At 48.1% G+C, this 69517-nt stretch overlaps 3 protein-coding genes across 4 annotated transcripts in view; all 3 read right to left on the minus strand.

Annotated features, from left to right (window-relative positions):
- Window positions 1-7821, minus strand: part of LOC103188708 (guanylate-binding protein 5) — an 8981-nt gene extending 1160 nt beyond the window's left edge. The window contains exons 1-7 of one of the 2 annotated variants that reach the window (XM_042343990.1): window positions 7799-7821; window positions 5385-5844; window positions 4620-4865; window positions 4084-4223; window positions 3106-3392; window positions 2133-2316; window positions 1052-1140 (exon numbers count right to left, since the gene is read on the minus strand). In XM_042343990.1, the coding sequence (XP_042199924.1) occupies window positions 1052-1140; window positions 2133-2316; window positions 3106-3392; window positions 4084-4223; window positions 4620-4865; window positions 5385-5830 (1392 nt within the window). In that variant the 5' untranslated portion in view covers window positions 5831-5844; window positions 7799-7821. Of the gene's footprint in view, window positions 1-1051; window positions 1141-2132; window positions 2317-3105; window positions 3393-4083; window positions 4224-4619; window positions 4866-5384; window positions 5845-6393; window positions 6470-7798 lie in introns of those variants that run through there. The other variant, XM_007908780.2, reaches the window with a different exon arrangement.
- A 10839-nt stretch (window positions 7822-18660) lies between these two features.
- On the minus strand, window positions 18661-19417 carry LOC103188720 (histone H2A). The gene has a single exon (XM_042343977.1). The coding sequence runs from the start codon at window positions 19237-19239 to the stop codon at window positions 18784-18786; it is 456 nt and encodes a 151-aa protein (XP_042199911.1). The 5' UTR covers window positions 19240-19417; the 3' UTR covers window positions 18661-18783.
- A 3542-nt stretch (window positions 19418-22959) lies between these two features.
- c2cd2l (c2cd2 like) lies at window positions 22960-60125 on the minus strand. Its single transcript, XM_007908779.2, has 14 exons — window positions 59558-60125; window positions 37547-37642; window positions 36809-36928; window positions 33763-33870; window positions 32328-32441; window positions 31539-31656; window positions 30377-30500; window positions 29442-29506; window positions 28451-28590; window positions 27823-27994; window positions 27264-27356; window positions 26595-26722; window positions 25395-25680; window positions 22960-24649 (listed from the first exon to the last, which is right to left on the minus strand). The coding sequence occupies exons 1-14, from the start codon at window positions 59897-59899 to the stop codon at window positions 24423-24425; spliced, it is 2133 nt and encodes a 710-aa protein (XP_007906970.1). The 5' UTR covers window positions 59900-60125; the 3' UTR covers window positions 22960-24422.
- Window positions 60126-69517: the final 9392 nt, after the last annotated feature.

The following is a 69517-nucleotide window of genomic DNA, read 5'->3' on the forward strand; positions in this document are numbered from 1 at the left end:
TGTTCCAGTCGTTAATTACATAGGAACACAGGACACAGGGATTCGAGGTGCATCCAGTCCTCCTTCCACCATCCTGGCAGTCGCTTGACATGTCGTGTCCCAAACCATATACTGTGTCCCCAAGATTTTATTTTCTTGCAGGTATCTATCTCATTTGTTCTTGAAACAAACGGTACTTTCGGCTTCCACCGTCCGTCTCCCGAGGGATCCTGTTCCATACGTTTACTACTCGCTCACCGAAGTAGTGTTTCCCCAGATTAGCTCTGAATTTACCCGCCTTCAATCACTCTGGGTCAGGAAAAATGCTCTGGTGTCTGTCTTGGAACTCTTTACAACTCTAAGTCTGTGTCCTCTTGTTCTACTGCCTTGGTATATACCAAAAGTATTGTTCAGATTTGCTTTTTCAATCCAAATTAAAATTATTATAGATCTCTACAAAGTCTCCTATGAGTTGCCTTCTCTCTAGCATGAAGAGCCGTCGCTTGTCCCACTCATACCCAGCAAGTTGGCCTGTTTCCGTGCTGTAAAAATCGGCGTAAAACGAAATCATTTTCTCCAAAGCCTCCTCATATCCATTTCCTTCTTATGAGGTCTAGCACAGAACACTAGTGACCTACCAGTCAGTGCTCTATAATAATGATAATAATCCTTGCAATTGCACCTTATCATATAGGCCTTATCACATCTTCGAGATGTCTCAAAGCTCTTTGCAGAATATACCGTAAAGTGAATTGACTATATCTTTTGTGGGCGAAAAGTGGCAGTAATTGTGCACAGCATTACTGTGACCAAATTATTAATATTTTCTATTTATTTATTTTTGAAGCGATTATTACTCCCTGAAAAGTGATCCGTCAATCGACTAACAACCAGGTTCCTACTTACTGCTTGGTGAACAGAGGCGTGTGGAGTAAGGAAACCTGCCTAAGGTTTCACCCTGCCTGGGAATGGAACCCAGGTCCTCTCACTTGCGAGGCGAGCGCTCTAACCACTGAGCTACAGGACTTCAGATCCAGAGTACTATTCGATGATGGTGACTGACGTTGCTCACCTCTTTCCTGCGTGCAATGGAGAGTAAAAGAGTAGCTCTGTGCTTGGAAACTTCGCTCCTCAATATTCCATTGGCTCCTGGCAGATTACCTGTCAATTTAATGCAGAGAAACAGAGTTTAGTGAGAAACAGGACATTTCTCTCCCCATCAGCTCGGGTTCCCACTCAGCTGTGAAGCTCTTTGAGATACTGTCCTAATATGAAAGGTTCTGTATAAATGTAACACCGTATTGTTGTACCTGGCAGCGCCTTATCTCTGATCTCCTCCCACCTTACTCCTCCACTCTCCCCTCTGCTCACTTAACTCAGGCTTGCTTTATATAATTAATAATTTGATACAGCGCCTTATCACGTCGTCGCAATGACTCAAAGCTCTTCACAGAATATACTGTAAAGTGAATTGACTGTGTATTTTGTGGACAAAACGCGGCAGCCAATTGCGCACAGAAGCGTCCCACAAACAGCCGTGGATTGAGTGATCACATTGATATCTTTTTTGAAGGGATTATGACCTCCAATCCACTAATATAACAACTGTGTTCCTACTTACTGCTGGGTAAACAGAAGCATGTGGAGTAAGGAAACTTGTCGAACCCGAGTCCTCTTGCGTGCGAGGCGAGCGCACTAACCACTACACTACTTGCTTTGCTGCGTGTCCCTATCTCCTCCGCAAATGTTTCCTTCTTAAGTACTTATCCAATTTCCTTTGGAAAGCTATCAGGCAGTGCATTCCAGATCGTAACAACTCTCTGCTGCAAAAACATTTCTCCTCGTCTACCCTCTGGTTCTTTTGCCAATTATCTCATAGCTGTGTCTTCTGGTTATCGACCCACCCGATTTTGAACACCTCTAGTAAATCTCCTCTCAACTTTCTCTGCTCGAAGGAGAAAAATCGCAGCCTCTCTTGTCTCTCCACATAATTGCAGTCCCTTATCCGATATCATTCTTGTAGATTTCCTCTGCACTACCTCCAAGGCCCTGACATAAGTCGTATAAAATCCAATTTATAATAAATGATGCTCCCCTTAGGTGAAGAACGCTGTAAAAATGCAAGCCAAGGTTGTATTAATGGGTTGCCTCACCCACAGCTGCATTGTAACAGTGTTGAATCCGGTACAAATCTGCCTCCAGTTGACTGCTGTCCTTAGTATAGCGTTTGACTTGTTTGAACAGTGGCTGGAGGAGACGGTGAATATTCTCCCTGCATTGCTTTTCGGATTTCTCGAGGTTAAGTTGTTGGTATTTCCTGTAATGATCTTCGAGGATCTGCAACAACAACAAGAAATTACATTTACACAGCGCCTTTCATGTCCCAAGGCACTGGGCAGTCAGGGATTTGGACCCGAGCTGGGGGCTAGGATCAGGGAGGGTAGGGGTAGGAGGGTGGCCGAAAGCGCGGTTGAAGAGGAGGGTCTTGAGATGGCCCTTGAAGGAGGCAAGGAAGGGGGCGAGGCAAAGTGTCTGTGGAATGGAGTTCCAAAGGATGGGGGGCAAAGAGGCTGAAGGCCCGACCGCGATGATGGGGCGGACCAGGCAGGGAACTTGGAGCGGAGCTGAGCGGACAGGTTGATATGACGAGAACAATACCCAGTCAAACACTGTGGCTTATTCGTTATTTCACACACAAACTGCATTTGATAAGAAACCTGGGTGGGAGTAATGACGTCTGGTTGAACACCGTCGAACACCTGTTAAAGTACGCTTCAATGTGTGCATATAGGTGGGCGGGTGGGGGGATTAGGTGTATAGATATTCTGGGAAGCGCTTTGGAGATCAGGCACTGACATGATAAGGCACTGTATCAAATGTAAGGATTACTATTAAGTTCATTAACAACATTAATTCCGGGTTCCTCCCCTCACTGCTCTGCGCAATTGGCTGCCGCATTTCACCCTCAAAAATATACAGTCGATTCACTTTGCAGTGTATTCTGTGAGGCGCTTTGAGACGTCTTGAAGATATGATAAGGCGCTGTATCAAATGCGAGGATTATTATTATTATTATTATAATAATGTCTTCGCTGCCTCACTGCACAGATAATCCCGGTCACTTACAGAAAGGTTTCCGAGCTGGTCATTTTTGAACAGGAAGGCCCCGGCTGCCTTTTGGAAGATCTCTCGGCTCTCTTTGCAAGCGTTGGCGTGCAGCCTGTACAAGTGGACCTCGCTGAGCGGCAAGTCAAGGAGCTGCTTCTCCATGCGGTCCAAGTAGGCAAGCTCAGCCTCCTTCGCAGCGCTCCGCACCTGCCTCTCAGCGATGCTGTGGTACAGGGAGCTCAGACGGAAAACAGATCCACTCTCGTTGATCAGAGCAACGAGATGCTCGATGATGCCTATCATATCTAATACACGAGGGGACAATGACCAGAGAAACACCACAAGAATAATAATAATAATCTTGCATTTGATTATAGTGCCTTATCACTTTGTTGAGACGTATCAGAGCGCTTCACAGAATAGACTGTAAAGCGAATTGATTGTGCAATTTGCTGGTGAAACGCGGCAGCCAATTGCACACAGCAGTGACCCATAAACAGTCGTGGATTGAGTGATTGAATTATTATTTTTTAGGGGGAGGGATTATTACCCCCGGAAAGAGATCCGCAAATCAACTTACTGCTAGGTAAACACAGGCGTGTGGTGTCAGGAAGCTGCAAAGATACACAGACGCAGACAAACAACAACAAATTACATTTGTATAGCACCTTTCACGGCAGGAGATTGTCGCTGACAGACACCCAACAACAACAAGATTCCATTTATAGAGCGCCTTTCACGTCGGGAGGACGTCCCAAGGCGCTGTACAGTTGGGTCAGGACCCGAGCATTGGGGGGAAATGGTCAGGGTGAGGGGACAAACAGTTAGAGTCACAGACAGACAGACACACGCACACACACACACACACACACACACACACACACAGAGTAAATAGAGATCTGGACGGAATTTCTTCTGAACGCGAATTGTACCAGTTCGGCTTCAAGAGGGAAAGAGCGCAGGAATCCCAACGCAACGTTCCCAGTAACACAGCACCTTTGACAGTGGCCGCCTGCTGTCCCCTTTGGCAAGGAATTTGCTTCACTCTGAAATCCTGGAGAATCTCTTGAGAAACGGCTGCCACTTTATCAACAAATTCCGGATTCAGTTCCGCGTCGCTGGCTTGCAAGAGGTTCCTGTGGCAAATAAGCAACAGTTTGACCTGTTGGTCTGCCAGGAGCACAAATAGGTGGGGCTGCCAATTTGGGTTCTTTAATAATAATAATAATCCTTGGACTTGATTGAAGCGCCTTATCACGTCTTCGAGGCGTCTCAAAGCGCTTCACAGAATATACCGTAAAGTGAAGTGACTGGAGCGCTTCACAGTGGCGGAGTCCGAACACCACCCCCGCCGCCCGCCCCGAGCCAGGAACAGAGGGAGGGGCGAAATGACCGTAAGCACGAACAATAAAGGAAAGCCTTTGAATTTGATTTGATTTGAAATTTTTTTAAAAAAGTGAAAAATTATTTTACGTTTCTTTTTAAAAAAAAACGCCCGAGAGGTTTGCCGGGGATTTGCCCAACACGTTTACCTGGTTAAGCGCCGATTGCAGCTCGGGAATGGTATGGCACGTGCCTGGCATTGATCGAAGCAGCAGGTGAAGTCCTCCTCTAACTGGTGTACCCTGAGCGCCATTTCCATCTCCCACTGGACGTCTTGGTCCTCGTCCACATTGTCCCGGAACAGAACGTAAAGATCTCGTGGTGTCATGCACTCCAGCTCCAGCTCCTCTCCTTGGCCCTTGTCCTTGATGAACTTGATGCATTTCATGGCCACCCTGTCACACTGATCAAGGAACCTTTTTCTTGAATTATTAATAATATTCCTTCCATTTGACATAGCGCCTTCGACGTCTTCGAGACGCCTCAAAGCGCTTCACAGGACACGCTGTAAAGTCAATTGACTGATTGGTAGGTGGGCCTTCAGCCTCTCTCTCTGCCACCATCAACTAAGACCTGCTCCACATCCTCTGCAAAAGGTTTCCAGGAAGGGTGATGGGAGGATGATCACCCAAAGGGCCTTCTTCATCTGAACCAACCCTGTGATCACTGTTTCCACGAACCTTTGACCACGTTCTATCTCTGTATCTGTTCCCAAATCCCTTCCTTGACACTTTCAAAACACATGAAATGAACTTTCCCTTTGACTGCTCCCTTGGTCGCCCTCCCCCACGCCCCCTCCCCCCACAATCTCTCTCCCAGATTGGGCTGACACCCTTTCTCGTAAAGCTTTTTGAGATGTTTGAGTAGGTGAAAGAAGGTGTGAGCCTAACCGAGACACAAGTGAAAAAGGATACTTCAAAAGCTCCAAGGTGCCCTGGTTGACTCGGTCTTTCATGTTGAGGACGACGATGCCACAAACAAACATATTGATGAAAATGATTCTCAAATCGGTTTCGTTGGAGGTTGTGCTTAAAGCATACTGGAGACCTTCTGTATCCAGAAACATCCTAACCCTTCCGTCCTTATTTGGATGTTCCTGGCAATACACCCAGATACCCTTTGTGGTAGCTTCTCCACAAGGTCTGACTTGAAAGCAGCTGTCTTCATCGGAAAGGCCCATCAGCTTGTTTGCAAAGTAAGATTTGCCTGACCTGGCCTGGCCCATGATTCCTATGGTCTCCACAATCTGGTCGAGCCCCAGCAAAAAGGTCTTTGTGGCTTCTTCCCAGATAATCTCCCCGCTTTCCCTGAACTTCAACAGAGGCAGTGGCTTTTCCATCAAAAGTCTGGAATCCGCCATTTTTCTTGACCTGCCTTCGATAGAAAATTATAATAATCATCGAATCTGAAAAAGCAACTGTCATGGGAACAGGAGAAGGCCATTCAGCCCCTCAAGTCTGTTCCCCTATTCTATTATATCATGGCTGATTTGTACCTCAACTCCAATTAACTTACCTGCCTTTGCCCCATATCCCTTGATACCCTGACCTAACAAACATCTATCCATCTCATGACTGTATATTTTGTGGGCAAAGCGTGGCAGCCAATTGCGCACAACAGTGTCCCACAAACAGTCATGGATTGAGTGACTAAATTATCATTTTTTTGGAAGAAATTATTACCCCTGGAAAGCGATCCGCCAATCGACTTAACAACCAGGTTCCTACTTACTGGTAGGTAGTCTACAGGCGTGTGGAGTAAGGGTACTTGCCTAAGGTTTCTCACTGCCCGGGAATCGAATCAGGTGCTCTCACTTGCGAGATGAGTGTTCTAACCGCTACCCTGCAGTATTCCACAGTTCCCTGATCCAGGGAAGGACAATTTATCCTCCTCATGCAACCCAGGCTGAGACGCAGCACTTACCGGGAACTGAAGCACTGAGCTACTGAGAGGTAAGTTGCTCTTTGCACTACAAAAGGTCCTATCGAGGCCCACCACGCCCCAAATCATTGATTCATATCTACGCAAACATCACAGCAGCACTATGGACTGCAGCAGAGACTTATTTGAGGTAATGATTAACTACAATCATCACTGTGCAATGACTTTTTGAGGCTGAATTAATTGAAATTGTTCAAAAGAGAACCGGGTAAGCAACTATTCAGTTGAATAAAAATATTTCAGGGATGTGGGTGAGAAGAGGTGGGAAATGGGATTAAAAATGATAGTTCGTAGAGCTCTGGCCCGGGCATGATGGGCCGAATGGCCTCCTGCGTTTACTGTTTCTGTGTCTAAAAATAAACATAATAATTATTGCATTTGATATAGCGCCTTATTGAGACGTCTCAAAGCACTTCACAGCATATACTGTAAGGTGAATTAACTGTATATTTTGTGGACGGAACGTGGCAGCCATTGCGCAAAGCAGTGTCCCACAAACAGTCATGGATTGAGTGACCAAATTATTTTTTTAAAAAGAAAAGTGATCTGTCAATCAACTTACAACCAAGTTCCTGCTTATTACTTGGTAAACAGAGTGGAGTAAGGAAACTTGCCTAGTATTTTGCCCCGCCTGAGAATCGAACCCAGGTCCTCTCGCTTGCAAGGCGAGCACTCTAAGCTACAGGACTCCACATTTACTCCACAAACATTGCTTTGAGGTTTGAGTGCTCTGAATAGGGAGTAAATGCTCACAAGTCCAGTCCCCAAAACCCCTCCAATCTCTCAGATCAGCCACCATGCTAATGGAATCATTCAGGAACTTGGGCAATTACTGGAATTTATCAAAACATGAAGACCACAGCTATTCTGGAAGTTTATCAGAACATTCCTGTTATCTTCAGGAAGTTGTGCTCTTCCGAAAGTTTATCAAAATCATGTAACATGTGGGTCATACCTACAGAGAGCCACGGTCAAAACAGAAAGCATCAACATCTTTGAGACGACACTGTGATTCATGTCACAGTCGCTCTGTAGAACAAGGCATTTCTTTAAAACATATAAAGTCCTGGGAAAAATCCCCACATCCCCAAGGAACTCCTCGGCAGTAATTTCAAACTTCCCCACCAGTTGATTGCCCTTCCATCAAAATAATATTAACAATGATAATAACGATAATATAGGTAATGGCAATTTTGTCAGCAAAGCGATCACAGTTTAGGCAGTTTTTACAGAATTTTAGGCCAATTTTCCAGAATATTATTTGATAATTAAAGACACTGTAGGATTATTACTTATTAGATTCCTGCTTTCATATTATTTCAATCATCGTAAGGTTTGAAACAAATAGATGAATGATAATATCCTTACATTTGATATAACGCCTTACCATGTCGTTGAGACGTCTTAAAGTGCTTCACAGGATACATTGTAAAGTGGAGTGTATCTTTGTGGACGAAACTCAGCAGCCAATCGTGCACAACAGCATTGCTTCACCTGTAGAAATCTGTGTTTAATGTTTCCATGAATGTGGATTAAAAATCCCCGAATCCCTTAAGAAATGCTACGCAACTGTGTGAGACGGAAAGACGTCAATGTAGGGAAGTGAAAGGAGGGACTGCGTGATTTTGTTTTCCTTTGAAACTTCGTCATTCGCTCTTAGAGAGGACTGATTGGTGTCTTCTAGTGAGATGTGGCTGGACTCTTTGCACAGTCTGGCAGACCAGTCGTGCGACGGTGCCAATGCAGCTGCTTTTCCCTGGATCTGATGGGAAGCTCTTACTGAACGAAGAGGCTTTGAAGCTGCTGGCGGGGCTGGAAGAACCCTTGGAGATGGTTGGTATCATGGGTCCCGCCCGCAATGCAAGTCCTACTTGGCCAACAGAATCGCCGGAGTGCCGAATGGCTTCCCGGTCAGGCCCAAGAGCCGGGGGGTGGCCAAAGGGATCTGGGTGCACTGCTGCCCCCACCCTAACAGGCCCGGTCATGTCCTTGTGGTGCTGGACTCCGAGGGCCTCCACCATGCTGCCAAGGACTGCAAGAGCTCTGAACTCAAGCTCCTCTTGATCCTCCTGATACTCTGCGGGGTGATGGTCATTAACGTGAAGGAATGAGTGGCAAGCAACATACTGGACAGTTTCAAGTATCCTTTACCTGCTGTGGTTGATGGGTGGGGGCTGGGGGGCAGGGTGGGTGAGGGTGATGTGTGGAGGGTGAGGAGGTGTGGATGGGGGGGGAAGTGGCTGCAAGCCTCAATTGGGGATTTTTTTTTGTTCAGCCGGGCGTCAGCCGTGCTTAAGAGTCTCCAAATCAAACCAAACCAATTCCATGCCTCCCACCTACACCTGGGAACCCAGAGATAGGTTGTTAGAATGGAATGCACTCTCTCTCTCACGCTGGAGGATCGCTTCTTGCTTACCCAATTCCGGTAAATCAGGCGCAGGTTGGCAAGAGCCAAAGCTTGGGGGGGGTGTGCGTTGGGGTAATTGCTGGGGTTGAGCCAAAAGCGCGTAGCTTGCCACTGATAGCACTGTCTGGCAAGTTTTCCCACTGCTTCTCCAGCTGGAACCACCCTAACCGTTTGGGCCTTGGCTTGCAGGTTTAACAGGAGCTGAGCGGGATGCAGAGAGGTCAGACCAGGGTAGAGAAGGGATCATTTAAGCAGGGTAATATTGTCACTCAATCCAAGACAGTTTGTGGGACACTGCTGTGTTTTTTTTGGCTGCCACGTTTTCCCCATAAAATATACAGTCATTTCACTTTACAGTATATCTGTGAAGCGCTTTGAGACGTCTCGAAGAGGTGATAAGCTGCTGTATCCAATGCAAGAATTGTTAGTATTATTTTTCCCCTGAGCCCAAGTAAAAGGATAGCCCTGACCGTGCTGAGCAATATCCAGAAGACAGAATGCCAAGTCAGCGGGCAGTCACTGCGTGATAGCCTGACACCGGGGAAGATGTTTGTGGTGCTGAGGGACAGCCCGGATGAGAATTCGGAAATCGAGATGGAAACCAAGGAGGTCTTGGAAGGACAGGACATGCAGGAGGACATCGCCAAACATTTCCAGGCAGTCGAGCACTACACGATACCGTGTCCTACCTGTGACAGGAAACTGATAGTTTAATAGAGCGTGTTGTGTGTATGTTGGGGGGGGGGGGGGGGGGCGGGGCGGGGGGAGAGGGGGATGTGTGGAAGAGATTCTCACTAAATTCCCCTCCCACTAACTTCTCTATTCTTGGGTCAATTCTAATTTTAATATACTTTTTCCCAGATATCTCGATAGTGCGGCGGATGACAAGCTGGCCCCCGACTTCGTGAGCAAGATCTCTGATCTAGTTGAAAATGTGCGTGCCTCAACCCTTGTGAAATGCATCCCCATCCGTGAGAGGGGGCAGAAAGCCAGGTCAGGGTCAGGTAAGCATTTTAGTGATTTGTCATTTCTCTTTCCTCCCCTCCTATCCACAGCTGGGATCAAGAGCTCAGGAGAGATTGAGATTAAGTGCTCTAACCACTGAGCTACAGGACTCGCCACCCATTTTTCTTATTCCTCTCAGCTCAGGTACAGAGAAACACTAGCACACATGCCTCTGAATTGAGGCACATCATGTTCATTAAATAAATATAATAATTCTTGCATTTGATATAGCGCCTTACCTCGTCTTTGAGACATCTCAAAGCTCTTCACAGAATATACTTTAAAGTGAATTGACTGTATATTTTGTGGACAAAACGCAGCAACCAATTGTGCACAGCAGCGTCCCACAAACAGTCATGGATTGAGTGCCCAAATTATTTGATCTTATTAATTTTTTTGAAGGGATTATTACCCCTGAAAAAAGCAATCCATCAATCAACTAACAACTGGGTTCCTACTTAAACAGAGGCATGTGGAGAAGGAAACTTGCCCAATGTTTCACCCTGGTCAGGAATCAAACCCAGGTCCTCTCACTTGTGAAGGGAGTGCCCGAACCACTAAGATACAGGACCGCACATGAGTCAAAATGAAACTTAGTGGAAATGAAACTATCCTGGTTCCTTAAAGCAACATTGGCCAAACAGCTCCACTGCAGCTGTATCAATGTTGAGAAATCACATTTCTCACCATACCCAGCTGAAATATGTTAGTTACTGATGATAGCTCCATGTCCCCCACACTGTCCGTCCCACCTTCGGCAGTAGGGCATTAAGCCTTTCTGTCCTCACCCTCTGGCACTCCATCCATTGCGGGAAAAATAGGCTTGACCATCTGGAGTCCTGTAGCTCAGTGGTGAGAGCGCTCACCTCGCAAGCGAGAGACCTGGGTTTGATTCACCAGCAGGGCGAAACGTTGGGCAAGTTTCCTTACTCTGCACGGCTCCGTTCACCTAGCAGTAAATAGAAACCTGGATGTTAGTTGATCGGCTGATCGCTTTTCCAGGGATAATAATCCTCTAAAATAAAAAAATAATAATTTGGTCCCTCAATCCACAACTGTTTGTGGGACGCTGTTGTGTGCAATTGGCTGCCGTGTTTCTCCCACAAATATGCAGTCAATTCACTTTGTGGCATATTCTGTGAAGCAATATGAGGATTTTAGAAGACATGCAAAGCACTATAATAATAATCCTTGCATTTGATATAACGCTTTTCACGTCGGGAGGACATCCCAAAGCGCTTCACAGAACACACTGTAAAGTGAACTGACTGTATATTTGTGGGCGAACGCGGCAGCCAATTGCGCACAGCAATGTCCCATAAACAGTCGTAGATTGAAAATGACCAATTTATTATTGTTTTTGGTTTTGGAGGGATTATTATTAGGCTCTGTGTGGAGTAAGGAAACTTGCCCAAGGTTTCGCCCTCTGCCTGGAATCGAACCCAGGTCTCTCACTTGCAAAGCGAGTGCTCTAACCACTGAGCTACTATATCAAATGCAAGGATTATTATTATTATTATTATCCCAGAATCGTTTCACCTCATCCCCTCCTTTGCCTCCTTCACGGCCCGTCTCAAGCCCTTCCTCTTTGACTGAGCCTTTGGCCATCCTCCCTCTCCTTCTCCACTTTCCCTCCACTCTCTTGCTTCCAACCCTCAACTCAGGTGCAAACCTTCGACTGTCCAGCATCTTGGGAACTCCTCCAAAGGTGAAAGGCACTATGTAAATACACTTTGTTGTATATGGATAACGATCAGTGATATTTTCCACTTCCTCCTACTCAACTGAGGTCACCAGTTGTTTCATGTCTTATTTATTTGTTCTTTTGTAGATTTTGTTGAGATAATTCAGAACTTACTAACACTGATGAAGAGCCACCCTGCAGTATCTCCCCAAAAAACTTGGAGGACATGGTTACCAGTTTTCTCAGTAAGGAACACAACAATCTGCTAGAAAAGTACAAAAGCGTAAGTAAATGATCATCTGTCCTACAGTTTTGGGTGATATTATATTCTGAGTAGTTATAAAAATAACAATAATAATCTTTACATTTGATATTGCACCTTATCACGTCTTTGAGATGTCTCAAAGCGCTACACAGAATATACTGTAAAGTGAATTGACCGTATATTTTGCGTGCGAAATCTGATAGCCAATTGCACACATCAGTGTCCCACAAACAGTTGTGGATTGAAGTGACCAAAATATTATTTTTTTTAAAAACTGAAGGGGTTATTACCCCTGGAAAAATGATCGGCCAATGTGACTGACAACCAGGTTCCTACTTACTACTAGGTAACCAGAGACGTGTGGAGTAAGGAAACTTGCCTAAGGTTTTGCCCTGCCCAGATATGGAACCCAAGTCCTCTCGCTTGCAAGGCGAGTGCTCTAACCACTACACTACAGGACTCCACTATATAATATAGTATGATATGCCTAACATCTGGTATAAATTGCTAGTCATAATTAGATATATCGTATAATATAGCTTGTAGATAGATGGTAGATGTATTTGTGAGCCATGAATACCCTTAGGTTAGCACAGTGAACACAAGGGGAGTATTGCACAATAATAACACAGCTCAAGTATGTATGGATAATTCACAAATCTCTGTACATAGGGATAGTCTAATCTGATTTTGCTCCTCGATAGGATCTGGAGTCCAAGAGTAAAGAATTCAGACATGACAATTTGGAGAAATCCAAGATACTGTGTGAGACCATCATACAACAGTTGTTCGAAATGTTACAAGTAGAAGCAAAAGATTATTTCACACAAAATGGGACAGAAACCTCCCATTCAAAAATGGCCAAACTAAGGAAGGGGTACATGTTAGCTGCAGGTAATTATGAATTTATATGTTAGATACTCAGAAATCCTTTCAGTTTTTTTNGCAGGTCTCTTCTGGCTGGCACACTACCAGTTTTTAGAACAGAGTTGAGGAAATATTTCTTCACTCAGAGGGTAGTGATTTATGGAATTCACTCCCCCAGAAGGCTGTAGATGTCAGTCCGTGAACATCTTCAAGGCTGAGACTGATAGAATTTTTAAAGATAGAGGGATTAGGGGTTATGGGGACAGGGCAGGTAATCAGTTAGGTCTGAAGATCAGCCATGATCTTATCGAATGGCGGGGCACAGGCTCGAGGGGCTGAATGGCCTACTCCCTAATGTTCTTATGTTCTATGTTCTAGAGGATGCTATAGAAGGATCAGGAACAGAAGCCCTGGCTAGCTAACCATGCTACATTGCATTCTTCAAATGTATTTATAACAATAATCCTTGCTATATTTGACATATTTGACCTTATCAGTGTCCCACAAACACTTAGCCGTGGACTGAGTGACCAAATTATTATTTTTTGAAAGGATTATTATCCCTGGAAAGGAACCCACCAATCGATTGATAACCGGATTCCTACTTATTGCTCGGTCAACAGAGGCGAGTGGAGTAAGGAAACCTACCTAACATTTCACCCTACCTAGGAATCAAACCCAGGTCCACACCCTGCGTGGCAATTGCTTTAACCAATACGCTACAGGACTCTACAATTTTTACTGAACGGGATTGAAGACAAACAAAATTAACAAACAAGCTTGTTAATCATGCACTACTGTAAGCAGTCTAAGTAATGCCACCCTTCCATGTTAGGGGATCTCCCTGAAGCTGAGGAAATTCTGAAACAAACAATCAACCAAATGCAGTGGAGGTGTCAACTGATTCAAAGAAGATAAATGAAGTACGAACATTGGGTCTTAATCCTCTTCTTCCGCTACCAGACTTCCAGGGGTGGGAAAGGAAAGGTGCGAAAAAGCAGCTAATGTTGACCTATACAGAGCCTGCAAGCCAACGCGCTAATTGTCTAAGGCAGCAATTATTGATGTAGCACAATTAATTAATTTCTTACTGGGCTACAAGTATAGTATTCCTTGCATTTTATATAGCGCATTATTATAGAATGGATGTATACAGAATATATTATAAATGGAATTGACTGCATATTTTGCGGGTGAAATGATGCTGCCAATCGCACACAGCAGTGTCCCACAAACAGTCGTGGATTGAGCGACCGAATAATTTTTTTTAGGGTGCGGGGTTTATTCTCTGGAAGGAGATCCACAAATCAACTAACAACCGGGTTCCTACTTCCTATTAGGTAAACAAAATCATGTGGAGTAAGGAAACTTGCGCAGCCCAGAAAACAAACCCGGATCCTTTTGCTTGTGAGACTCTCACCGCTATGTTACAGGACCTTCAGAAGCAGGAATGCACTGCATCCGTGCAAAATGGTGGATGGGAAGAGAGGACCACTTACTTGCAACTGGTACAGGGGGTAAGGGAATAAAAAATAAGGGCCTGGACTAGGTCTGTCCTGTAGTCGGGATGATTCTGCCTTACATACAAGCTCACCAGCATCCATCTGGTCCAAATTGCTAGTCATAACTGGATACCAGCTGATAACAGAACTGCATACTCAGCAAGAACTGAAACACCTGAACTAACTAAATATCCTCAGCTGTGCACTGAAGCTCCCGTCACGGATTCTAACCTTTTCATTTCAGGAAGAAAATAAGACAAGAACAGCCGGCAACTGGAATAAATACAAAGGTACCTTTCTGGCTTTTTGTAAGGCTGTTCTTTCCTCTCTGAAGAATAGTGGTCCATTAATTGTTGAGTTAATAGGCTCACTGCTTAAATTGATTCTGACAATAATTCACTAACAATAATCCATTATGGAGCTCTTCTATAAATGCTTCTACTTCCAGGCTTGAAGATGCGAACTCCCTGCAATCAACTGATTGTGTTCTGCTCTGAAGATCATGGGCAATCCATGGTAATCTTGTCTCTACACTTACCAATTGTTAACGGCCTGGCAGAACTTTAGGTTCCAATGTTATAGGCTGTATGTCAAATGCAAGTTGCAATTTAATATAAGAATCCTAAACTGAGTAAAACAGCACCAGCATCTCTAGTTTGTATCCATCAACAGCTTCTCCTCCAACCCTCACACTGTCATGTGCAGCATTCTTCAGGGCTATCCATGGTTCTCTTTAATATCTACATGCTCCCACTCATTGATATGATCCGCAGATACGGAATTAACTTCCACACACACATATCTTAAGATATCTACCAAAAGAAGCAGAGGGGAGGTTAAAGAAATGTTTTCACTCACTGAGTTGTTCGAATTTGGAATGATCTGCTTGAAAGGGCAGTGAAGTCCGATTCGATAACAGCTTTTAAGGGAGAACTGGACAGGTATCTGGGGAAGACGGGTTTGCAGAGTTATGGGGAGAAAGCTGGTGATTGGGGTTTAGTGAAAGTGACGTTCTGTCAAAGAGCCGCACAGACTCGATGGGCCGAATGGCCTCCTTCTGTGCCGTAACATTCTATGAAACTATATATATATGTGTGTGTGTGTATATATATGTGTGGAAGTTAATTCCGTATCCGTATATATATATATATGGATGAAACCCAATTCTTTGTCTGCACCTTTGATTCTAGGACCCACTGCTATACTGATATTGTCTGTTAGCCTTCAAGTACTGGCTGAGAGCCAATCTTCTCCAGTTGAATGGTAATAAGACCAAGGCCCTCTTGGCTTAGCTCCTGTCAGCACCTCCTTACCTCAGGTGCTGACAGCATCACTCGCCAGGAATGCACTCTCCATCTCACTGAGACAGTGTGGAACCTTGACATTTTGCTTGAATCTCGACCGTCTTTTAAACCTTACATAATAATAATCTTTGCTTTTGATATCCGTGCAATGGCAATTCTGCCTTCCCCAACCTCCGTATCACTGTCCACCTTGTGTCCAGGCACATCTATGCTATCTCCCTGCTCACCAGAGAGGAAGCTAGCATTCCTAATTCTTCTCTACTCAAACTGCAGATTATTCAGAATTCTGCAACTCCTGCACTAAACTCCGCGAGTATATCACCCCCCCATCCTCACCCGGCTTGACTACCGCCTCATACCACAGGGGATTCAAAATTCTCATCCCTATTCTTAAAGCCCTCCCTCTATGGCCTTATTTCTCCCTACTTCTGCAACCTACTAAAACACCCACTCAGGCTGCTCCGTGTCCCCCCCCCCTGCCTGCCCCACCAATGGGAGTCGGGCCTTCAGCCTTTCTGCCCCCACCTCCGGAACTGTATCCCGGATCCCCTCATCCATCCATCTTGCCCCCACCTCGACTCCAACCCCCATTTTGGGTACAAAAACCCATCACAGTACAGCACCTTGGGACATCCTCCTGCCATGAAAGGTGCTGTACAAATACAAGTTTTTGTTGTTTCTGGCATTTAGTCCCAGTCTGCAAAGAACCCAATTTTCCACATTTGCAAGACTTTATTCCGCTTTGTGGCTAGAGCTCAGCACTAGTTTAATAGTTTAATTAACATGACAAAGTTCAATGTTTTAAGATACAAATTGATATCATGATAATCTTTATATTTGATATAGTGTGTCTGAAATCAAATTAATTGTTTTAGAATACACTTGTACCCAAACAGCATGTTAATGTAAACAGCCTACTCGGCGTATCACTTATTAGGCTGTCGCTTGGGAGAAAGTCTCAATAGCCACAATCAGTACTGTATTAGCTACTGGACAACTTCAACTCACATCTGCATGAGGCATCCGAGTCAATGTTACAGCTGAAATACTGACGATATATCCCAGCAAGCTCACTGTAATAGCTTAAGCATTAAGAAATGTTTAACTGATTCAGCTACGCAGCCTACAAATTCACAACTGTTTCATTAATTGCAAAATGTGCAGTTTTAATCTGTATTCTGAAATGTTTTAATCACACAATAAACCTAGGTCACTTTGTTCAATGTCTTCGTATGCTGGATTTAATCTGGAGGAGGTCTTTCTTCCTGTAAGGTAAGGAAATTCCCTCACAGCACTCGATCAATTGTCATGACCTTGTGCTGGCAACTACAGGAGCAAGTTACAGGGTTTCAAAAAAAAAGCCACAGCCCACTTGCAATAAGTCACACTGCGTCTTGTCCCATCTATTTTGCACATACCTCAGTATGATACAATGCAGCTTGAAAAGCAGAAACCTGAAACAGTTCACCACCAGATGTCCTCATTCTTAAAGCCCTCCCTCCATGGCAAATTTGGGGCCATTATTGCTTATATTTTTTTTTAGCAATAATCAGGCTGAGGACTCATGGGGGGTGGGGGGGGGAGAAGAAATGTCAGCCCTCTGTGGGGTTTTCAGTAGTCTGGTTTCTGAGCCAGAGGGGTCCTCGGTACTCCAGGGCACTGCTGAATACAGCACATCGACAGGACCTGAAAGGGCAGGCCAGGCACCGGGAACATGGGGAGTCATGCCACTCAACTCCTGTCAGCCTGCAAGCCAAAGCACTAACGGTTAAGGCAGTCCTATCTGGAAAGCTTAATCTAAGCGGGAAAGCTTGCCAGATACCACCCTGAAACTGGAATCAGTCCCGTATGGTTAAGCATTCACACAGTCACTCGACCAACCATTGCTGCACTGCTACTATTTTTCAGACATTTTCCCAAACCACACAAAAACAGGATGTGAAATATCCAGATACATTATATATATATATACACACATACACACACACTCTTTAAAATCAATAAACATCATGCCAGAGCCTGGCAGCAAGTAACTAACTTTGAAACCTGCCTTATCCACACAAATTTGGGAAAGAGAATTTTCTTTACAGATTTAAAAAAAAACCGTAAAACAAATCTCAAATGCAGAATCTCTTTAAGAAACCCTTTTTAATACAAAAACAAAAATCATGAACAACAGTGAGTGAAACAAAAGAGGCAGACAGGAAGGGTGCGTGTGGGGGGAGTGGGAGAAACAAGAGAGGGGGACGTGGGGGGAGTAGAAAACAAATGGCATTATAGTCACTTTGTCCTTAATCAACCTTGGTCATTAAACTTTTTTGAGCATCCCAGGATTACTGGGGAGGGTGGGGGGGGAGAGAGAGAGAAGGGTATTCTCTTTCCCAATCATATTTTTGTGTGTTCGATCTTTTCTTGCCTTAAGTCTCTCTCGCTCTCTCTCTCTGGCCGCTCTTCTCCTTAACACTTCGCCTTCTACCCCTCTCTTTTTTGAGCATCTGAAAGTCACTCTTTGGGAGTTTTTTTTTTGCCGCTTTGGTTATTTTTTTTTACTTTGGAGCAATTTGGAACAAGTCTGTAGGTATTTTGCATTCTTTCTGGGCTCAAATCCCTCCGTTAACTCATTTTCTTCACCTTTTAGTTATCAGGGATGCTGATGGTCTCTCTCTCCAACAGTCCTGCGACTGCTGTTGCCAGTTGGTTCTTCCCAAAATTTCTTCCAGATTTTTCTTTTGCACGTTCTACAGCAGCTTCTGGGTTCTTTCTTTGCTCCTCTCAAAATATTTTGCTCCCCAGAGAGGACCGTGATCCCTCTGTCTCTCTCCCCCCCCACCACCTCCAGTAACTCTGAGACTTTCAAAAAAAAGGCTTGTTTTGTGTGTTTCGGACCAGTTTTGCGGTGGTCGCAGCATCTTCCTTTGCTCCTCTTCCTCCTCAAAACTAACTTTCTTCACTTTTGTGCTCTCCGGGGATGATGGCGGTCTCCCCCTCTCTCTCCCGCGCGCACCCCTCCCCCCCCCAGCCCCTCAGTACTTGAGACTAAAAAAAAATAAGCTCGTTTTGCAGATGTTTTGGACCATTTTTGCGGGTCTTTTGGACCATTTTTGTGGGTGTTTTGGACCACTTTTGTGGGCGTTTTGGACCGGTTCTGTGGCTGTTTCGGACCAGTTTTGAGGGCGTTTCGGATTCCTTCTTCGTTCCTCTTCGAAACTAATTTCCTTCACTTCGTGCTGCCCGGGGTTGATGATGATGATGGTGATGATGGTGGTGGTCGCTCTCTCTCTCTATCTCTCTCTCTACATCACTCTCTCCTCTTTCCCCCCCTCTCTCTCTCTCTCCCCTCAGTAATCCTGTGACTGCTGGGAGCTCTTCTTCCCGCCGGCCTTGCCTCCGCCGCCTCCTCCCCCCCCAGATCCAGACGAGGCCCCGGACGACGTCTTCTTGGGCAGCAGCACGGCCTGGATGTTGGGCAGGACGCCGCCCTGGGCGATGGTCACGCCGCCCAGCAGCTTGTTCAGCTCCTCGTCGTTGCGGACGGCCAACTGCAGGTGCCGGGGGATGATGCGCGACTTCTTGTTGTCGCGGGCCGCGTTGCCCGCCAGCTCCAGGATCTCGGCCGTCAGGTACTCGAGCACCGCCGCCAGGTACACGGGGGCCCCGGCGCCCACCCGCTCCGCGTAGTTGCCTTTCCTCAGCAGCCGGTGCACGCGGCCCACCGGGAACTGCAGCCCGGCCCGCGAGGAGCGCGTCTTGGCCTTGGCTCGGGCTTTCCCGCCGGTTTTACCTCGTCCCGACATAGCCGCTCACTCGCTGACTGACTGACTGAGGCGCAGGGCTCACCTCTGTCCCTGTTCTCCGTCTCTCTCTCTCTCTCACCCGCTCGCTCCCTCCCTCCCAAAATGGCGCCGGACCGCCTCGTTCGTTCGTTTTTATTCCCTATCCTTCGCGCTCTCCGGCCGCCCGCCACGCCGATTGGTCATCCCTGCTGACCCCGCCTCCTTCACCGGCCGGCCCGCTCCCATTGGCGCAGCCGCACGTCAGTCACCGCCTCCGCTCGCCTCAATGGCCGACTCGTCAAGCGCCCGCCTCGCTCGCCGCCCCCTGATTGGCCAGTCCTCTGACTCACCGCCGCCTGATTGGCCCGCCTGCCTGCCTAACCGCCACGTCGATTGGCCAGTCCTCCTGAGTAACCGCCACGCCGATTGGCTAGCTCGCTCCGCGCCCGGCTCAGCGATTGGCCGGTACGTTCTGATTGGCTGGATGCCACGTCCGTCACAGCGTACGCTCTCCTCAATGGGCCAACAGGTCAAGCGCCCGCCTGACCAACCGCCCCCTGATTGGTTGCCTTCGCCCTTCTCCCGGCGCGGGAACCAATCGGACGCGTTCCCGCTGTCGGGTTCGAATCCCGTGGGTATTTTTTGAATGAAGTTTTTATTGAATGAAGAGAGTGGAGGCGAGTGGAGCAGTAACAGATTACTACTGAGGAATGTTATTGGTGATAATTCTGGCACTTGACCCAACGCCTTATCATCACGTCTGTGCGACGTCTCAAAGCGCGTCGCAGAATATGCCGTCACAAGTGTAGTGACTGTGTATTTTGTGGGCGAAACGCGGCAGCCAATTGCGCACAGCAGTGTCTCCCCCCACCACACCCCCCACCGCCCCCACAGTCGTGGATTGAATGAAAATAAAATTTAAAAAAAATAAAGCTGTTTGTGTGGGACACCGCTGTGCGCAATTGGCCGCCGCCTCTCACCCACGAAACACACAGTCACTACACTTTGGCAGTGTATTCTGAGAAGCGCTTCCAGACGTCTCGACGCCGCGAGGAATATTACCGTTACGATCGAATCTGTTTGGATTTTTTTTCCCCCCCCATCAACTTCACGGCCCAAATCATGATGATTTCCTCCCAATATTGCGGGTCGCCGACAAAATCTTGTGGCATGGTGTTGTTCCAAGTCCAAACAAATTTGTTTGTGATACGTGATTTGCACTTTTGTTTTGCAACTTTGACCGTTTATGCTGTGTTTTTCCTGCAACGTGTGACTTGCTCAAGGCTGAATTCTTTCCTGTCGCAAGTTAAAACTGCAAATATTGCAACAGTGTCGGTTTGGAGGAAAAGCAATGGCTCCTAATGTGTTTTTTTTGTTTCGTACAGTATTTTATCTCGTTCAGCTAGCCTCATGCGTCGTTTAAACACTTTATCCCCCAGGGTTTGAGACCCCCAGAGTGTGCGTTAGGGTAACTGCTGGAGCCTAACCAGCTAAAACAGCACAGCTTGCCAATGACATCACTGTCTGGCAAGGTTTCCCGCTGCTTGTCCAGTTAGGACCACCCTATCCATTAGGGGTTTGGCTTGCAGAGTTAACAGAAGGTTAGTGGGAGGATTCCCTGCCCCCAGTGAATGGTCTGTCCTTCAAGGTCCTGCCGATGAGCCAGGCCGGGCCGTGCTGGAGTTAGAATGAGGTGGAGGCTTGTATGGAATGTAAACACTGACAGCGAACTAGTTAGGCCGAATGGTCTGTTTCGAGACGCCACCCCTTGTGAAGGCCGCTATATAAATGCAGGTTTTGTCGTTGTTGTCGGGGCAGCTGAGGCTCTTGAACCCATCCGGATTCGAGGTGCAGATACAGTAAATACTGTAAAATAAATCAGTTTTTCTATTGACTGAAAATGAGCAGTTCCCCCCCATTTCATCAACGCACTCTGTTTTCTTGTTTAGAATCAATTTTTATTTTCAAGATGTTCGGGGGAACCCGGTTTCCACCTGCGACTGATTGACTGACTGTAAAGTTAACACATAGGGTGGTGACAACGTATAGGAAAGTGAGTATAGATAGGCCGTGTTTTTTTTAGTGTGTATCCTATTCGCGAGTGGAGATTCCACCCCTTCCCCCGATCCCAAAAATGTGTTAAAGACCATCAAAACACACTGTTAAAATCAGCGTGTGTGTTGGTAGGGGGAGGGGTAATGAGTTGTCTGTGTTGGTGTGTGTGTTTTGGGGGTGGGGGGGAATATTTCTGTGTTTTTTCTTTCAAAAGAAAATTCCTTCTCTACCCCCACCCCCACTCTTGCATGCACATGGAAGAACAATCCGCCTTATAACCACACAATCTCCCCCCCACCCCGAATAAAATTGGCGTTAAAGTCCGTAGAGTTCCCTAGCAGAAGCCTGCATGAGCCAACCTTAAGTTATGTCATAAATATTGCCATTTCTGGTTACTCGCCTTCACATCCCCACCTCTCTCTCTCTCTCGCTCTGTCTCTCCAGCCCTTTGAACAAGGGGATTAAAATGTATTATTTACAATAAACTTTGTTTTATATACACAATTAAGCACCTACACGTCGCAACTGGCCCTTCAGACCAAGTCCCCAAGTAGCCGAGGCATCCAACCACATTCCTTGGGGGGGAAAAATTAGCCGCTCAGAAATTGAGTAAAGGTCCATTGTCATCAACTGGAAGTCAAAGTACATTACCCGTGCCTTCCCCCTCCCTCTCCCACCCATAGGAACAAGAGGAGGCCATCAGCCCCTCGAGCGTGCTCTGACATTTTATAAGATCATGGCTGATCTATACCTCAACTCCAATTACCCGCCTTTGCTCTGCATCCCTTGATGCCCTGACCTATCAAACATCTATCCACCTCGTTCTTGAAAATTGTAATGGATCCAGCCATAATCCACAGCCTTTTTGGGGAGGGAGAGTTCTAGATTTCCACTGCCCTTTGTATGAAAAATTTACTTCCAAATTTAATTCCTGAATTGCTTAATGTTTATTGATCTTAATTTAATTAATCTGTGTAAATGTAAATCTCCCCCAAACCAAACACTGAGCCAAAGGTCCACTTGATGAATCTTGCAAGTTCCCTGAATCTCTCTCCCACTGCTTCCCTGCCTTCAAAACCCCAATGGAGTCCCATCTTGTTGTCCATGTACTCATCCAATGCTCTTAAACCCATTTCCACTCCGTAACCCCTTCACCTTGATCCCTCCTTTGCCACCTTCAAAGCACATCTCAAGACCCTCTTCTTCGACCGTGCCCTCAGGCACCCTCCTAGCCCTCCACCCCTGCTCAGGTCCACATCCCCGATTGTCCAGCGCCTCGGGACGTCCTCGTGACGTGGAAAGTGCTGTGTAAATGTAATTTGTGGTTGCTGTTGTAAAGCGCTTTGGGGCAGATTTCCCAAGTGAAAGGTGAATGGAAATTGTAGGAAGCTTCCAATCCCCTTTCACTCATTCCAGTGTCCCCTCCACCCCCTCTCTTTACAGTTTTAACCTACTGGAAACACTTTTAAGTACAACACACACAGCTGAGATTATTGTTGGTGTGTGGAGCCCGTGTACATACTTCTGTCTCTATTGCACCTAACTGCTTGTTGTCCCTCTCAGTGCTTCAATCATTAATGGCCATCAAATCATTCCTTGCTGAAGCACCCCACCTGCTTCACATCCCACCATCAGCGATCGAGCTTTCAGCCATTCTCCCCCTCTCCCTGGAACCCCATCCCAGGGTCCCTCCAGCTCACTCGTCCCTCTCTCTCTCTCTCTCTCTCCCCTTTTTAAAGTCTGCCTCAACACTCACTTCTTTGACCACGCTTTTGGTCACATTTTCCTCCAACCTCACTCCATTCAACTGCCCGCTCTCTCATCCTCTCCCCGTTCTTTCCCACCGGCTCGGGTGCCTGGCCAGATCAGCGCTGAGCGCTTTGAGACGTCCTCCTTGTGTGAAAGGCGCCGTGTTTTGTGATTTGTAAATCACAAAATTGTATCGTTATTGGAAAAAGACTGTCTGGTTCAGCCCTAACCTGGTACCTGATCCCAAAAGCTGGTGATTGAAACATCTGGAAATCTCCCGTCACATAAGAAGAGTTCCGAGCGCGAGGCCGTGGGCAGAGGTTGCGTGTTAAATGCTCCGAGACGCTACCCCACGTGACAGAGTGCTGCATAAACACGGTCACAAACCAGGCCCCTCACAATTTGATGGAGTGCTTCTTTCACTCACCCAAACAATCGCGGGACGTTTCACTGAAACATCCTCCTCCCCACCACCCTCTCTCACACGCGCGCACACACTCACTCCACCCACTACTCACTTCCCGGAGAAGTCCCCAAAGCATGTCAGTAACACCACAACTGTCTTGTTAAATGATAATCCATAACAAGCAAAAACGCCAATTGGGTGTCTTCCTGAAACTAAGAGATGGTGAGATATTTTGCTCACCAGCTACGCTCCCCTTGTGTGTCGGGGTGACATCGGTCAGTGTATCAGCAGGTGCCTACAGTCAGAGGTGCCTCCGCTCAATGATCGGAAGAAAAGGACAGACTGACTGAACCCGTGTGCGGAGGTGGCAGATATTGGGTGGATGGGGCCGGGGAGGGGGGAGGAGAGGGAGAAAATAGGGGTGGGGTCAAGGCAGAATAAATAAAGCGGGTCTGTGGGTTGAGGGGAGCGAAGCAAAGGGTTTCACAATGGAAGCAAAGTATCTGGATCCAACGATGTCCATTCCTTTCGTCCTGGCGTTCAAACCTCGGTCACTTAGTCAAATCCAAGCACTCCCAGACGCTACCCACACGAAGGGCAGAGTATAAATGCAAATTGTTGTTGTTGCTGTTGCTTCTCGGGGTCAGAGACGAGGCGTCATGGGGGCTATTAACGTCTCGCAGAAGAGTCTGAATTGGAACGGGATATAAATAATATCTCGGGGATACAGTATATAGTTCGGGAGGTCACGACATGTGCAAGTGTTTGCCAGGAAGGCAAACTGGATGGGTTTTGTTCTTCTTTCACCTGACAAATTCTTATGTTCTTAAAATACTTGTCCCTTGAGCTGGGCTGGGCTGGGCCGGGCTAAATTGAGCTGGGATGAGTTGACTTGAGAGCTCAGTTGGTCAGTCTGGGAAATGGCTCCCAACTCGAAACGCTGTCCGCTTCCTCTTCCCGTTCCCGTTCCGGCTCCGGCTCAGGGAGGGAAGCCTCAGTTCTCGGGGGTCGCCGTGGGGTTACCGTTGGCGCTGGCTTTGGACTTGGACTTGAAGGAGAAGCGCTTGATGATTTTGCGGGAGAAACTGCCCGATTTCTTCCTGGAGCCCACCGAGCCCTCGCTGGGGTTGGACAGGTCATCGTGCGAGTGGCTCAGCCCTGCCTCCTTCTGCTTGCTCCTCCTCCTGAACAGCAGCTTGGTGCCACTGCGCAGGAATCCCACTGATACAGGCAAGGAAGGAGTTAATAATAATAATTCTTGCATTTGATATCATAGAATCATACACTCTTACAGCGCAGAAGGAGGCCATTCAGCCCATCGTGCCTGTACCAGTCTTTAGAAGAGCTACACTGCCTATCGCTCCTTATCACGTCGTTGAGACGTCTCAAAAGCGCTTCACAGGATACATACTGTAGAATAGAGGGAAGGAGCAAGAGAAAGAGGGAGAAAGGGAGAGAGAGAGCAAGAGAGGAAGAGACAGAAAGGGGAAGGGAGAGAGGGAGGGAGGGACGGAGGGCCGGAGGAGGGAGAGGGAGGGAAGGAGAGAGGATGGATGGCAATGAACAAGAAACTTTTACCACGAAAAGTCATCCTGACTCTCCACATTTGATCCAACATCTATAACTGCATCTCAGGGAATAGACCTCCTGTGTAGTGACTGTGTATTTGTAAGCAGCCAAATTGCACACAGCAAAGCACCATGCCACCCCCCACCCCACGCTTAAAATGGCTGACTTCTGGGTCATTAGGTTGGCACCAACATCACTTCCGGGCACGGGCTGATCAGGACAGGTTTCATCCGGGGCCATTGATTGTTGGCCGGGATACTGGGAGAGACTCCTGTCATGTTTGCTCCGAGCTGATCAGGGCGGCCTGTTCCCTCACCACCCCCCCCCCCCCCCCCACCACCCCTTCTCTCTCTCTCTCTCTCTCTCTCTGTGAGCAGAGTTTGGATGGAGGACGTACCTTTGTGATCCTTCAGGCTCCGGGTTTCCAGGGCTCCGGTCGATCCCGTCTCCGACTCGACGTCGTCCACGGACGGACGATCGGAAATGTCGGACGTTGCCGCCTCATCCAGGTCCTGGCTGCTCCTCTGCCGCCGGTGGAGGGAGTCGGTGGACTTCGCCGAGTCCAGATCTTTGGGGCTGCTGCACTGAGGCAACCCGGTCCAACCAGGGTCGCTCTGCAACGACGCATCCATCGACGCAGCATAGCCCACAGACAGAGCCATCTCCTCCTGATCAATGGGGGCCTGGAGGGGGTGGGAGGGTGACAGAAAAAGAGGAGACCGTGAAAAGCTGTATTATCGTGTACTGAACAGTAGAACCAGAGGACACGGCCTGTGATTGAAGGGGAATAAATTCAGAACAAGTCTTAAGGAAACACTTATCTCAGTGAGCGAGCGGTAAACGTGTGGAACAGACTCCCTACGGAGACAGACGGAGGAGGCAGGAAGGTATCATTTGTTTCAGGAACAATTTAGAAAGATTTCTGCCAGGAAATAATATCTGGGGGAGACAGTATATAGTTTGGGGACACGACATGTCAAGCAACTGCCAGGATGGTGGAAGGAGGACTAGACGGACCTCGGTCTTCTTTCGCCAGCAAATTCTTATGTTCTTCTCAACACGGTCGAGAGATCACTAACAACTAACATCAAGGACCAGCAGAGCAGCACTGAGACAACCCTTGTTTTGCGATATAACGCCAATGACATTGAGAAGTCTCTGGTCTCCTGCTTGTCCATCGGCCCCTCCGCTCCACCATTGGTGCCCACGCTTTCAGCTACTAACACCCTCGAAGCTTTGGAACTCTCTCAACCTCGATCCCTCCGCCTGCCTTGGCCTCTCCTTCTCCTCTTTTAGATCCTGACTAAAAATCTTCCTCATCGATCGTGCATATGGTCACCTCCTCTCTCCCTCGCGCTGGCTCAGCGTCAGGCTGTTAAGCGCTCCGAGACGCTACCCTGAGTGAAGGGCGCAAGTTGTTGATGATGATTGATGCGTCGGTGGGAATCTAGCCTTGTGCATGAGGGGGAGGTTGGGGGAGGGGAAGGAGGTTGACCTCTCAGATGAGGTATCGAAACGAGACACCCCCCCCATCGCCCTCGCCCTCCCCAAATTCCGGGTCATTAGGTTGCCACCGACATCGCTTCCTGTTGGTTACCTTGGAGACGCCGGATATGATGAGTGTGCTGCGCTTGGTTGGGGTCTTTTTGGTGGGTTTTTTGGCGGATTCCGTCAGTTGCCGGATGGCTGTCTCCACCACCGGATCCAGGCCGTTGGCAAGGTGATCTGCCGTGTCCAACACACGTCACATCACAAACTGCTCGGTTAGCAGACGCACAAAGCGCCGTATCAGCGCCGGTCGCTCAGTCATTCATTTACCATTAGTCTACGGTAACGCCAAATCGCTGGAAATTCTGCAGACGGTTTGGCTTCCCGGTACAACAATAATAATCCTTGGCATGTCATTGAGACGTCTCAAAGTGCTTCACAGGATACACCGTAAAGTGAATTGATTGTATATTTTGTGGGCGAAACGCGGCAGAAAAATTGCGCACAGCAGCGTCACACAAACAGCCGTGGATTGAGTGACCAAATTATTATTGCTTTTTTACCCCCGGATTATTACCCCCGGATGCCAATCGACTAACAACCGGGTTCCTACTTACTGCCGGGTAAACAGAGGCGTGTGTGTGGAGTAAGGAAACTTGTCTAAGGTTTTGCGCTGCCCGGGAATCAAACCCAGGTCCTCTCGGTTGCGAGGCGAGGGCTCTCACCACTGAGCTACGGGACCCCACAAGTAAGTTTGGCTGGAAAAGTGTGATCTTACCATTGCTGGCCGTTACATTGACCGGACTGTCGTCCACCGTGACCGATCTCTTCTCTGTCACCTCCACCTTGGAAGGTGACCTCGTGGGAGAATCTGTGGGGAGCAGATGGAATCGAGTCATTTGCCGAACATTGCACGTGAATAATTATAATAATAATAATAGCCTTCCATTTTTATGTAGTGCCTTACCACATCGTTGAGGCATCTCAACGTGCTTCACAGAATACACTGTAAAGTGGAGTGACTGCGTATTTTGTGGAAGAAACGCGGCAGCCAATTGCACACAACATTTTTTAATAAACTCATTAAAAATACGCATTTCTCCCATTTAGGGGGTCGGAGTCTATTTTGTGCCATGTGTTGAACCATGTGTTAATCCAGACATATTGTGCTCCATGTGTAAACCACAGGTAAAAGTAGCTGTATTATGCATTATGTGTAAACCATGTGTAAGTGCACACATCTATGTGCCATGTGTAAACCATGTGTAAACATACTTATATTGCGCACATGTATAAGCACAGCTCTATTACGTGTCATGTATGAACCACACGTGTACCTATTTTGCCATCCATCTTGGGCCGGGATTGGATGGTGGTTACTGTGGTGACAATGGTTCCATCCGGCATCACCATCCGGTCCATTTCCACTTTCTTGGTGGGAGTGATGGTCGCTCTAAGGGGAGCCAACGAGGGGGAGGATTTGGATTCTCTGGGGCCCACATAGACCATCTGAAACAAGAAGAGGGCTGATGATGTGGAGCCCTGGAGCTCAGTGGTTAGAGCGCTCACCTCACAAGCGAGAGGACCCGGGCAAAAATTTCCTTACTCCACACACACACGGACGGCTCTGTTTACCCAACAGTAAATAGGAACCCTAACTACTTCAGGGGGGGAATAATCCCTTCAAAAAAATAATAATTTGGTCACTCGATCTACGACTGTTTGGGGACTCCTCTGTGCGCAATTGGCTGCGAATGCTCTAACCACTACGCTACGGGAGTCCGATTTGAACAAAAAGGGGGGAGGAGGGGTTTATCTTAATAGCAACCAGGAGTAACGGTATTGGCTGATTTTCCTTCCCCACTTTGCCCTGCCTTTCCTCCCCCACCCCCCCTCTGCCCTATCCATCTCTTTCCCCTCCTCCTCCGCAGTTGAGAAGCCGGTGGGATCACCGAGGCTTGTTACCTCGAGCGAGACGAAGCCGTTGGACGTGGCGGTGTCGTCGTTGTCGGAGTCCGAGACAGGGAACAGTGGGAACGTCTGCCGTCTGGCCGGCGAGTGGCGGGAACGATCCACAGGGATTGCACTCTGCCCCAAAATAGTGGCTGCAAGAAAGAGAACAATTCCCGCGTTTAACAACAACTACTACTGGTATTTACACACAGCCTCTCTTCATAAGAACATAACAATTTGACCAAGGTCCACCCAGTTCACCTTCCACCATCCTGGCCATCGTTGGACATGTCATGTTCCAAATATTATTTCCTAACTGAAATCTATCTCATTTGTTCTTGAAAGAATCTACACTTTCTGCTTCCACCATCTGTCTCCCGAGGGAGCCCGTAGCGTTTCCGCAGATTTCTTTTGAATTTACCCTCCTCAATCGCAGGCCGTGGCCTCTGGTTCTTCTGTTCCGGACAAGATAAAATTCGGTCTACATTATCCAGTCCCTTTAGAGTCTTACAACTCTCACAGTTTTTTTATTGGTCAGCCAGGGATCTGACACGTACGGAAACCCATCACCGTTGCTTAAGAGTCTCCAAACCAAACTGAGAATTCCATGTCTCCCACCTACACACGGAAATCCCAGAGATAGATTGTTTGGAATGGAATGCCCTCTCTCTCTCTCTGGAGGGATGAACCCTATTTACCTAATTCCAGAAAGTATTAGGCGCAGGTTGGCAAGAGCCAAGGTTTGGGGGGGAGCCCAGAGTGTGCGTCGGGGTAACTGATGAAGTCTAACCGGCTAAAAACGCCAGCTTGTCATTGATATCGCTGTCTGGCAAGCTTTCCCGTTGCTTGTTCAGATGGGACCACCTAGCATTGATTTGCAGGATTAACAGGAGCTGAGTGGTCTCACTCTTCTGCCTGACACCCCTTCCCCCCCCCCACCCCCACCCCCGCTCACCTGAACCTGACAACAAAGACCCTCTTGTTTTTAAGACCTGAAACGTACCTTCCCTCTGTCCTGCCCTTTGCAACACTTTCACTTTCAGCTGCTTGCACCTGGCTCCCATCTCACTGATAAAGAAGACAGAAGCCATTACTAGAGAGATGCAACATTGCAGGAAGTTTGCAAACAACAACAACAAGAACTTGGATTTACGTAGCGCCCAAAGCGCAGGGCAGCGTCCCAGAGCGCTCCCCGAGTGATCGGAAGAGACGATAGGGAGATAGAGGCCACGGCAGAGAGCGTCTAAGTGACCAGGACACCTGCTTGCAGGTAAGTCGGTGCCTGCACGCGTTCGAAAAGAGAAGGGAGTTTCTCTCAGTTAACGCTGTTGGCTTTTGCTTTCTTGACGCCTCACATTCCACTCACACTTAGCCTGTAAGATCATAGCGTTCGCGTGTCAGCCTGGGACAGTGGGTAGCGCTCTCTCTCTCTGAATCAGAAGGTTGTGGGTTCAAGCCCCCACGTCAGGGACTTGGAATCAAGTTGTCTTAAACTGAAGCTCTAATGCAGCACTGGGGGTGTTGCATTGTCAGAGACTTTATCCTTTGGATGAGAAGTTAAACCGAGGTCCCAACTGCCAGATCAGGTCGACGTGAAAGATCCTGTGGCACTATTCAAAAGGAGACGGGGGTTTGACTCTCTCGCTCCCAATGTCCTGGCCAACAATGCCCCACATAAAATTGGTCATTCACTTTCAAGGCTACTTGTGGGACACAGCTCTGCGCAAATTGACTGCCGAGTTCGCCCGCAAAATACACAGTCACTCCACTTAACAGAAAATCCAAGTGAAGGGTTTTGGGATGTCCTCCCAACGTGAAAGACGCTGTACCAATAGCAAGGATTATTATTGTTTATATAGTGCTCTTCACGTGGGTTAGCGCCTCGGGGGGGGTTTAAAGCCTAAGGTGCGAGGAGGAGTCAGAATGAAAGTCGCTTACAAGTTCACCTCGTCGCTCCACTCCGCCTCAGTGCCTGTGCTCGAGGACGTGGGGGTCACGGGCCTCGTTCTCTTCGACTGTAGGGGGCCGTCAAGCTCCAGCACGCAGCATAGCTCACCCACTCCTGTGGGGAAGATCACACGAAAAACAACAGGAGGTCTCAATACGCTTCACAGGATACACAGGGTACGCGCTTCGGATGAGAGGTTAAACCGAGCTCCCTGACTGTGCCCTGGACGTTAAAGATCCTGCGGCGCTATTCGAAGAGACAAGGGAGTTTTTGGTCAACAACAAAAAAAATCAGTCACTCATTTCATGACTGTTTGCAGTACACCCCTGTATGCAATTGGCTGCCGAGTTCGCCTACAAAATACACAGTCACTCTGTTTCACAGTAAATTCTGTGAAGCTCTTTGAGACGCCCTTCCCTTATGAGAAGGTGCTATCACAAAATGCAAGGATTATTATTATTATTACTGTGTTCCCAATTGGACAAAGCAGAGGGAATCTTGTGAAAATTCATAGCATCGTTGAATTATACAGCACGGAAGGAGGCCATTCGGCCCATCATGTCTGTGTCGGCTCTTTGAAAAGACCTATCGAATTCTCCACTGGATGGCGATGGAGTAGCACTGCCCAATAGTTTGGGACTAAGAAACCTAATAAAAATAATATTAATCTTTGCATTTGACATAGAGCCTTATCGGGTAGTTGAGACGTCTCAAAGCGCTTCACAGAATATACTGTTAAGTAAATTGACTGTGAATTTTGTGGGCGAAACGCGGCAGCCAATTGCACACAGCAGCGTCCCCACAAAACAGTTGTGGATTGAGTGACCAAATTATTATTATATTATATAATACGAATATATTATTATATATTCTGACTGGGGAATCTACTTAATGCTCGGTGTGTGGAGTAAGGAAACTTGCCTAACGTTTCGCCCCGCCGGGCGGGAATCAAATCCGGACACTCTCGCTTGCGAGGTGAGCGCGCTAACCACTGAGCTACAGGACTCCATAGTGAAAGTTGTGGGTGGACGAGCTGTGGGCAGTCCATGATGTCTGACAGAAAGTGGCGTCCCTGCGAAGTACATGGGGTGGGGTGGACAACCCCTGATCTCTGACCCCTTGACTACCCCACTCCCTGGCAAAGTTGCTTACCCATCTCCTGGGGTTTGCTCATGCTCACTCTCAGCTGCCTCACCACCAGTCCACGCCCAGCGTTCAATGCCGCCTTCGACGGAGAAGCCAACCTCTTCCCAAATTTTTCTCCCGACACCTGGCAGCGAGGAAAGTAAAGGGTTAACCGCGCAGTTTCCCTCAATTCTGGTTGGAATCATGAGGGGGTGTAGGGCAAAGCAGGGGGTAGTGAGTGAGTGGGAGTGGGGTGGGGGGGGAGGTGGTGTTGGAGAGGATGACCAAAGGCAACAGTTGAAGAGAAAGGGTCTTGAGACGGGCTTTGAAGGCAAGGGAGAGGGCAATATGAGGCGGAGGGGCTCCAGGGCAGAGTTCCAAAGGGTGGGGGCAGAAAGGCTGACGGTCCAAACATCGATGGTGGCGAAGGCAGGGGGATGTGGATCAGGATGGAGCTCACTGAGGGGAGGAACATAGGAACAGGAGTAGGCCATTCAACCCCTCAAGTCTGTTCCATCATTCAGGCTGATCTATACCTCAACTCCAATTACCCGCCTTTGCCCCATATCCCTTGAAATCCTGACCTAACAAACATTTATCCACCTCAGCTTTAAAAATGTGAATGGATCCAGCCATAATCCACAGCCTTCTGCGGGAGGGAGAGAGTTCCAGATTCCCACTGGCCTTTGGGTGAACAACTGCCTCTTGATTTCACTCCCAAATGGCCTTAGGGAGGGAGTGGACAGGTTGGCAAAGTGGGCAGAAGGTGGTAGGGACATTGTAAACCGTCTGAAGAGAAGCAAAGATGGAACTCACCAGGGTGCTCGCCCCGTGAGCCTTGAGGTTGAGCAGCATCGCTGGGCTGGTGCTGATGACTGTATCCTCAATCAGCTCTGCAATGGTGGACACGTCTGCCTTCCCCTCAGTCCTCTGCCCAAGTCAAACGGGAATGGTTAACGTGGTTAAGCAAGTGGCTGGAACATTACATTTTTCACCTCTGCTGTCTTCCCCACCCCTGTGTCTGTAGTAATAATCCTTGAACTTGATACTTGTACTGAGCAGTCAGAACCAGAGGACAGGACCTGGGATTCCAGGGGGTAAATTCAGAACAAGTCTGTGGAAACACTATTTCAGTGAGCGCGAAGTAAATATATGGAGCAGGTTCCCTAGGGAGACAGACTGTGGAAGCAGAAAATGTCAGGAAAGTGCTGGAAAATAATATCTCAGGATACAGTATATAGTTTGGGACAGGACATGTCAAGCGACTGCCAGGATGGTGGAAGGTGAACTTGATGGACCTTGGGTCTCCTTTCTCCAGGCAAATTCTTATATAGCGCTTTATCACATGCTCGAGCCATCTCAAAGCTCCTCACGGAATACACTGTAAAGTGAATTGACTGTTTTGTGACCAAAATATTCCTACTCAACAAGACTTTGTTAAGTAAGTAGGAACCCGGTTGTTAGTCGATTGGCGGATCGCTTTCCGGGAGTAATTCCCTCCAAGAAACAAGAGGAAATAATCGGTGACTCAATCCACGACTGTTTGTGGGACGCTGCTTTGCGCAATTGGCTGCCGCCATTTCGCCCACAAAATATGGAATAAATTCCCTTTATAGTATATCCTGTGAAGCGCTTTGAGACGTCTCGAAGACATGATAAGGCGCTGTATCAACTGCAAACAATGAAGAGGCCTTCAAAGCAAACGAGTGGGTCTGACTGGAGGAGCCACTGTCTTGTCCAACTCCTCTGCTCCTCGTGGCTCTAACCTCAGCTACCCGGTGAAACTGACCCCCATTAAATCTGGAAAGATGCCCGGAATCATTCAAAATCCTTATCCTGGCCTTCAAAGCCCTCCGCAGCCTTGCTCCTGCCTTCCTCTGTGACCTGCTAACCCCATACCGGCCTGTCCACTCCCTCCGCTCCTGCTCCGTGTCCCCCGCCCGGCCCCCACTCCCTCCACCACCCCCCCCCCCCCCGATCGTCGGCGATCGGACCTTCAGGCTTTCAGTCTCTACCATGCGGACCTTCAGCCATCCCACTGTCCCCTTGCCTCCCTCAAGGCTCATCTCAAGACCTTCCTCTTCGACCGCGCCTTCTACCCCCACCCTCCCTGCCCTGACTCCCCCGATCCCAAACCCCAGGCGGGTGCAAATCCTTGACTGTCCAACACCTTGGGACGTCCTCCCGACAAGAAAAGGCGCCGTGTAAATGTAATGTGTTGTTGTTGTTGTGGCCTTGTGGGCTGTCTTACCCCTCGTTGGATTTTGGGAGTGACAGTCAGGGATAGAGCAGGGGGCTCCTTAAAACACCAGGTCACCAGCAAGCCCCCCACCTCAGCTTCCTCCAGACAGATCTCCATCTGCAGCAACAATGGAACCCGGTTAGAACAGCGTCAAACGGCTCTCGCCTCACGTACAGCTCTGATACAAGCGCAACGGGACTCTACCCTACGTGAGGGGCACTATATAAATGCAAGTTACTGCTGCCGTTGTTGACTTGTTGTTGTTGAGACCAGGCCCCAAATTGAGAGCATCACCAGTAACTGGTTACTCATTTCATGGCTGTTTGTGAGGCACTGCTGTGTGAGAGCTGACAAATACACAGTCGTTCCACTTGGCAGTATATCCTAAGAAAAGCTCTGAAACATCCTCGCGACGTGATGAGGCGCTACACCAAATGCAATGACTCTCATCACTAATTATTATTATCTCAAAGTGCTTCGCAACAGTTCCGTGCAGCGTAGGGACTGCGTTTTTGCAGGGCCAACGTTTTGCGCGCAGCAACGTCCCACAAACAGTCGGGCGGCGAGCGGCCGATGTTCTTAATCCGGTGGGATTGTCGGAGGGTGAGTTGGGAGGGCGTCAGGGGAGAGTGAGTGTGTGCGGGTGGGTGTGTGTGGGGAGGGAGACGTTATTACTCACTTGGGCCATCAGAGGGAGCAAATTCCCCTCATTCCTCGCTCCCCACTCCTTAAGCCCCTCTTTGCGCATTCCCCCTTCCCCCCCACCCCCCACCCCCCATCCCCGCCAGCGGCCAGCTCACTCACTCGCCAAAGTTCAGGCTCTTCGAGACGCTGCCCAGCATGAAGGGCACTATATAAACTCAAGTTTATAATAGTTTGCCTTTCGCCCACAAAATGCGCAGTCAATTCACTCGACAGTAAATTTTGTGAAGCGCTTTGAGACGTCTCAAAGACGTGATGCGGCGCTACATCAAACGCAAGGATCATTATTAAGTTGTTGTTCTCTTGAACGTTTCTCTGGGATAATTGAGCTGATGTCTCGGTGTGACATTCTCAGCTGGGCAACGAGGGGTCTCTGAAACCTCACTCAATGAGGTTCCCCTACCCTCCACCCACCACCCCACAATCTTCCTTGGTTTAACTGGACTGAGCACCGACTTCGGTGGTGGGGGGGGGCGCGAGGGGGTAAAATTTGAACCAATAGCACCGGGCTTGTGTGATCTGAAGGCCCCCTTCTTTCCAGAGCTCCTGAAGGGGTTAATAATGTATACAATCCTTGCAATTTTTAGCTCACATTATCACGTACCCAACTCATTCCGCCCTCCGCCTTCTTCGTCTTTCCCCACCCCCTCCCCCCCAGGCAGCAGCTGTATGTGACCCGCTTTGAGACATCCTCCTGACCTGAAAAGCCTTATACCGAATGCAAGAATTATTATTAATAATAATAATCCTCGCATTTGGTACAGTGCCTTACCACGCCGTCGAGACGTCTCAAAGCGCTTCACAGGATACACTGCAAAGGAATTGCCTGTGTATTTTGCGGGCGAAATATTGCTGCAGTATTATTATTATTATTATTATTTCTGTTGGCGAGAGAAAAATGTTCAAACAAGGGCGTTCTGAACAGCTGAATGAATTCCTGCATTTTTCTGCCAGATTCTCAACCAAGTGGGGAAACAAACCCAATTCTTGAGCGCAGTCCTGTGTGGGCGTGTGAGTGGCGTGTGTCTGTGTGTGCTGTGCGCTTGAGTTCCTGTGTACTGTGCGTGGGCGTGTATGTGTATAAGCATTGATCTTGTTACTAATCGTGGGCCTGGATCAGCTGGTCACATTCGCCTCCGTAAGGGATGCCATACTTCATATTAACTCTATGTGCAACCCTTTGACTCTGTGTCACAGGCATGTTTTATACTGTTAACCCTGCAAGCCAAAGCCCCAAGTAGGGTGATCCTCGCTGGACAAGCAGCGGGAAAGCTTGACAGACAACGCTATCAACAACCACAACAAATTACATTTGTGCAGCGCCTTTCACGTCAGAAGGACTGGGGACATATATCATTGCCATATCCATGGCAAGCTCTGCGGTTTTGACTGTTTAGGCTCCAGCAGTTCCCCAACACACACTCTGGGCTTCCCCCCCCCAGCCTTGGCTCTTGCCAACCTGTGCTTAATTCTTTGGAATTAGGTAAACAGGGTACATCCCTCCAGGGGGAGAGAGAGAGAGAGAGAGAGCGCATTCCATTCCAACAATCTATCTCTGGGATTTCCATGTGTAGGTGGGAGGCGGGGAGTTCTCAGCTCGGTTTGGAGACTCTTAAGCAACGGTGATGGGTTTCCACACGTGTCAGACACCCGGCTTTTTTCAGACAAACCTCTTCTTTTATAACATAATCCTTGCATTTGATACAGCGCCTTATCACATCGTTGAGACATCTCAAAGCGCTTCACACTTTGTGAATTGACTGTGTGTTTTGTGGTGGCGAAACATGGCAGTTAATTGCGCACACAGCGTCCCACAAACAGTTGTAGACACCTCCCTCCCAACGTGAAAAGCGCTGTGTCAAATGCAAGGGTTACTATGGTTGAGCAACCATTTCTGTCAGGTTTCTCCAATGAACTCTCCACAAACCCACAGCTCTGGTTTGACGTTCCTCCGAGCAGTTGCTGTTCCTAACCTGGGTCAGAGCCACCACCAACAACAACTTGCATTTACACAGGGCCCTTCGTGTAGGGCAGCCTCTCGGAGCGCTTCACAGTGGCGGAGCCTGACGCCAAGCCGGGTGGGAGGGGAGCTGGGAGGGAGGTGACCGTAAGCACGTACGAAGAGGAAAGTCTTCAGTCGTGATCTAAAAGAGGGGAAGGAGAGCGCAGGCAGGTGGAGGGATCGGGGGAGAGGGTTCCAAAGCTTCAGGGCTTAGTGGCTGACGGTGGAGCGGAGGGCACGAGGGACGAGCAGGAGGCCGGAGCCGGCCGAGCGAAGGCAGTGGGTAGTGGAGTGTGGGAGAGAACCTGTGGGCGGTTAGGGTCTCTCCCAGTGCTCTACACACACAAGTACCTGGGCCTGAAGAGGAGCCAAGACCACATGATAGGGGTCCATGGAGACGGCTGCTGGAGATTGTTGAGTAATGGACACCGCAAACTGAATGGTGTCCACCACCAAATGGCAGCAAAGAACCTAAAGGGAGCAAAAGAACACTGGTCAAACCACCACCAACAACATGTCGGGAGGACGCCCAAGGCGCTGGACAGTCAGGGATTTGCACCCGAGCTGGTGGGTGGGATCAGGAGGGGTGGGGGCAAGGGGGTGGGATTGGGGGGTGACCGAATGCCACGCTTGAAGAGGAGACAAGGGAGGGAGCAAGGCGAAAGCACTGTGGATTGGAGTTCCAGAGGGTGGGGGCAGGGAGGCTGAAGGCCTGACCACCGATGGTGAGGCGGGCAGGTCAGAGCAGGTTGATATGGGGTCGGAGAGGTAGCACGGGGGCAAGGCCATGGAGGGCCTTGAAGGTGAGTACAAGGATTCTGAGCCTCATCCTCTGAGGGATGGGCAGCCAGTGGAGCCGGGCGAGGGTGGGTGTGATGGGTTCACGGAGCCTGGTGAGAGAGAGGACACGAGCTGCAGAGGTTCTGGATGACCTGCAGTTGGTGGAGAGAAGAGTTGGGAAGGCCGACAAACAAGAAGTTAGCAATAGTCGAGCCTGAATGTGATGCATGTGTGGATGACACAGGTGGGAGAGGTCCAACACACACAGAAGCCCATCGCAGTGCACCCCCCGCCCCCCACTTAGCTTACCATACTCTGGTTCGACTGCTCAGTGCAGGTCAGGCTTGTGATGGTCGCGGAGGCTGGGAGTTGGGGCCCCTCTTCGAAGCTTATCTGCAGCGAACTCTGAGAGTATAAAACAAAGAGAGAGAGAGTGAGAAACGGGAGGAAGAATATGAGTCACTCAGTCTCAGCTCTGCCCGACCAAAGCATTCAGAGCAACAACAACATGCGTTTACACAGAGTCCTTTACGAAGTACAGGGTCTTGGAGGGGTTGGATGGACGTCAAGCAAAGGAGAAGGATGCAAGCGAGAGGACCCGGGTTCGATTCCCAGGTGGGGTGGAACCTTAGGAAAGTTTCCTTACTCCACTCTTACGCCTCTGTTTACCTCGCAGTAGGTAGGAACCCAGTTGGCTTTTACGGGGGGTAATAAACCCTCAGCAACAAAAATATTTGGTCAGTCAATATATATTCACTTTGCAATATATTCTGTGAAGCGCTTTGAGACATCAAGAAGACGGGAGAGGGTGCTATACCAAATGCAAGGATTATTATACATTATTATATTATTAAGTCACAACATCTCAGAGCCTTAGGGAGGGATTCAGCCAGTCTCGCCCTCTCTTACTGAACTCGTGTGTTTAAAATAATCTGTCTGCGTTTGCCAGCGCACTGTCTGCTGCGATCACTGTCCACTTGTGTCACTGCCACTGCATCGGAGAATCAGAGAAACCCACAGGACAGAAGGAAGCCATTCGGCCCATCGTGCCTGTGCCCGCTCTTTGAAAGAGCTCTAATAATAATACTCCTCGCATTGGATGCAACGTTTTATCACGTCTTCGAGACGTCTCAAAGCGCTTCACAGGATACACCGTAAAGTGAATTGACTGTGTATCTCGGCTGTATATCTGCAGCCAATTTCGCACAGCGGCGTCCCACAAACAGCCGTGAATTGAGTGACCAAATTATTTTAAAAGGGATTAATAGCCGCGGAAAGCGATGCGCCAATCAACTAACAACCGGGTTCCTACTTGCTGTTAAGAAAGAGCTATCAAACTAGACCCCCCCGCTCTTACCCCATAGCTCTGCAAATTTTTCCTTTTCGAGTCCCTTTCCAATTCCCTTTTTGAAAGTTATTATTGAATCTGTTTCCACGCATCCTTTCAGGCAGTGCATTCCAGACTGCAACAACTCGCTGGGGAAAAAAACTTCTCCTCGTCTACCCTCCAGTACTTTTGCCAATTATCTTAAATCTGTGTCCTCTGGTTACCGACCCACCCGCCAGTGGAAGCAGTTTCTCCCTATTTACTCTTATCAAACACCTCTATTAAATCTCCCCTTAACCTCCTTTGCTCTAAGGAGAACAGTCCAGCTTTACTCGTCTCTCATATGACTAAAGTCCCTCATCCCTGGTACCATTCTGGTAAACCTCCTCTGTACCCTCTCCAAAGCCTCGACATTTTCCCAAACGTGTTGGTGCCCTGAATTGGACACAGTACTCCAGCTGAGGCCTAACTAGTGATTTATAAAGGTGTGGGATAATTATGAATAATATATAATTATTAGCATCATTTTGAAGGTTTTTCTTCTAGTTTAGTGGTCACTTGTTCAAAGACGCAAAGAATTTCTTCTTTAGCCTACTTCACATTTTTCAAAAACATTAAAAAATGTAAGTGTTCTATTAATAAGTTGGGAAACGAGGTCATGGTTTTTATACTGCGGGCCGAGCGCGGGGAAAAAAAATTGTGCATAGCTGAGAGAGAGATTAATTTGACAGAGAGGTGTGTGTGTTTATATAACAATAAGTTCCATTTACAGCAAACCTCACATAAGTCGTATCAGTTGGGACCATACATCAGATACTAATAATCCTTGCATTTGATACAGCGCCTTATCACATCCCAAAGCGCTTCGCAGAACATACTGTAAAGTGTAGTAACTGTGCATTTTGTGAGCGAAACGCGGCAGCCGGTTTGTGCACAGCATTTAATATGACTTTCGCAAAATATGAGTTATGTGAAACTGGTTAATGATAGGAAATTGAACGGGACTTCGGCAGATGTATGACTTAGAGAGGTCTCGAAGATGTGAAAAACGCTACATCAAATGCAACGATTATTATGTACGACTTAAACCGTTATAAGATTTATACGGATCAGACTTATGCGAGTTATACTGTATGTGCAGTGTGAATGCACTTCTCTCTCTATCTCTCCCTCTATCTTTCACTAAAGGTCCCCAGTCCATTCTATCACTGGCCACTCTTCCCCGACTTAGAAGAGCCACAGCCAGGCTCCAACGCTCCGAGGGGGAGGAGGAGGGGGTGTAACAAGTTATTGTTGTTGTCCCAAACTGTCGCTGTGTGGCTCATAGGCCATTGGGGCAGCTGGTCATTGAGGAGGGCTGCAACAACAACAACTTGCATTTATATAGCGCCCATCACTTGGGGTGCTACAAATGCACCTCAGAGAGCTTGAAAGTACTGGGTCCTCTGACAACCTTTATACAGTCACACACGTGAATACACCCACACGCTCATACATTCTGATACACTCGCGCACACTCACTTGCACTCAAACATACACACATACTCACAAGCATACACGCAAGTACACATCCTCCTAAACAATTGCACATGCATGCATTCACACACGCACTCTCACACGCACACTCTGGCACACACACTCTCACACGCACTCACACGCTCACACGCACACTCTCACACGCACTCACACTTTCACACAGATACTCTCACATCCACGCACATCCTAACACATGCACGCAACAACAACTTGCATTTATATAGCACCCTTCCCAAGAGGCATCATCTCGGAGGGTTGAAGTGCACACACACACGCATTTTTACACACACAGACGTCCTCACACGCGCACAAGATCTCCTCACACCCACTGACACACAAACAAACAGCAACCGGTAAAACCAGTCGAGTGACAGATAAACCTCCCAGTGGCCTGGTTACCTAGCAAACGTGACCGCATTATTTTGTGGCACATCAAAGGTTATTAACCGCACAACACAATCGTACATTTAGGAATGGCTTGTGGTATTGTACTATTTGTCTCGCACCATGAGAACACAAAGCCTGTAGCCAAGAAATTTATTGTGCAATAAAATGGGTTACAGGGCTAGAATCTGATGACTTTCGTGGCTGCTTCCAGATGTGGGTTGAAAGTGTTTGTAAATAAAACACTGAGTTTCCATTTCTCATTGTCAGCCTCAAGGCAAACCTTCCTCCACTCACCTCACCAACTGCCATCCCCAAAATCCCCCTGAACCCCAGTGAAATGACGGGGGGAGGGAGCGGAGTGAATGGATTCAACTATGCAAACACAATAGAACCACAGCAACTGACAGACTGACAGCAGACCACAGAATAAGTGTCCTGTAACGTCGTGGTTAGTGCGCTCGCCTTGCAAGCGAAAGGATCTGGCTTCGATTTCCGGGCAGGGAGAAACCTTAGGCAAGTTTCTTTATTCCACACGCCTCTGTTAACCCAGCAGCAAGCAGGAACCCAGTTGTTAGTCGATTGGCGGATCGCTTTCTGCGGGTAATAATCCCTTAAAAAATATATGATTTGGTCACTCAATACACGGTTGTTTGTGGGACGCTGCTGTGTGCAATTCACTGCCACGATTCGCCCACAAAATACACAACCAATCTACTCTACAGTGTATCCTGCAAAGCACTTTGAGACGTTTCAAAACCGTGATAAGACACTATGTCAAATGCAAAGATTATTATTAACCACAGAAACTGACAGCAAAGGACAGAAGACGGCCAGTCTGCTTATCGTGTCTGTGCTGGTGCTTTGAAAGATCAATCCATTAACCTGCCTTTCCCCATCCCCCCATCACATATCTCTTCCTCATTAGACACCGACGTGCTTCCCTTCTGAAGGCTGATATGGGTTTGTAGAGCACCAACGTTTCCACAAATTCTCTTTGATGCCTAAATCAGACGCTATCAATATGTTGCCCAGAGCAGAAGGGGGTTTTGTCTGTCTAACCTCTGTCTAACCTCGACAAAGACCCCATTAATTATTAAACATGACAGCTCCTTTTAGACCTTCCTTCAATGGGGGCTTCTTCATTTCCATGTGTTCGTGAGATGTGTGGAATTTTCAGCTTGGTTCGGAGACAGTGATGGGTTTCCGCACGTGTCAGACACCTGGCTGACCCCCAAAAAACTAGGAACATATGAATTCCCAGACAAAAAAAGACCTAGGTCCATCTAATTCGCCTTCTACCATCCTGGTAGTCACTTGCTACAATAATGGAGATGTTCAGATTGCAACTAATTCTGTATGGATTAGTCTTCAACAGATTGGGAAGCTTTGGGAACCTTTGATCCAAAAGGTGCCAGGTTCTTCCAAGCCCTACTACACTTGTCATGTCTCAAATTACTCATAACTTGTATCCCAAAATATTGTTTTCTAAAATCAATCTATCAAATTTCTACTTGACGTTTCGCCCACAAAATATAAAGTCACTCCACTTTACAGTATGTTCTGTGGAGCGCTTTGAGACGTCTCCACAACTTGATAAGGCGCTATATCAAATACAAGGAGTATTATTAGTATTAGAATTATTGAATGAATCTTTATGCTTCCACCATCTCCCAAGGGAGTCTGTTCCATAGATTTGCACGTGTCTAATTCTTGCCTTCGACAAGACAGTATCTGTGGGACATATCACCTGGCAACCTCTATCCCTGGTGACTCTGGGACTCATTTACTAACCCCCCAGCGTTGCTAGGACTTCCTTTTCAGCCGTTCAGCTGAGTGTCTGACACAGGTGGAAACCCATCACCGTTGCTTAAGAGTCTCCAAACCGAGCTGAGAATTCCATGTCTCCCCTACACATGGAAATCACAGAGATAGATTGTTGGAATGAAATGAGCTCTCTCTCTCTCTCTCTCTCTCTCTGGAGGGATGTACCCTGTTTACCCAATCCCAGAAAGTATCAGGCACAGGTTGGCAAGAGCCAAGGTTTGGGGGGAGCCCAGGGTGTGGTTGGCGTAACTGCTGGAGTCTAACCAGCTGTACCCGGCCTGGGAGAACAGGAGGGATGAGATCAAACGGATCGAAAGGGCTTCTGGATCGAGAGAAGTGCAAAGCGATCTGGATAATAATTGACAAGAGCCAGATTTTCATCTCCCGCAGGTGATTTAGGGAGCGAGGGGAGCAGTGGGGGGGGAAATGGGGAGGAGGTAAGCAAATCACTCTCAGCTCAGCTGGAACATCGCTGGGCCAGGCATTCAGGTTCCGGGAGCAGGGGCTCAATTTGAAAAACAAATCGACGTAAAATAAATATCCTCCACACAGAAGGATGGTAACGTGAGCCGTCCACTCTGAAGCTCAATACAGAGACAGGTGCGTTTCTGTCAACAAGGCCCCACCAAGCGTTCCGCCCACCCCAATCACACTCCTAACAACAGTCACTGTGGGCAGAGAATCCTCCCACTCTGCTCCTGTTAACCCTGCAGCCAAAGCCTTAACGGGTAGGGGGTTCCGAGCTGGACAAGCTATTCAGTGATATCAATGGCAAACTATTTGTTTCTAGCCGGTTAGACTCTAGCAGTTACCCCTACGCACACTCTGGTCTCCCCCCCAAGCCTCGGCTCTTGCCAATTGCGCCTAATTCGTTCCAGAATTAGGTAAGCAAGATACATCCCTCCAGGGAGAGAGAGAGAGAGAGAGAGTGCATTCCATTCCAACAATCTTTCTCCGGGATTTCCAGGTGTAGGTGGGAGACATGGAATTCTTGGTTTGGTTTGGATTTTCTCAAGCAACGGTTTATGGGTTTCCGCACGTATCAGACATGTGGCTGGGAAAAAAAAAAAAAAATTGCTCACTGACACCAACAACAGCTTGCACTTCACGTGGCTCCTTTGGCACAGTTAAACATCTCAAGGCACCTCACAGAGATGGAGTAAGAGCTCGAGCAGGGTAGGAGGGATGTGACTGAAGGTACCTGTCAACCAGAGGTTTCTAATAATAGTAATAGTAATCTTTGCATTTGATACAATGCCTTTGACATCAGGAGGACGTCTCTAAGCGCTTCACGGGAACCTGCAAAGTGTAGTGACCGTGTGTTTTTGTGGGCAGACGTCAGGTTTCTAGGCAGGTTTTGAAAGCGGAAGGGGATTTGGGTGAGGGGTGAACCAACGAATGTGAACTTGCCCCATAAACCCCGCATGGATTTATTTAATGGGGGTATCAAGCAAAATGGCCCTCGACAGTGACTCTATGTGGCCACTGTGAATAATAAACTTTACTAAAGAAACTGACCAACACAGTGGGTTTGAGGATCGCTCAATTGATTCTATCTTGACTTTCCTGCGGCTGTGGTGTGGAGCCTGGACCTAAACAGACTGAGTTAGTTGAAGCCTAAACAGAAGGCTTCAGATTGCGGATTAGATGGTGCGTTGCTCACTCATGCTATTCCTCCATTTCCACCCCCATGACCTGTTCAGTCAAATAAACCCGCACACACACACACACACACACACACAGAGACACACATCCTCCAGGCACAAGCTTATTCAAAGGGCAATGATTTTGCTGTGTTAAAACAGCAGTGACAAAGCCCTGGGCTTTGATTCAGAACATTTAATACCGATTTGTAGTGTTTTCAAAATCAATTCCACTCGACTTTTAACAGAGCTGCTGTTTTATTTGTAGCATTTGACGGCCTTGGTTTGTGCCCTACGTCCTGTCTCAATTCCCAGCTGACGGGGGAGGTGTTGGGGTTGGAATGCGGGCAGGGAGGGACACAGAGAAGTGGTTATTATAATAATAATAATCCTTGCATTTGATATCGCACCTTATTCCATCTTCGTGACATCTCAATGCGCTTCACAGGATATACTATAAAGTAAATTGACTGTATATTTATGTGGGCAAAACATGCGCACAGCAGTATCCCACAAACAGTCATGGACTGAGTGACCAAATTTATTATTATTTTTTTTTTGAGCGATTATTACCCCCGTAAATCAATCCACAGATCGACTAACAACCGGGTTCCTTCTTACTGATGGGTAAACAAAGCCGTGTGGAGTAAAGAAACTTGCCTAAGGTTTCGCCCCAACCCGAATCGAACCCGGGTCCTCTCGCTTGTGAAGCGAGTGCTCTAAGCACTACACTATAGAGAGCTTGTCTTCCACTCACTGACGCACGGGGATGACTTGTATCGTGAGCCGAGTGGCTGCCTTGTATTTGCTACAAATCCCAAGATGTTCCATGGAAACCATCCAGGCTTGAAGATAGTCCAGTGCTCAACTGACTGAGTCTGTGCTTGGAGACGCCAGCCTGACTGAGAAAAGAAACCTATTTCCCTCCCCCCCGACACATGCATGTCTACGTGGAGTCCTGTATGGTAGTGGTTAGCACATTCGAGAGGAGCCGGATTCGATTCCCGGGCAGGGCAAAAGCTTAGGCAAGTTTCCTTACTCCACACGTCTCCGTTTACCTAACAGTAGGTAGGAACCCGGTTGTTAGCCGATTGTTTTTCCGGGGGGTAATAATCCCTCCAAATAAATAATAATAATAATTTGGTCACTTAATCTACGACTGTTTGTGGGACGCTGCTGTGCACAATTGGCTGCCGCGTTTCGCCCACAAAATACAGTCAATTCATTTCACAATATATTCTGTGAATCGCTTTGAGACGTCTCAACGACGTGATAAGACGCTGTATCAAATGCCAGGATGTCATTATTATCATAACTAAATTACGTTAGCTGTGTTCCGAGCCCGATGTCATTTAGAATCGGACTCATTGCAAAGACACAGCTCATTGAGGCAAAGCCATCTATTCAATACACTTGCCCACAATGGGCCACAAGAGAGTTTTATTAGCTGCTTCAGGAAGCAGAGCCCAGCCAGGAAGACTGCTAACCGAGACCACCTTCATGTCGTGGGTTATTTTTTTTCCTTCAAGACAAACGTCGATGATATGCATGTCATTCAGAAGCCGGGAGAAACGACATCCCAGTCAGATTACTCTCCTTAAAGCTGCTTAAACTGTACGCTTAATGCGCACCAATCCATCTTAATCCTTCAGGGTCGGTCAGTGTGATTGAGTTCATCTGCAGTTACAGGGAGTATGAATTTCGAAGGTGGAGTCGTTAAATTGTCAGTATTCCGGAAATTGGATCATCGTTTCAGAGAAAGGATATGGGGGGAGGGAGAGGGAAGGGGAGGGGGGGGAGGGAGAGGGAAGGGGAGGGGGGGGAGCGGTGGGGAGATAGGGGAGAACAGGAGAGACAGCGCACACCACACAGCTAATGGAATGGAAGCTTCACTTGAATGTTTGTAGGGACACTGCTGCGGGCAATTAGCCGCCGCGTTTCGCCCACAAAACACACAGTCACTCCACTTCACTTTACAATATATTCCGTGATGCTCAAATTTTGAGTATTATTATTATTGGTGTTGCTGTTATTATGACAGATCATTAACGTGAGGAGCGTGGAAGCTGACGTCAGGAAGTGATGCCGGTCTCGCATCCGGCAGCAGTCAACAGGCCAGTGCGGGGAGCAGGAAGTGACATCGAAACGCACCGTGGATTGACGTATTTAGGAATTTATGGACCTGAAGTGTGAGGCGGAACATTTTGGTAGAAGGAATAAGGAAGTCGCATACATCCTGGAAAATAAAAACCTAAATGGGGTAAAGGAGCAAAGGGATCGAGGGGTACGCGCACACAATTCACTAAAAGTAGCAACGCAGGTTAATAAGGCCATAAAAAAGGCAAAGCGGACATTGGGGTTCATTTCTAGACGGATAGAAATGAAAAGTGGGGAAGTTATGGTAAATTCCTGTAGAATCTTGTTTAGACCACACTCCAAATACTGTGTGAAGTTCTGGTCCCCACATTATAGAAGGGATGTACAGGCACTGGAGAGGGAGCAAAGCAGATTCACACGGATGATCCCACAACTGAGAGGTTATACCTATCAGGAAAGGCTGAACATACTTGGACTCTTTTCTCTTGAAGAGGGTAAAGGGTGACCTGATAGAGGGCTTTAAAATGATGAAAGGTTTTGATAGGGTCGACATAGGGAAGATGTTTCCACTTGTGGGGGAGTCCAAAACCAGTGGCCATCAATATAAAATAGTCACAAATTGATCAAATAGGGAAGTTAGAAGAAATGTTTTCATGCAGAGAGTAGAGGGAATGTGGAACATGCGACCACAAGGCGTTGTTGAGGCAAATGGCATAGATGTATATAAGGGGAAGCTGGAGAGGTACATGAGGGAGAAAGGAATAGAAGGTGATGCTTGAAGGCTTAGTTGAGGAAGGGCAGGAGGAGGCTCACGTGTCAGCTTCCTGCTATGAGAACACAAGAGAGTGAAAGAGAAAGCGGAGAGAGAGAGAGAGAGAGGAGAGAAAAGAGAGAGCAAGCCTCCTGCCATGAGAGCTTGAGAGAGCAAGAGAGAGGAGAGTGAAGAGAGAGCAAGCTTCCTGTTGTGAATTTGCGCCCAACTGGAACCAAACCAATCCTCACGTTGCTAACAATTCACGCCCAATGTGTGACCTTCATCCTCATCTACCTTTACCACTGAAACAACACTCTATCAAGTACAGGGCAGAGCGCCTTACGCTGCCCAACACCTGAAATATTTTGCAATAACTTGTGTCCCTAGAGTTAGAGCGCTCGCCTCGCAAGCGAGAGGACCTGGGTTTGATTCCCGGGCAGGATGAAACCTTAGCCAAGTTTCCTTACTCCACACGCCTCTGTTTATCCAGCAGTGAGTGGGAACCCGGTTGTTAGTCGATTGGCGTATCGCTTTCCGGGGGTAATAATCCTTCAATTTTTAAAAAAAAAAATAATAATCCACGACTGTTTTGGGACGCTGCTGTTGAAATTGGCTGCCGTGTTTGGCCACAAATATACAGTCAATTCACTTTACAATATATTCTGCGAAGTGCTTTGAGATGACTCAATGATGTGATAAGGGGCTGCATCAAATGCAAGGATTATTATTATTATTATTATTATTATTATTATACTGCATGCCTCATAGACATTGGAATCCACAGCAACAGTGTGAGCGTTGGCTGAGGGAGGGGCTCCTGTGAAAATATCATTTCCCTGCAGAGTCGCCAAATGTCGCTCAACACATCGCTGGATTCACACGGCTTTTCTGCTACATGTGAGGCCACCGACTCGTGCTATAATAATAGTAATTATAATAATAATCCTTGCATTTGATACAGGGTCTTATCATGTCGTTGAGACGTCTCAAACCTCTTCAAAGAATATACTGCAAAGTGAATTGACTGTGTATTTTGTGGGCGAAACACGGCAGCCAATTTCACAGAGCAGTGTCCCCACAAACAGCTGTGGATTCACTGACCAAATTTCTTTTGAAGGGAATATTACCCCTGGAAGCGATCCGCCAATCGACTAACAACCGGGTTCCTACTTACTGCTGGTAAACAGAGGAGTGTGGAGTAAGGAAACTTGCCTAAGGTTTCATCCTGCCCAGGAATCGAACCCAGGTCCTCTCGCGTACGAGGCGAGTATCGCTAACCACCGCGCTACAGGACTCCACGACTCTTCCGTGATGTCTGGAGACCCAGCCCAACTAATTTTTTTAAAGATTTTCCACTGAATGGGGTTCAAAGGGTTAACAGCGAGCGAGCGAGCGACTCTGGACTAATTGTGTCCGGCGGTATGTTCTGTACGAGGCAACGTGACAGAAGACCCGGGTGTTTGCTGAAGGGAATGGCCATTGATGTTATTTTTAGATGCCTTCTTTTTTACTGCCAGATGGGACAATCTGCACACGGTTCAGACGTTGCCTCGAGTCTCAGGGCATCAAAGCGATTACTGAGCTCCCCATCATCTTCACCTGTTCTCCCCCACTGTCACTCCCCAGTCACCTGCTGTAACACACACACGCACACACGCGCGCAAAGGGAGGGGAAGCACACGCAAATGGCATGCGCGAAACACACAGGGAGCACACGGGCAAAGAGCACACGTTCAGAAAACCCAAAGGACATACGTAGAACCCGAAAAGGACACAACTGAGACGTCTCGATGACGTCGTAAGGCGCGATATCAAATGCAAGGATTATTATTATTATTATTAATATCCGGAGACCGCAAAGAGCACGTATGGCACACACAAGAACAGACAAACAAATATGGACGTGGGACACGGAGAAAATTTGCGTAGTTCCCCCTCTTCCCCCCACCGCCCCCGCATTTGCAGAGGCTAAAGCTGAATGCATGTGTATGAAAATGCACAGTCACTCCACTTCACAGGTTATCCAGTGAAGCGCTTTGAGGCGTCTCAACGACCTGATCAAAAGCAAATATTAGTAATCACATAACAAGACGTCGAGACGTCCCAAAGCGCTTCACAGAGGGAGTCAAAGGGTTAAAGCCGGATTGGGGGGAACGGAAAGCAGAGAGAGAGGGAATGATGGAGAGGGATTTGTGAAGAGGGAAAGAGGTTTCAGGAGTGGTCTGAAATATTTTAATAAATATGTCCCTCCATTCCCCCCAGTCCCCCCCACCCCCACACACACGCACACCATGCACACAGACACACATGCACACCACACACACACACACCACGCGCACACAGACACACATGCACACCACACACACACAGATACACACGCGCACACCACACAGACACACACGCACACCCCACACACACAGACACACACGCACACCCCACACACACAGACACACACTGGCCATGTGGGGTCATTTATACAATGATAAAAACGCTAAATACAAGTTAAACGCAAAATCCTGCAGATGCTGGAAATCTGAAACGACAAGAGGAGAAGTCCGTGGGAACCCTCAGCAGCTCCGGCGATGGAGAGAGGAAACACAGTCAACGTTTCGGGTCCTTCGTCAGAACTGGTGAAGGGTCGTGGACCCGAAACATTGACCCGCTTTCCTTTCTCCATCGACGCTGCCTGATCTGCTGAGTGTTCCCAACGATGCAAATACCAGTTGTTGTTGTTGTTGTTTGGACGGCAGTGGCCCTTTTTACGGCGCATTCCAGTCTCCTGTGTCATTCCTGACACGTCACTGAGAAGAACTTGGTTGAAAGCCGTCCAAAACACAACAAGAGAGAAAAAAAACTGTGCCGGGGCTCTCTTTGTTTGCACGGTGGGTGTCCACGTGTGCGAGTGTGCACGTGAGTGTGAGTGCGTGTGTGTGAGTGTTTGCATGTATGTGAGCGTGTGCGTGAGCGTGTGAGCGCGCGCATGTGAGTGTGTGAGCATGTGAGAGTGTGCGTGCGTGTGAGTGCACGTGTGTGAATGTGTGCGTGTGTGCGCGCGCGTGTGTGAGTGCGTGAGTATGTGCATGTGTGACTGCGTGATTTTCGGAGTGAACGAGATCAGTGCTGTAAACACACACACACTAATGTGCTACACGACGCAGCCCAGTGTGACAACCTCCCTCCCCGCCTCCCCCCCTCTCTCCCCCCACCCCCCCGCCCCCCCCCGCTTCGCCCACACATAAACACACGCTCCCAAAATAAAAAGCTGCCTGGACACGTTTGCGGAGGAGATCAGATTCTGGGCGACAGTCCATGTATTATTCAGCGGGCTGACACCCAACACCCGGCAGGGTTTACTATTCAGCACGTTCTACCTGAATATCCTGACCATCAGCCAGGACACCGCCGACCATTCCCTGGGGGCAGGGAATCCTCCCCCTCAGCTCCTGTTAACCCCGCAGCCAAAACCCTAACGGGTGGTCCGAGCTGGACAAGCATCAGGAAAGCTTGGCCAGACAGCGATATCAATGGCAAGCTGTGTGGGTTTAGCTGGTTAGACTCCAGCAGTTACCCCCAACGCACACCCTGGGCTCCCCCCAAGCCTTGGCTCTCGCCAACCTGCGCCTAATTCTTTCCCGGATTAGGTCTCAATCATAGCATCCTCACCACTGGCCCCGCTCGTCACCAGCCCATCTCAGCCCCAACCAGAGAACAAGGACTGGGTCCGTCCGTACCACATTGCACCGAGCCCCTGGTTGACGTGGAGTTTTGGCCGTGTTTAGATGAAAGGCATCGCATTGTGTGTTCAGACGTTACCCCCAGAACCTCTGAAGCGCGGGACAGCAATGACCCTTCGGCAGACAATAACATCATTCACGTATCACTTTACAAGGTCAGAGCTGATTAGCGTTGAGCGAGAGAGGGAGAGAGGGAGAGCGAGAGAGCCTGTGGTCAAAACTTTTTAGCCGGCTGCTGATCCTACAGCAACCCATCGCTTGCACTTTAATGGGACAGAACAATAATGTTCAGAGACGCCCACAATCAATACAGTAGCACATCTCGACACAGCCAGACACTCAAACACCCCCTCCCCACCCCCACCACACACACACCTCACAACAGGTGGATGCTCTGGGACACTACCCTGCTTGAGGGGCGCCGTATAAATTGAAGATGGCACACACACAGACACACACACACACAGACACATACAAACACACACACACAGACACACACACAGACACACATATCAACATCCCAGGGTGACCAGGAACGCAGGTAAACGCTAGCGAAACCCTAAAACAGAAAGGTCTGGTCGCCTGTTCAGGTGGATGTTAATGTCTGTGTGTGTTTGTGTGTGTGTGTGTGCACATGCCGTCTTGTGTGTGTATATGTGTACGTCTGTGTGTGCGTGAGCATGGGTGTATGTGTGTGTGTGAGAGGTCCATATGTATGTATGTGTGTGATTGTGTGCATGTGGTCGTATGTATGTGTACATGTATATGTGTGTGTGGGGGGGGGGGTGGGGGGGGAGCATGCATGTGTGGCGTTGGTGCATGGTGAGAATGTCTCCTCACCCTCCGTGTCCGGGGTCTGTCTCACACACCGGATTGACTTCCTGCCCACTGACTGAGAGAGGGAGCAACGGCAGAGGAACTGTGGTGAGCGTGAGCTCGCGCCTCGAGGGAGACCAAACTACAGAGAAGCCGACATGTCCAGATCCTAACCAAACCCCAGTGACTCAAGGCTACAAAAGCTGGTCAACAGAACCCGCACGAGCCAGCCGGAATATGTTCTACTGAGCAGGTTACTGTCCCGTTGGCAAAGAAACCGGCTTTCTCCAGAAGGGATTTACAAAAAAAACTAAATATTGTGATGACCTCTCTCTCTCCATCTCTCTCTCTCTCTCCCCCGAAGAGATTTCACAACGCCCCGGCCATTCGGCCACGTCTGCAGGGGAATGCAAGTTCTTTGGAATGACATTCAAACCCAGAACCTGTTTCGGAGTGACAGTAACAAAAGCCAGAAATGGCGAGAGCACACGCGTGTGCGTGTGTGTGTGTGAGAGCGTGGGTGTGCCTGTGGCTGCTGAACCACAAAGCGCTGGCTTCCACACGAAATTCTGCCCGCACTTCTCACTCTACCGCCTTAACCCTCCCTATCTCTGCAACCTGTTCACTCCAATACCAACCTGTCCGCTCCCTCCGCTCAGCGGGCTCCGGTCTGCTCCATGTCCCCCCGCCCACCCCACCCCACCCCACCATCGGCGGTCGGGCCTTCAGTCTCTCTACCCCCACCCTTTGGAACTCCATCTCACAATCCCTTCGCCTCGATACATCTCTTGCGTCCTTCAAGGCCCATCTCAAGACCCTCCTCTTTGATTGCGTCTTCAGTCACCATCGTACCCCCATCGTATCCTTCACTGCCCTTTACCCCTTCTGATCCCACCCCCCCCAGCTCAGGTCCAAATCCTTGACTGTCCAGCGTTTTGGGACGTCCTCCTGACATGAAAGGCGCTACGTAAATGTCATTTATCATTACAACAAAAAATGCTTTCCATCACAATTTACACCATCTTTTTTCAGACGCAAATAAGAAGCTTTCTCCGCCAAAGTTTTAAAAGCATTGATGATACTGTTTAATGCAGCACTTTACAATTCCTGAAGGAGGAGTCTGAAAGCGCTTCACAGAACTTTTCTGTAAAGCAGAGGTGACTGTGTACTGTGTCTTTTGGACTGTGTACAAAGAGAACGGCGTTTCTCTCTCCCAGTGTCCTGGCCAACGATCCCTCAAATAACACTGGTCACTTCAATCCACGACTGTTTGTGGGGACACTGCCGTGAGCAATTGGCTGCTGTGTTTCGCCCACAAAACACACAAGTCACTCCACTTTACAATATATCCCGTGAAGCGCTTTGAGACGTCTCAACAACGTGATATGGCGCTCTATCAAATGCAAGGGTTATTATTATATTATTCTCAATGTATTTCATACCGTGCTTGAAGGAGGAAATAAAAGGGAAGGAAAGAGAGAGAGAGAGAGGGGGGGAGATCAGTGAAAAACTAGAAAAGTCTCCTGAAAGCAAACCTCGGGAACCACTACTTCCTCAGCTGACATTAACGTGATCTGTGTTTACTGGGGTCTTGGGTTTCTGTGTGAAATCTAACAAGCACTGCTGGGACTATATCTGATATCAACAACTGCTCTCAGCATAATTCCCAGCGGAATAGAATCCCTGCATATGCAACCCTCCCCTCTCCCCTCCCCTCTCCCCTCCCCTCCTGCCCTGTCCCCTTCGTCCTTGGACATGAGATTCAGCTGAAGAAGACCCTTTGGCCCAACTCACCTCGTCCTCACAGAATTAGCCGGGTGTCTGACACGTGCAGAAACCCATGACTGTGCTTAAAGAGTCTCCAAACCAGGGATCCCACCTACACACGGAAATGACAGAGATAGATTGTTGGAATGGAATACTCTCTTTCCCTCCCCTGGGGGGATGCATCCTGTATTACCTTCCGGAAAGTATTAGATGCAGGTTGGCAAGAGCTAAGGCTTGGGAACCCCAGATCGACTAACAACTTACTAGTGCGTAAACAGAGGCGTGTGGAGGAAGGAAACTTGCCGAAGGTTAGACACGTAGAAACAGGAGGAGGCCAATCCGCCACTGAAGCCAATCCACCATTCTGTGAGATCATGGCTGATCTGTACCTCAATTCCAATTTCCTGCCTTTGCCCCATATCCCTTGATACCCCGAACTAACAAAATTCTGCTATAATCTATCTGAGTCTTGAGAATGTGAATGGACCCAGCCATAAAAATAATAATAATAATAATCCTTGCATTTGATATAGCGCTTTTCACGTCTTCTCGACGTCCCAAAGCGCTTCACAGAATAGACTGTAAAGTGAATTGACTGTATATTTGTGGGCGAACGCGGCAGCCAATGGCGCACAGCAATGTCCCCACAGACAGTCGTGGATTGAAAATGACCAATTTATCATTGTTTTTGTTTTGGAGGATTATTATAATCCACAACCTTTTGGGGGAGGGAGAGTTCCAGATTCCCACTGGCCTTTGGGTGAAAAACTGCCTACAAGTTTCACTCCTAAACGGCTTGGCTCGAATTTTAAGATGATGTCCCACTCGTTCTGGATTCCCCCCACACACCCCCCACCCCCACACCAAAGGAAATAGTTTCTCTGTATCTACACTATCGAAAGCTTTTATTATTTTTAAACCTCAATTAGGTCACCACTCAACCTTCTAAACTCAAGGGATTAGAGACAAAGTTTATGCAAACTTTCCTCGTAATTTAACCATTTAAGCCCTGGTATCATTCTGGTGAATCTGCACTGCATTTAATATAGCATCTTATCACGTCTCCTAGACGTCTCAAAGCGCTTCACAGAATATGATGCATATCAAATTAACTGTATATTTTGTGGGCGAAACGCAGCAGCGTCCCATAAACAGCCGTGCATTAAATTAATATTTTTTTATTATTAATTTTTTGAAGGGATTATTATCCCCGGAAGAGTGATCTGCCATTCGACTAACAACCGGGTTCCTCTTTACTGCTGGGTAAACAGAGGCGTGCGGAGGAAGGAAACTTGGCCAACGTTTCGCCCTTCCCGGGAATCGAACCCGGGTCCTCTCGCTTGCGAGGCCTGAGAGCCAACCACTACTCTACAAGACTCCAGGGGTTTGCCGGTTGAATCTCTCAGCAGGTTGCCTCCTCGAATGATATATTTTTGGGGCAGAAGTTCAACCTCCTTACCCCGATGACTCCCGGCACCGCGACAAGTGGAAACCACAGCGACGGTGTGTGGTATGTTCTGTGCTCAACAGTTGGGGTCTCCACGGTGACAGACTGTACTCACATCATCTGCTGTAGGTTTGAACTACGGTGACACTCCACATATGTTATGGTTGGATGGTGATGTGGGTACATGGAGATATCAGTAAAAGCCCCCAGCCCCCCAACCCCCATCCTCCTCCTCACCCCCCTCTCCCCTCTCTGAGGCAGAGAGCACCCACACGAAAATCCCAGAGATAGATTGTTGGAATGGAATGCGCTCTCTCTCTCTCTCTCCCTGGAGGGACGCATCCCACTTATCTAATTCCGGAAAGTATTGGGCGCAGGTTGGCAAGAGCCAAGGCTTGGAGGGAGCCCAGAGTGTGCGTCGGGGTAACTGTTGGGAGTCTAACCAAATAAAACCGCGCCTTGGGACATCCTCCCGATGTGAAAGGCGCTATACAAATGTAATTTTGTTGTTGTAAAACCACATCTCTTGCCATTGATATTGCAATCTAGCAAACTTTCCTGATTGCTTGTCCGGCTAGGACCTCCTTATCCGTTAGGGCTTTGGCCTGGAGGGTTAACATGAGCTGAGTGGGATTATTCCCTGCCCCTAGTGACTGGTCTGGTCTGTTCTTCCAAGTCCTGCCAATGAGCCAGGCTGGCTGGGCTGGGCTGTCATCAATAGTGCCCTGGAATACTGTGGACCCACCGGGCTCGGACCGTCACAGTGGGCTGACTTGATTCCGAGATTCCGTTGCTAAACACATCACTCCGGAGCCAGTTCAGCTCCTCAGAGACCCCGATTACAACCCCCTCCCCTCCCCCCACCCCCGAACGAGTGTTCCAATCGCAAAGAAGAGTAACCATTTCAATGAATGTTCCACAAAATGGACATCACTTTCACATACTTAAAAATAAAACAACCGACACCCACACCTTGGTTTGGGGCAGTGCCAGTTATCTTGACAGGTTGACGTTTTCTTTTATCCCCCAACACACCCCTTAAAACAACACCATTCCACCCCGCTGCGACACACCCTTCCGTTCTCTTATCAAAAAAGGGACAAAGGTTGAGCTGTGGCAAAGGAGCTCACCTTCCAGTTATCTGAAACTGGAACTAGGAGTCGCAAGCACAGTGGTTAAGTTTACAGACGACACCAAGCTAATGGAGGCGGTAGATTGCGAAGCTGAACTGGATAGGTTACAGGAAGATTTGAACATACTTGGGAATTGGGCAAATCGGTGGCAGATGAAATTCAATGTGGAGAAATGTAAAGTACTTCACATGGGGACAAAAAATCCTGGAAGGGACTATTGAATGGAAGGAAAATAATATGTATGGAAAATGAAAAGAACCCGAGGGTTCTGATTAACAATAAATTGAAGCTCTACCAATAATGATCCGTGTCAGTGAGTAAAGCAAACCAGATGTTGGGGTGTATCAAAAGATCAATAGCAGCCAAAATAGTGGGGTAATCCCACCGCTGTATAAATCATTGGTGAGACCAGTACTGTGTACAGTTCTGCAATACAAAGGATATTGGAGAAATCAAGATACAGAGGAGGGCAACCAAAATGATTGAGGGAATGGAGGGCCTGGACTATGAAGAGCGACTATGTAAATTGGGCTCACACTGGGAAAGGGAAGATTGAGAGACGACATGATTGCTGTCTATAAAATTCTAAAGGGCCACAACAATATAGATCATTGCAGACTGTTCCAACTTGTCCAGAAGAGTAAAACCAGAGGACACACGGCCTGCGATTGAAGGGGTAAATTCAGAACAAATCTACACAAACACTATCTCAGAGAATAGTGAACCTGTGGAACAGGCTCCCGAGGGAGACGGCTGAAGCAGGAAATGTTGATTTTTTCAAACGCAGAATAAATCGTTTTCTTTTGTGAAATAACATTACGGGATTATAGTACATAGGGAATTTGGGGCATATGTGCAGGAGACCGCCAGGAAGGTGGAAGGCGATCGAGATGGGCCTTGGTTGTTTTTCGTCTAGCGTTTCTCATGTTCTTATGAAACAGGAATTGGTATGAGATGAGATGATATAAGCGATCATCTCCTTATCTTATAATACATAATTATAAATTATATAAGATATTATAAAGATATTATAAAACATAGCACCTTATCACGTCTTAAGAGTCGTCTTAAAGCGCTTCACAGATTATACTGTAAAGTGAATTGACTGTATATTTCTGGGCGAAACGCGGCAGCCAATTGCGCACAGCAATGTCCCACAAACAGTCGTGGATTGAGTGACCAAATTATTTTTTTTTATATAAGATATTATATTGAAATGCGACCTGGTATGAAATACAGCGATAGAGTTGATCACCTTATCTTATATAATTATATAATTACAAATTATATATTATAAGGGCCTTAGGCGAATTACAAAATGTCTTCCTAAAATACCACACTAATTATAATGATATGTAACAATCCTTGCATTATGATATTAGCGCCTTGGGATGTCCTCCTGACGTGAGAGGCGCTCTACAAATGTAATTGATAAAGCACCTTATCACATTGTTGAGATGTCTCAAAGCGCTTCACAGGATATACTGTAAAGTGGAATGACTGTGCAATTTGTGGGTGAAACAAGGGAGCCAATTGCCCACAGCAAGTGACCCACAAAATGCACCGTTACTACACTTTACAGTATATTCTGTGAAGCACTTTGAGACGTCTCGACGTCGTGATAAGGCGCTGTATCAAATGCAAGGATTATTGTCCAATATGTTGTTATTACAAACAGTCGGTGATTGAGTGACCAAATTATTATTTTTGAAATAAACTATCTTTCTCTTAAGCTAAAACTTAGAAAAGCACCACTTAAATCACCAGCCTATCATTTGCACTTCCCACAGAAAACCCTGTTTATTGGCATTTCAAAGTGAAAACGTCAATTTGCTGCTAATTTGTGCTGAACTGTGTGAAGATATGAGATCTTGTCCACACCCACAAGGAAATGGATTTAGACTTCACACTTCACGCTCTCTCACGTCAGTCTGGGTTTGAGTAAAGCATAATTTAAAATGCAGTCAGTCATTCCCCAGAGAGTTGAAAGGGCACAGGGGTGACTCATTGGACCATTCAGCCCCTTCATAAATAATACATTTAAGTTTTTGTTGGGGGGGAAAGAAAAGTAGTTATATTTCTGCTATAAATGCATAAAAAGAAGAGATGTCAAATTGTTGTATCTAATTGACTATTAACCTGTGAGAGGCACGTCATAGTCTTTCAGTTACAATAATATCATTATTAATAATAATAATATTTGCTAAGACTTTTCAGAGCAGGAAAGCTGGCCAGACGGTGCTATCAGTAGCAAGCTCTGTGGTTTTAGCTGGCTAGACTCCAAGTTACCCCAATGCACACTCTGGACTTTCCCCCAAACCTCGGCTCTTGCGCCTAATACTTTCCAGAATTAGGTAATCAGGATGTGGCCCTCCGGGGGGTGGGGTGGGGGAGAGAAGGAGAGAGAGAGAGCGCATTCCATTCCAACCATCTATCTCTGAAATCTCCCAAGTGTAGCCGGGAATTCTCAGCTTGGTTTGGATTCTCTTAAGCGACGGTGATGGGTTACAGCATGTGTCAGACACCCGGCTGACAAATATCAGTATCAATGGCAAGCCACGAGCCAGAGACGAGACCGAAACCGACAGAGGCGAGCAGTGAAATGGCCAATGTACTCCCCTACAAACCAAAATACACAGTCTCTACACTTCACAGCAAAATTCTGTCAAGATCCTTTGAGACGTCTCGAATCCGGGATAGGGCACTATACAACACAATGCAAAATTACATTTGTATAGAGTCTCATCACATCTTCGAGACAATCTCAAAACATTTCACTACAGTATAAACTTCCTGTTCCTCATCAGATGAGGCCCTGTTAAAAAACACACACCTCAATTTCACAGCTGGGAGTGCATGTGTGGCTCGGTCGATGGTCCTAACTGGACAAGCAGCAGGAACGCTTACCAGACCGCGCTCTTGATGGCAAATTATATGTTTTTTTACGGTTAAATCATCGTATCTGGGTTCTTTCTGTAAAATATAGATCAGCTCTTAACAAGTCAACAGACCATACTTCCCTGTGAAGCGCTGAGCCATTTTTGAGGTTACACTTGCTTATAAAAATACAATGACTATTATTATTATTATTAGGGTTTGGTCAGCGCTCGTCGTGACTCTGGATCTTAAGTTAGGGTCACGCTGTCCTGTGTAAGGTGAATGCTCCCTAACCTCAGGCAAGTTTCATTACTCCACATACCTGTCTCCCTAGCCATAAACAGGGACCTGGTTGTTCGTCAATTGGTGGATTGCTTTCCGTTGGGTAATAATCCCTCAAAAAAAATGAGTCACTCAATCCACAATTTGTCGGTCACTGCTGTGCGCAATTGGCTGCCCCAAAAGTACACAGTCACTCCACCCTTTACAATATATTCTGTGAAGCGCTTTGAGACATCTCAACATTGTATAAAACGCTATATCAAATGCAAGGATTATTATTATTATTATTGTGCTGCCGCATTTGCCTGCAAAATACACAGTCACTCCATTCCACTGTAAATCCTATGAAGCGCTTTGAGACAACCTCTGGATATGAATGATAAGCCGATGTACCGAAATGCAACGATTATTAACATTCTTAATTATTATTCCAGTAAACCTTCCAACTCCGAAGGGTGAATCAATAACCCCTCTAACTAAAACCCTTTCCCGCTCGCTAACCAAATAAGAACATAAGGATTTGCCGGGCCAGAGAAGATCAAGGTCCATCCAATTTTGCCATCCTGGCAGTCGCTTGACATGTCGTGACCCAAACTACAGACTGTATCCCAAGATATTATTTCCTAACAGAAAATCTAGTTTGTTCTGGGATGAATCGGCACACAGAAAATAACCCAATATAGCGGTGTTACCTACCCCAATCCGGCAAGCCTGGTCGTTCAGAGCCTTGATCCATGATGCTTGCCAGTTGTCCCTGAAGGACTTGAAGGCAAACAGGGAAGTGAGGAGACGTTTCAGCCCTGGCTCCGAGACGTTTTCTTGGCGCAAGAGAGAGGTCCAGCTGCCCAGGTTGGGAGGAAGGTGATGATGATCTCCTCTTTGCTCGGATCGCCGAAATATCCCCAGCGAATATTGCAGCAGCCAAGTCAGAACAGTTATAACCGAAGCCACGAACAGCAGCAATAAAGCGATCCAGGCCATATGGTGGAAACCAGTCAGGGAATCAGAGCTCCCAAACACACCCCAAGGCACAACCATAGTCAACTAACAGCCCTTTGGCTCACACATCAACGCCAAACAAAAATACATCCAACTTCCCCTCAACACCCAACCCTCGATCAGCCCACTTTAAATATATATATAAAGGTATAAATATATTTAAAGTGATAAATATGGTTCAGGTTAGCCCTCAGCTACACGTACTAGGAGGGGTGTTACAGCGTTCTATATTTAATATATATATTAAACGAAAACTTGTAAATTTGTCAGGAATATATATATTATATATATATATGAAAAAACTTAAATCATTGGATCTCGTCTCTCGCTGTCTCTCTCTCTCTCTCTCTCTCTACATCTTGTCTTCCAGCATTAGGGGAGGGGAGAGAAATATATTTAGATTTTTTTTGAGAGGGAAGAATATTTTTTTTGGAACAAAATTCCTTTCTGCCCCTCTCCTGTCTGTGTCGCTCTCCCGTCTCTCTCTCTCTTTCTTCCCTCCTTCCTTTCCTTGGGTTTTTTCTTGCAAAAAAAAAAGATAAATCCTGCTTTTTGGGTGATGAGCTCCACTCTCCTGTCTCCCCCCTCTCTCTCTCTCCTCTGCTTTCCCTCTCGCGCTCTCTGTCTATCTCTCTTCCCTGCTTTCGTTTTAAAAAATATATGATAAAAAAAATGTGTCAACTACTGCAGCAAAGACTCCGCGGAGAGGATGGATCCATTATATTTCCTCTCTCTCTCTTCTCCTCTCTTCTGTTCTCTCTCAAAGCCACACATCACTCGCAGTCCCACAGTCTCTCTGAGGCTGAAACCATGAACCCAGAAATACAGCAGCAAAAAAGGCTTCAGGGGGACAGAGATACCCCGTCCATTTCACACAGACACAGACAGACACACAGACAGGGAGACAGACAGGGAGACACAGACAGACAGTCAGAGACACAGACAGAGAGACACAGACAGACAGGGAGACAGACAGTCAGAGACACAGACAGACAGGGAGACAGACAGGGAGACACAGACAGACAGGGAGACAGAGACAGACAGGGAGACAGACAGGGAGACACAGACAGAGACACAGACAGAGAGACACAGACAGACAGGGAGACAGACAGTCAGAGACACAGACAGACAGGGAGACAGAGACACAGACAAAGAGACAGACAGACAGGGAGACAGAGTCAGAGTCACAGACAGACAGGGAGAGACAGAGAGACACAGACAGTCAGAGTCACAGACAGACAGAGAGACACAGGCAGTCAAGAGTCACAGACAGACAGGGAGACAGACAGTCAGAGACAGGCACAGGGAGACAAGACAGAGAGCCAGAGACACAGACAGAGAGACACGGACACACAGTCAGAGACACAGACACACGGACAGACAGACAGTCAGACACACAGTCAGACAGACAGACAGACGGTGTCGGGAGCGGCTGTTGGTCACAGTGTTGCCCTCTCGGTATCTCTCGGGATTTCTCGCCTCTGTATCGCTGAGTCGCTGCAGTGAACCCTCTGCGCTGCTCTCGTGGCTCGAAATCGTTGTGGGAGGGAATGGTCTTTATATTACTATCACTCCCTCAACACACACCGCCTCCACCTCCTCGGGGGCTACAGAGGATAGAGATAGACACAGAGAGGGGGGGAGGGGGAGGGGGGAGAGAGGGGGGAGAGGGAGAGAGAGAGGGGGGAGGGGGAGAGGGGGAGGGGGGGGGAGAGGGGGAGAGAGAGGGGGGGAGGGGGAGAGAGAGGGGGGGGAGGGGGAGAGGGGGAGAGGGGGAGGGGAGGGGGAGGGAGAGGGGGAGAGGAGGGGGGAGAGGGAGGGGGGAGAGGGAGAGAGGGGGGAGGGGAGGGAGAGGGAGAGAGGGGGGAGAGGGGGAGAGGGGGAGAGGGGGGGAGAGGGAGAGAGGGGGAGAGAGAGGGGGGAGAGAGAGGGGGGAGAGGGGAGAGAGAGAGGGGGGAGAGGGGAGGGGAGAGGGAGAGAGGGGGAGAGAGAGAGGGGAGAGGGAGAGGGAGAGAGAGAGGGGGGAGAGAGGAGAGGGGGGAGAGAGAGAGAGGGAGGGGGAGAGAGAGGGGGGAGAGAGAGGGGGGGAGAGAGGGGAGGAGAGGGGGAGAGAGAGAGAGGGGGGAGAGAGAGAGGGGGGGAGAGAGAGAGAGGGAGAGAGAGAGAGGGGGGGAGAGAGAGAGAGAGATAAAGGAGTAGAGATGGAGAGTGGAGGATACGGTATATGTCCTCTCTCTCTCTCTCACTCACTCTCTCTGGAGTGAAAGGGAAAGAGTTAAAAGATCTCAAAATGGCAAATTCTGGTCCATGTCCTGTGTGACTCCGGTTTGCAGCCAACGAGTGCGATGGGGCCCAGGACTCGCAGCGCAGAAACCCGACCAGAAACACTGCAGCCAAATGGCAGCCGAGAGATATTGCAACAACAACACAAGACTCGGCTCAGCTCAGAGCGAAACACACACACAATTCAGCTCACTTTACTCCCATCAACTCCCCCCCACCCACCGCCCCGCACCGCACTCTCGCTTTCTCTCTTTCTCTCCCCCTTCTTCTCCCTCGGTCGAAAAATGTACAGAGTGACCACAAAAAAGTCTTGTATGTCTGCTCCGTTACCTTACGAAAAGACTATCCCCCATCGCCAAGCTTATCGTCGCTTCTTTTCGGCAAACATCCCGCAGGTGCAGACCCCGGCAATCCGGAATAGCACGGCCGGGGAAACACGTCAGCAGCCGGTCAGGCAGCATCTATGGAGAGCTCGCTTTCCTCTTGCCGTGGAGGCTGCCCGGCTCGCTGCGCGTTCCCCGGCGAGCTCCGAGCTCCGCTTTGACTCACTCCGTTGTCTCTTCACGACTTATCGGATAGACATTGTGATGGTATCGCTGAGGGAGACATCATTTGCGAGATGCCCCCTCCCCCCCCTAATCTGAAGCCACGGAGGTTAAATAAGACACAGAATTTCAGCCCCTCCCCCCCCCCCCCCCCGCCGCCCCCAAGCCAGCTGTATTCTGTCGATTTCTTAGTTATGATAATAATAATACCCCACAGATCTATGGCAGTCTCACCCAAACTAAATAATAATAATTTAATCACTCAATCCACGACTGTTTGTGGGACGCTGCTGTGTGCAACTGGTTGCCGCGTTTCGTCCACAAAACACACGGTCACTTCACTTTACAGTATAGTTACTGTGCAACATATCCAACGACGTGACAAGGCGCTATATCAAATGCAAGGATTATTATTATTATTATTATTATAAAGGGCTTAGGTTATGTCCGTGCAGCCGCCTGTGCCCAAGGATCGCTAAGAGGTTTGTCAACACACAGCACTTACTTGCTATCAACACGATGCACTTACACGTATGCAGTTTCACCCACAAAATACACAGTCAGCCCACTTCACAGTATGTACTGATTTTAAATCTTATTAATTAGTCCTATTAGCCTTATTTAATTCAACTATCACAAGACGCTACGCTGTAGCCTTCCTGTTATTTATTATGAAAGCAGCCTTTACAAGCGACGCAGCAGGTAACAAGACAAGTTCTGCTGCCGTTTTCAACAATTATCCTCCGATCTGAGGATTGAATGCAGACTCGCTTGTCGTTTCCTTCTCTCAAAGTGCTTCACATGATGTTCCCTCCGACACGCTAATGGGTCATGTTTTTCCTGCAGATTTCATCACCACAGGGGCAGGCAGACTTCGTGACCCAAACTACAGACTGTATCCCAAGATATTATTTCCTAACAGAAAATCTAGTTTGTTCTGGGATGAATCGGCACACAGAAAATAACCCAATATAGCGGTGTTACCTACCCCAATCCGGCAAGCCTGGTCGTTCAGAGCCTTGATCCATGATGCTTGCCAGTTGTCCCTGAAGGACTTGAAGGCAAACAGGGAAGTGAGGAGACGTTTCAGCCCTGGCTCCGAGACGTTTTCTTGGCGCAAGAGAGAGGTCCAGCTGCCCAGGTTGGGAGGAAGGGTGATGATCTCCTCTTTGCTCGGATCGCCGAAATATCCCCAGCGAATATTGCAGCAGCCAAGTCAGAACAGTTATAACCGAAGCCACGAACAGCAGCAATAAAGCGATCCAGGCCATATGGTGGAAACCAGTCAGGGAATCAGAGCTCCAAACACACCCCAAGGCACAACCATAGTCAACTAACAGCCCTTTGGCTCACACATCAACGCCAACAAAAATACATCCAACTTCCCCTCAACACCCAACCCTCGATCAGCCCACTTTAAATATATATATAAAGGTATAAATATATTTAAAGTGATAAATATGGTTCAGGTTAGCCCTCAGCTACACGTACTAGGAGGGGTGTTACAGCGTTCTATATTTAATATATATATTAAACGAAAACTTGTAAATTTGTCAGGAATATATATATTATATATATATATGAAAAAAACTTAAATCATTGGATCTCGTCTCTCGCTGTCTCTCTCTCTCTCTCTCTCTCTACATCTTGTCTTCCAGCATTAGGGGAGGGAGAGAAATATATTTTAGATTTTTTTTGAGAGGGAAGAATATTTTTTTTGGAACAAAATTCCTTTCTGCCCCTCTCCTGTCTGTGTCGCTCTCCCGTCTCTCTCTCTTTCTTCCCTCCTTCCTTTCTTGGGTTTTTTCTTGCAAAAAAAAAAGATAAATCCTGCTTTTTGGGTGATGAGCTCCACTCTCCTGTCTCCCCCCTCTCTCTCTCTCTCTCCTCTGCTTTCCCTCTCGCGCTCTCTGTCTATCTCTCTTCCCTGCTTTCGTTTTAAAAAATATATGATAAAAAAAATGTGTCAACTACTGCAGCAAAGACTCCGGGAGAGGATGGATCCATTATATTTCCTTCTCTCTCTTCTCCTCTCTTCTGTTCTCTCTCAAAGCCACACATCACTCGCAGTCCCACAGTCTCTCTGAGGCTGAAACCATGAACCCAGAAATACAGCAGCAAAAAAGGCTTCAGGGGGACAGAGATACCCCGTCCATTTCACACAGACACAGACAGGGAGACAGACAGGGAGACACAGACAGACAGGGAGACAGACAGGGAGACAGACAGGGAGACACAGACAGACAGTCAGAGACACAGACAGACAGGGAGACAGAGACACAGACAGAGAGACACAGACAGACAGGGAGACAGACAGTCAGAGACACAGACAGACAGGGAGACAGACAGTCAGAGACACAGACAGACAGGGAGACAGACAGGGAGACAAAGAGAACAGACAGACAGGGGAGACAGAGTCAGAGTCACAGACAGACAGGGAGAGACAGAGAGACACAGACAGTCAGAGTCACAGACAGACAGAGAGACACAGGCAGTCAAGAGTCACAGACAGACAGAGAGACACAGACAGTCAGAGACAGGCACAGGGAGACAAGACAGAGAGCCAGAGACACAGACAGAGAGACACGGACACACAGTCAGAGACACAGACACACGGACAGACAGACAGTCAGACACACAGTCAGACACAGACAGACGGTGTCGGGAGCGGCTGTTGGTCACAGTGTTGCCCTCTCGGTATCTCTCGGGATTTCTCGCCTCTGTATCGCTGAGTCGCTGCAGTGAACCCTCTGCGCTGCTCTCGTGGCTCGAAATCGTTGTGGGAGGGAATGGTCTTTATATTACTATCACTCCCTCAACACACACCGCCTCCACCTCCTCGGGGGCTACAGAGGATAGAGATAGACACAGAGAGGGGGGAGGGGGAGAGGGGGAGAGAGGGGGGAGAGGGAGAGAGAGAGGGGGGAGGGGGAGAGGGGAGGGGGGGGGGGAGGGGGGGAGAGAGAGGGGGGGAGGGGGGAGAGAGAGGGGGGAGAGGGGGGAGAGGGGAGAGGGGAGAGGGGGGGGAGGGGAGAGGGGAGAGAGAGGGGGGAGAGGGAGGGGGAGAGGGAGAGAGGAGGAGGGAGAGGGAGAGAGGGGAGGGGGAGAGAGGGGGGAGAGGGGGGGAGGGAGAGAGGGGGGGAGGAGAGAGGGGGGGAGAGGGGAGGAGAGAGAGGAGGGGAGAGGGGAGAGGGGGGGAGAGAGAGAGGGGGGAGAGAGAGAGAGGAGGAGGGAGAGGGAGAGAGAGAGGGGGGAGAGAGAGAGGGGAGGGGAGAGAGAGAGAGGGGGGGGAGAGAGAGAGGGGGGGGCAGAGGGGGAGAGAGAGGGGGAGAGAGAGAGGGGGGAGGAGAGAGAGAGGGGAAGAGAGAGAGAGAGAGGGGAGAGAGAGAGGGGGGGAGAGAGAGAGAGGAGAGAGAGAGGAGGGAGAGAGAAAGAGAGATAAAGGAGTAGAGATGGAGAGTGGAGGATACGGTATATGTCCTCTCTCTCTCTCTCTCTCACTCTCTCTGGAGTGAAAGGGAAAGAGTTAAAAGATCTCAAAATGGCAAATTCTGGTCCATGTCCTGTGTGACTCCGGTTTGCAGCCAACGAGTGCGATGGGGCCCAGGACTCGCAGCGCAGAAACCCGACCAGAAACACTGCAGCCAAATGGCAGCCGAGAGATATTGCAACAACAACACAAGACTCGGCTCAGCTCAGAGCGAAACACACACACAATTCAGCTCACATTACTCCCATCAACTCCCCCCCACCCACCGCCCCGCACCGCACTCTCGCTTTCTCTCTTTCTCTCCCCCTTCTTCTCCCTCGGTCGAAAAATGTACAGAGTGACCACAAAAAAGTCTTGTATGTCTGCTCCGTTACCTTACGAAAAGACTATCCCCCACCGCCAAGCTTATCGTCGCTTCTTTTCGGCAAACATCCCGCAGGTGCAGACCCCGGCAATCCGGAATAGCACGGCCGGGGAAACACGTCAGCAGCCGGTCAGGCAGCATCTATGGAGAGCTCGCTTTCCTCTTGCCGTGGAGGCTGCCCGGCTCGCTGCGCGTTCCCCGGCGAGCTCCGAGCTCCGCTTTGACTCACTCCGTTGTCTCTTCACGACTTATCGGATAGACATTGTGATGGTATCGCTGAGGGAGACATCATTTGCGAGATGCCCCCCCCCCTAATCTGAAGCCACGGAGGTTAAATAAGACACAGAATTTCAGCCCCCCCCCCCCCCCGCCGCCCCCAAGCCAGCTGTATTCTGTCGATTTCTTAGTTATGATAATAATAATACCCCACAGATCTATGGCAGTCTCACCCAAACTAAATAATAATAATTTAATCACTCAATCCACGACTGTTTGTGGGACGCTGCTGTGTGCAACTGGTTGCCGCGTTTCGTCCACAAAACACACGGTCACTTCACTTTACAGTATAGTTACTGTGCAACATATCCAACGACGTGACAAGGCGCTATATCAAATGCAAGGATTATTATTATTATTATTATTATAAAGGGCTTAGGTTATGTCCGTGCAGCCGCCTGTGCCCAAGGATCGCTAAGAGGTTTGTCAACACACAGCACTTACTTGCTATCAACACGATGCACTTACACGTATGCAGTTTCACCCACAAAATACACAGTCAGCCCACTTCACAGTATGTACTGATTTTAAATCTTATTAATTAGTCCTATTAGCCTTATTTAATTCAACTATCACAAGACGCTACGCTGTAGCCTTCCTGTTATTTATTATGAAAGCAGCCTTTACAAGCGACGCAGCAGGTAACAAGACAAGTTCTGCTGCCGTTTTCAACAATTATCCTCCGATCTGAGGATTGAATGCAGACTCGCTTGTCGTTTCCTTCTCTCAAAGTGCTTCACATGATGTTCCCTCCGACACGCTAATGGGTCATGTTTTTCCTGCAGATTTCATCACCACAGGGGCAGGCAGACTGCACAGTTCCAGAGCCCCAGTTCGCTGAAAGGGCTTATTGATTGGCACTCTCTTCTTCTCACTCGCTGAACTGAGGAAAACAGATGCTGAACTTTGTGGAGCCCTGTAGTGTAATGGTTAGAGGGCTCAACTCTTAAGCGAGAGGTCCCGGGTTCGATTCCGTGGCAGGACGAAACCTAAGGCACATTTCCTAACTCCACACACCTCCGGTTACTGAGCAGTATGTAGGAATCCGGTTGGTAGTCAATTGACAGATAGCCTTCCGGGGTAATAATCCTTCCCCAAAAAAACGTGGTCACTCAATCCACGACTGTTTGTGGGACGCTGCTGTGCGCAATTTGGCTGTTGCATTTCGCCCACAAAACACAGTCACTTCGCTTTACAATATACTCTGTGCAGGCCTTTGAGACGTCTCGAAGACGTGATAAGGGGTTCTATCAAATGCAAGGATTACAATTATTATAAAGGGCTTAGGTTAGGTCTGTACACCACTCTGTGCCTCGAGAGTAGATCGCTAAGAGGTTTGTCAACACAATGTACTTACACATACAGTACGAGGATTGTCGTCTGACTGAGCTGAACCCAGGGAGCCCAGCAATCCGAAACGCTGCCTATCCAGCATTCTTTCAATTAAAGTCAATGTTTCAAAACATTTTTAAAAAATCTTTCATGCTTTTACGCTTTAAAGTACCTTATTCAGATATTTAAGGTAAAATGACTCCAGAGAAAATTACATTAAGGGACGCCAGCTTTAAACATCACCCCTTGATGTTAAACTCTATATAACTTTGCTTGTAAAGAGTTAATTCACCGCTGAGCGCAATTGACTGTCACGTTTCGCCTACAAAATGTAGTTGATTCACTTTGCAGGAGATTTTGTGAAGCACTTTGAGCCGTCTCGAAGACGTGATCAGCCGCTGTATGAAATGAAGGATTATTATGGTTCTGTGAGGTTGACAGGGCAAGATGGCTTGGTCACTTATCAATCTACAGCAACAACAACTTGCATTTATACAGCGCCCTTCAGGCGGGGCAGAGGCTCAGAGCATTTAAATCTACTGCTTGGAATACCCGAACATGGCTCAGGTGTACTGTAGCTTTGAGGATTTCCTGTATTATATTTTAGCCTTGCCCCTCCTTCAGATCGCGCCTGAAGACCCTCCTCTTCGACCATCCCTACGGTCACCTCCCCCTTTCCCCCGGCTCGACATCGTGCTCCGCCACTATCAAGCGCTCTGGGGCGCTGCCCTGTGTGAGAGGCGCTGTGTAAATGCAAGCTGTTGTTGTAAACTCAAGGCAAAGCCATAAACCCTTCATTGGGTTCCTTCCAACACTGTGGTTGAGAACCTTTTGGGTTTGCAGGTCCAGACCAAAGTCCTAGCACTCACTCTCTGCCCAACTTGTTGGGACAGTGTCCACACTCAGTTTAACCGCAGCAACTCAAATAATGCAGTGCAGATTAATTCCTCAGAACGGTCTTTGGGAACTCTGATCAAAGGCGCATCATGTAGTAACCACCAAATCATAGGTCACTGCACACAGGTCTGGGCTTGGAAGAGACAAACCCGTTAAAACACAAGACAAACCCGTTAAAGGCATCGTCTCGATACGTGCTGAGTTACTGTGAGAGGCTTTTAAATTCGGTTAATAATAATAAATTGCAAACTACATCTACACGCCATTTAAACCCGCAAAATACAGTCAAACACAGCTCAATGACATGATAAGGGGCTGTATCAAATGCAAGGATTCTTCTTCTTTTGAAATCTAACATGCTGTAGTTCACGCCAATGAAGTCTTAAAAGACTGTGACCGCACGAGGCAATGAGTGTGGCTCTAAACTGATTCTGGTTCATTCAGCTGGGAGATAAACTCAGCCTGACTTA

Source organism: Callorhinchus milii, unplaced genomic scaffold, assembly GCF_018977255.1.
Source record: "Callorhinchus milii isolate IMCB2004 unplaced genomic scaffold, IMCB_Cmil_1.0 Scaffold25, whole genome shotgun sequence".
In the NCBI taxonomy this organism is placed as follows: domain Eukaryota; kingdom Metazoa; phylum Chordata; class Chondrichthyes; order Chimaeriformes; family Callorhinchidae; genus Callorhinchus; species Callorhinchus milii.

Excerpts from the sequence above, each read along its gene's own strand:
- LOC103188720 (XM_042343977.1), bottom strand. The coding sequence starts at position 19,239 with ATGTCGGGACGAGGTAAAACCGGCGGGAAAGCCCGAGCCAAGGCCAAG.
- c2cd2l (XM_007908779.2), bottom strand. The coding sequence starts at position 59,899 with ATGGTTGTGCCTTGGGGTGTGTTTGGGAGCTCTGATTCCCTGACTGGT. Across the intron at positions 32,442-33,762 it reads CTCCCAAAATCCAACGAGGG|AGGACTGAGGGGAAGGCAGA; the intron begins GTAAGACAGCCC and ends TGACTTGGGCAG. Across the intron at positions 25,681-26,594 it reads TCATATCCGGCGTCTCCAAG|GCCCCCATTGATCAGGAGGA; the intron begins GTAACCAACAGG and ends CACCCCCTCCAG.